General features: G+C 39.9%; 1 protein-coding gene and 1 pseudogene across 1 annotated transcript; both read left to right on the forward strand.

Moving 5' to 3' along the window:
• The first annotated feature begins 18,044 nt into the window (after positions 1-18,044).
• LOC109674947 (dixin pseudogene) lies at positions 18,045-19,325 on the forward strand (annotated as a pseudogene).
• Positions 19,326-61,888: 42,563 nt separating this feature from the next.
• Positions 61,889-66,357, forward strand: S100a11 (S100 calcium binding protein A11). The gene is made up of 3 exons (XM_020186942.2): positions 61,889-62,045; positions 65,533-65,685; positions 66,052-66,357. The coding sequence occupies exons 2-3, from the start codon at positions 65,539-65,541 to the stop codon at positions 66,202-66,204; spliced, it is 300 nt and encodes a 99-aa protein (XP_020042531.1). The 5' UTR covers positions 61,889-62,045; positions 65,533-65,538; the 3' UTR covers positions 66,205-66,357.
• Positions 66,358-72,089: the final 5,732 nt, after the last annotated feature.

Genomic DNA, 72,089 nt, shown 5'->3' on the forward strand with positions numbered 1-72,089 from the left:
GTGTAAGGAAAACAGCCTTAAAAATCCACCTTTCCTTCCAGCCCAACTTCCCCCAGACATCACACTGAGTCAGTGACTGAACCTGGATGCCACCTGAGATTTTGACAGACCTATTGAAGATGTCAGCATCCCCTGATCAAAGCCTTCAAAGAAGGTAGGTGGAGGCCAGTTTCACAAAGCCAATCAGAACCACCTCATATTTGTATTAAATACCCGTTCTACTTGCCCTGCTGATCCACACAAAAGTATACACAATTTTCAGTCATTTCTGACACTGATTACTCATGGAATACAGGAAGTCAGGGATTCTACTAATGAAGAGAAAATCACCCTTATAGTCCATCTCCCTGTAGAAATGCAGCTGTTGCTTATCCAGTGGGAAGACTGTCTCAGCATCTCCATTTTCATGCCATCCTGCCTGACACCTGTTCTTCTGGTTTTTAGAGTATAAAGATCCACCCTTCTCAGAAGCACCCAGAGAACAAACACACTGTGCTCTCCCCAAAGACTACCATCTCAGCATCCTGTTGGGGGGATGGTGTTTACAGACACTTATGCCTGAAATTTAAATCCCTTCACTTCTCATGGCCTAAATTCTGTCCTAGCTGGAGCTAGATCTTGAGGCTGCTATAAAAGGAACCACATTGTATTAAGGGACAAAGGATTAATAACTAGAATATACAAGAGCCTCAAAAAAACTAAACTCCCAAAAAAATCAATTACCCAGTGAAGAAATGGGAAAGTAAACTGAACAGAGCTTTTTCAAAAGGAAGAAGTCCAAACGGCCAAAAAACACATGAAGAAATGCTCACCATTCATGGCCATAAAAGAAATGCAAATCAAAACCACATTAAGGTTCCGCCTCATTTCTGTTAGGATGACTATCATCAAGAACACCAACAACAACAAATGCTGGTGACTGTGGGAAAAAAGAAACCCTCATACACTGTTTGTGGAACTGTAGATCAGTATAACTGCTATGGAAAACAATATAGAAGCTCTCAAAAAACTAAAAATAGAACTGCCACATGATCCAGCAATAACACTCCTAAGGATATACACCAAGGAATATAAATCAGGTTACAATAAAAGCACATGCACACCCAGGTTTACTGAAGCATTATTCACAATACCTAAGCTATAGAAACAGCCATGATGGCCTACAACTGATGAATGAATTAAGAAAATGTGGGGGGAGACTCCAAGATGGTAGATAGAGGGAGGAAGCAGAAAGCGAGCCTCCTATAGTGAAATCTTGGAGAGAAGCTGGAGACACATTTTGCAGGCATAATCACTGAGAAGAGGCATAACTTTGACCCCTCCACACCTCCAGCCAGCTCAGAGCATCTCCACTTCACATTAAACGGAGAACCAAGGAGGGCCCCCAGGCCGCCAGTCACCGGCGCCCAGACGGCTTGGGAAGACTTGGACCAGGTGAGCTTCGCGGTACCGCGGTAGCCCCACAGACAAGCCTGGGCCAGAGCAGCATAGCCCCTGGACAGACTGACCTCCACCCGGGGGAAAAAAAGAGAAACTGAGTAATAAGCAATAAGAACAAATAAGACACACAAGAAAGAGGGTGGGGCGCCCTGAGCACCGAAGATTGGGGGAAGGGAATCCTTCCCGGGACTGTAAATAAACAAGCCGGGGCGGGCTGGAGAGGCTCTGGCGGGAGCGGGAGCAGGGCACGTGCCCAGCAACCAGGAGCGGGAAACCTTGTGAGAGTGGTGGAGGGAGGAAAACTCCACAGGAGAGGAGGGAAGACCCACCTGCCACATGAACTGTAAATAAACACACAGGCCTGACAACGCGGGTTCAGTGTCACCTTTCCCAGTGCATCAACATGTATGCACCCAATGTCAACGCACCCAATTTCATCAAACATACCCTGAAAGACCTAAAAGCATATATAAACGCCAACACAGTGGTTGTGGGAGACTTTAACACCCCATTATCATCAATAGATAGGTCATCCAAACAAAAAAATCAATAAAGAAATCCAAGATCTAAAATATGCAATAGATCAAATGGACCTAGTAGATGTCTACAGAACATTTCATCCAATTTCTACACAATATACATTTTTCTCAGCAGCCTATGGAACCTTCTCCAAAATAGATCATATCCTAGGGCACAAAGCAAGTCTCAGCAAAAATAAGAAAATAGAAATTATAACATGCATACTATCTGATCACAATGCAGTAAAAGTAGAACTCAACAACAAAAGTAAAGACAAAAAACATGCAAACAGCTGGAAACTAAATAACTCATTACTTAATGAACAATGGATCATCGATGAAATAAAAGAGGAAATTAAAAAGTTCCTAGAAGTTAATGAAAATGAAAACACAACCTACCGGAACCTATGGGACACAGCTAAGGCAGTCCTGAGGGGAAAGTTTATAGCCATGAATGCATATATTAAAAAGACTGAAAGATCCCAAATCAATGACCTAATGATACATCTCAAACTCCTAGAAAAACAAGAACAAGCAAATCCCAAAACAAATAGGAGAGAAATAATAAAAATAAGAGATGAAATCAACAAAATAGAAACCAAAAATACCATACAAAGAATTAATGAAACAAAAAGTTGGTTCTTTGAAAAAATAAACAAGATCAATAGACCCCTGGCAAACCTGACTAAAATGAGGAGAGAAAAAACCCAAATTAGTAGAATCAGGAATGCAAAAGGGGAGATAACAACAAACACCATGGAAGTCCAGGAAATCATCAGAGACTACTTTGAGAACCTATATTCAAATAAATTTGAAAATTTTAAAGAAATGGACAGATTTCTAGATACATATGATCATCCAGAACTGAACCAAGAGGAAATTAATCACCTGAATAGATCTATAACACAAAATGAAATTGAAGCAGCCATCAAGAGTCTCCCCAAAAAGAAAAGTCCAGGACCTGATGGATTCTCTGCTGAATTCTATCAGACCTTTAAAGAAGAACTGATACCAACCCTCCTTAAACTGTTCCACGAAATAGAAAGAGAAGGAAAACTGCCAAACACATTTTATGAAGCCAGTATTACACTTATCCCAAAACCAGGCAACGACACCTCCAAAAAGGAGAACTATAGGCCAATCTCCTTAATGAACATTGACGCAAAAATCCTCAACAAAATAATGGCAAACCGAATTCAACAACACATCAAAAAGATCATTCACCACAACCAAGTAGGCTTCATCCCAGGAATCAAGGGGTGGTTCAACATACGAAAATCAATAAACGTAATAAACCACATTAACAGAAGCAAAGACAAAAAACACTTGATCATCTCAATAGATGCACAAAAAGCCTTTGATAAGATCCAACATCATTTCATGATAAAAGCTCTAAGAAAACTAGGAATAGAAGGAAAGTTCTTCAACATTATAAAAGCTATATATGACAAACCTACAGCCAGCATTATACTTAACGGAGAAAAACTGAAACCATTCCCTCTAAAATCAGGAACCAGACAAGGATGCCCACTATCTCCACTCCTATTCAACATAGTACTGGAATTCCTAGCCAGAGCAATTAGGCAAGAAGAAGGAATAAAAGGAATACAAATAGGTAAAGAAACTGTCAAAGTATCCCTATTTGCAGACGACATGATCCTATACCTTAAAGACCCAAAAAATTATACTCAGAAGCTTCTAGACATCATCAATAGCTATAGCAAGGTAGCAGGATATAAAATCAACATAGAAAAATCATTAGCATTTCTATACACTAACAATGAGCAAACAGAAAAAGAATGTATGAAAACAATTCCATTTACAATAGCCTCAAAAAAAATCAAATACCTAGGTGTAAACCTAACAAAAGATGTGAAAGACCTCTACAAGGAAAACTATACACTTCTGAAGAAAGAGATTGAGGAAGACTATAGAAAGTGGAGAGATCTCCCATGCTCATGGATTGGTAGAATCAACATAGTAAAAATGTCGATACTCCCCAAAGTAATCTACATGTTTAATGCAATTCTCATCAAAATTCCAATGACATTCATTAAAGAGATAGAAAAATCTACCGTGAAATTTATATGGAAACACAGGAAGCCACAAATAGCCAAGGCAATACTCAGTCAAAAGAACAATGCAGGAGGTATCACAATACCTGACTTCAAACTATATTACAAAGCAGTAGCAATAAAAACAGCATGGTACTGGCACAAAAACAGACAAGAAGACCAGTGGAACAGAATAGAGGACCCAGATATGAAGCCACACAACTATAACCAACTTGTCTTTGACAAAGGAGCTAAAAATATATGATGGTGAAATAGCAGCCTCTTCAACAAAAACTGCTGGGAAAACTGGTTAGCAGTCTGCAAAAAACTGAAACTAGATCCATGTATATCACCCCATACCAAGATTAACTCAAAATGGATCAAGGATCTTAATATCAGACCCCAAACTCTAAAGTTGATACAGGAAAGAGTAGGAAATACTCTGGAATTAGTAGGTATAGGTAAGAACCTTCTCAACGAAACCCCAGCAGCACAGCAACTAAGAGATAGCATAGATAAATGGGACCTCTTAAAATTAAAAAGCTTCTGTTCATCAAAAGAAATGGTCTCTAAACTGAAGAGAACACACACAGAGTGGGAGAAAATATTTGCCAGCTATACATCAGACAAAGGACTGATAACCAGAATATACAGGGAACTTAAAAAACTAAATTCTCCCAAAACTAATGAACCAATAAAGAAATGGGCAAGTGAACTAAGCAGAACTTTCTCAAAAGAAGAAATTCAAATGGCCAAAAAGCACATGAAAAAATGCTCACCATCTCTAGCAATAAAGGAAATGCAAATTAAAACCACACTAAGATTCCACCTCACCCCTGTTAGAATAGCCATCATCAGCAACACCACCAACAACAGGTGTTGGCGAGGATGTGGGGAAAAAGGAACCCTTTTACACTCTTGGTGGGAATGTAAACTAGTACAACCACTCTAGAAAAATTTTGGAGGCTACTTAAAAAGCTAGACATTGATCTACCATTTGATCCAGCAATACCACTCTTGGGGATATACCCAAAAGACTGTGACACAGGTTACTCCAGAGGCACCTGCACACCCATGTTTATTGCGGCACTATTCACAATAGCCAAGTTATAGAAACAGCCAAGATGTCCCACCACTGACAAATGGATTAAGAAAATGTGGTATTTATACACAATGGAATTTTATGCAGCCATGAAGAAGAATGAAATGTTTTCATTCGCTGGTAAATGGATGGAATTGGAGAACATCATTCTGAGTGAGGTTAGCCTGGCCCAAAAGACCAAAAATCGTATGTTCTCCCTCATATGTGGACATTAGATCAAGGGCAAACACAACAATGGGATTGGACTTTGAGCACATCATAAAAGCGAGAGCACACAAGGGAGGGGTGAGGATAGGTAAGACACCTAGAAAACTAGCTAGCATTTGTTGCCCTTAATGCAGAGAAACTAAAGCAGATACCTTAAAAGCAACTGAGGCCAATAGGTAAAGGGGACCAGGAACTAGAGAAAATGTTAGATCAAAAAGAATTAACCTAGAAGGTAACACACACACACAGGAAATCAATGTGAGTCAATGCCCTGTATAGCTATCCTTATCTCAACCAGCAAAAACCCTTGTTCCTTCCTATTATTGCTTATACTCTCTCTACAACAAAATTAGAAATAAGGGCAAAATAGTTTCTGCTGGGTATTGAGGGGGGGAGCGGGAGGGAGTGGAGTGGGTGGTAAGGGAGGGGGTAGGGGCAGGGGGAAGAAATGAACCAAGCCTTGTATGCACATATGAATAATAAAAGAAAAATGAAAAAAAAAAAAAATAGTTTCTGCTGGGTATTGAGGGGGTGGGAGGAGAGGGAGAGAGCGGAGTGGGTGGTAAGGGAGGGGGTAGGGGCAGGGGGAGAAATGACCCAAGCCTTGTATGCACATATGAATAATAAAAGAAAAATAAAACATTAGACTCACACATCACAAGTCCCTGGGAATGTTACACTACAGTTTTATTCCTTAATTAAACTAACATTAGCACAGTTATCTATTTGTCCTTTACCTGGCACAAGATCTATTTTAAGTTCTTGTGAGGAGATCTTGAATTATAGCATTTTTTTTCTTTTTTGCTGCATAAAATGAAAAGATGGAGAGCAGTAGCAGAATCTCCTTCCAAATATTTTTAGTAATACTTGATGAAACAGTTTGGAGATCCTCCTGCCACAGCCTCTAGAGTGCTGGGATTATAGGTGTGTACTACCACATCAGGTGAAACAAGTTGTTTCTTTTAAAAACAAGAAAGGATGTTTTGGTCATTCCTCAGACTCAAGCAGTGACCTTGAGTGGCAAACAAGTCAGAAGTAACCACTAAACCCTGTGTATTCTCCTAAAACTGACTCTAACAATACATCACGTCTCTGGAATGCAATTTCATTATTCCTGGATAGTGTTGTCATACTTTTTGGGTAACTGAACAAACAAAAAAACAATCAAAACCTTCATTTTGTGTTTTAAAAATATACAGTTTTCTGGGAAGGATACGGGGGAGGAGAATGGAGAGGATGGTTAACGGTCACAGGGGTGCACTTGGATAGAGGGAATAATTTCTAATGTTCTACACACAGTAGGGTAAATTTTTATTTATGTATTTATATTTCTAAAAATCTAGTAGAGAGGATTTTGAATGTTCTCAGCACGAAGAAATGATAAATGTTTGAGGCGATGGGTATACTAATTATCCTGATCTGATCATTACAAACTGTATACAAGTATTGAAATGTCACTCTGTAGTCCACAAATGTGTACAATTATGTGTCAATTAAAGATACAAATACTTTAGAAAATAAAATATACAGTTTTACAGAAATCAAAAAAAAAAAGAAAATGTGGTATTTATATACAATGGAATTTTATGTAGCCCTAAAGAAGAATGAAATTTTTTCAGTTGCAGGTAAATGGATGGAACTGGAGAACATCATCTTAAGTGAAATTAGTCAAGTTCAGAAACCCAAAGGCCACATGCTTTCTGTCATATGTGGAATATAGACCTAATACAAATACAAGCAATATTATGAAAAACAGGTCATGCCAAGGGGAGGCCACTGATGGGAGAGGGAGGGTAAAAGAAGGAAGTCAAGAAGGTGAATATGACTGTACTTTCTATACAAGAATGAACATAGAATTTTTAAACCTGTTGAAATTTCCATAAGAAAGGGACTAAGATAGAATGAGAAAAATAGAGGGGATGAACCAATTCTGGTTATATACATACATACACATGAAAATATCACAATGAAACTCCCTATACAAGCAAAGATGTCTTTTTTCAAAAACAAAGAACAAGAAGGTAAAACAGGTCCTGTCTGGGGTTTGGTTCCAGTAGGAGGGGGAGGACATAGTATAAGGTATAGGAAAACGAATGTGGTGAAAATATTATGTACACATGAAGGAAAATGGAAAATGAGACCTTTTGAAACTATTCCAGAAATGGGGGAGGGGAGATAAAGGAGAACGATGGAGGGGGTGAATTTGCCTATGATACATTGTAAGAACTTCTGTAAATGTCACAACATACCCCTCAATACAACAATAATATGATAATGAAAAATGTAAAAGAAAAGAGAGCGAGAGAGAGAGACAACATTCATTTATGCTTTGCTGAGTTCCATGTTAAAGTCACATTTTTATACCCATTGAATGATGGATATACACTTTTATATCTATTAAATAAAATTTCCTATTCACATCCTTTGTCAAAACTACCAGAAACAGATTTGTGACAGTTACTACTGCTTTGGATGGGAACATGCTGTTGAGAATGTTGTCCATTTTATAATGAAATATCCACCTTTATGAAGTCCCACATCAGATACCCAATTCTAAGAAATGCTCTCTTTCCTGACAAAGAGAGTAACAGCTGTAGTCAAAGCTCCAGCAGCACATCATAGCTGTCACCAGCTCACCAGATTCCCAGACCATGTCCAACTTTGAGGGCACCTTCGCTGCCATCAGGCCAGACTGTGTACAGCATGGCCTGATGGGTGAGATCATCAGGAGCTTTAAGCAGAAGGGACTCCTCCTAGTGGCCATGAAGTTCCTTCCAATATCCAAAGAACACCTGAAATGGGGTCCTTTCTTCCCGGGGCTGGCAAAGTAGATGAACTCAGGGCCCATAGGAGCTGAATGTGGTGAAGACAGGCCAAGTGATGCTTGGTGTAGCTCAGTGATAAAGCACTTGCCTAGCACATGCAAGGCCCTGGGGTCGGAAAAAGAAAAAAAAAGGAAAGAAGTAAAAATGGAAGGAAGAGAGGGAAGGAGGGAAGAAAAGAGGAAGGGAGAAAGGAAGGAAAGGAGGGAGGGAAGGAAGGAAAGAAGGAATAGAATTCGATCATTGCTATAGACATGTGTCTGGGTTCACATGCTGCCTGAAAGGGCAATCAGAGCTCACAAGAACTTTAAAATTGTTCTAGGCTAGTAGAGTGGCTCAGGTGATAAAGCACCTGCTTAGCAAGCATGAGGCCCTGAGTTCAAACCCCCCCAAAAAAAAGTGCACCTAAAATTGTTCTAGAACCTCCAGGAAACATCAAACACTTCTTCCTGGGGTATATAAACCACTGAAGGAGAAATCAGGGACAGTTTCAGAGCCAACGCCAAGGTTAGCAGGCTAGACAAGACCACCCCAAAGGGGTCTCCATGACAGTGAAAGTCATCTTTCAGGTTCACTTCTGGGGAAGCAAAGCAGGAGAACACCCCACAGACCAAGACAGTGAGGTCTGAAATAGATGACTAGACAACAGAAGGACGTTTGTCACAGTGTTTCAGCTCTTTGAAAAGAGAACTCAAATAAGTGCTAAACTGTTTGTATAAGCTTAAAACTCTAGGCATTGTTAAAAATCCATAAGAATGTCTGGTTCCCTCTAGGTAACGTGAGGTAGTTTTAATACAGAACCTAGTTCTCTTCCTAGCTGTACTACTAACTCTACTTGAGTAAAATGCTGTATAATAATTTCTCTCCAAGTTTTTTGGTTAACTATTCCTCACCATACCTCCACTGCCCTACAATTACTGCCCAAGAATTTAGATAAATGGATGTGGTTTCTGGTCACAAAAGCAAATAAAATCTGGTCAAGGAGAGAAGGCTAAGACATAGGAGCAAATAAGTGAAGATGTATGTATCACATCCCCCTTGCTTTTCTACATTATAAAAATAAAAAGGAAAAGAAAAAGATCTGAAAAAAATCAAAATACCAAAATCTGTAGGAAAAAAAAGTACTCATGAAATGGTTACTGCGTCTGAGAAGAGAGGAAGAGGCAGCCTACACATTTTAGATGTGTAATTAATTTTATGTGTTCTTTCTCCTCCTGAGAGAAAGAAAGAAAAGAGACTGAGAGTGACAGTAGTAAAGAAGTCTTAAATTTCATCTGTAATGTTTTAATTTTTAAGGATAGAGAATTTACACATTATATGTGGGTAAATAAAAATTACTCTGAGTTCTATAATCATATCTCCATGTTTTAATCTCAAAAAAAAGAAAACCATATCCCATACTGACTTGGGTTTTATCCTTAACAATCATAGTTTCAAAAATAAGTCCTGATACATAGGGAATTTGGTTAGGTGTCACTATTCTTTGACCACTGAATTTATTCTCTTCTTCCAAGAAAGACACAAGGGGCAAGAGTTGGGGGGGAGGATTCCATTTTTTGATCAAGAAAAACGACTGAACCAAGCAAGAGCATGTCAAGAATCACGAGATTACTTCATGCCCGAGTTAACTCAATCACACCCCTTTCTTTCCTAATTGTGACTGTGTTTAGGGGAGTCCTGTTCTATAATGACTGACCAGGGTGCCTCATTCAGATAGAACATGTGCTTCACATTTAATCATGCAGAATCCCATAACAAGCATAATAACTAGGATTTTCACAAATGAGCTTAAAATATACCATGATACAATGCTGCCTTGAGCCATACAATATCTTTGTGAAACATCCTGGATGTGGTGCACACCTGATCTTGCCACTGAGGCTCAGAGATGTTTCATAAGAGGCCTGATGCTGCACCGCAGGGAGAGTCCAATGACTACCCAGGGTAGTCATTCACAGCCATGACCCCTACCTCCACCATTTTGCAACAGATAACTTGATGCCTTCAAGTAACCCTAACAGTCCCCTCTCATCTGTAGCCATGACTGTGGACCCTCCCCAGAAGGCTTCTCCCAGGCAGGGCCACAAATAGGCCTCAATATTGAGGAGCAAATTTATCACCAGAAGATAGTCACAGCAGAAATCATACTAATGCATGTGGCCACAGTTTCTGGGTCTGAAAATGTCCTTGTCATACAAGCAGTGAATGGGACAGTGGAAAAAGCATGAAACATAAGTGGGTTAATGCCAGCATTCTGGCTATGTTACTGTGCCAGACTCTCCACTTACCACCACCATCACAACCACCCTAGGGCAGGACAGAAAGGTATTCAGTAAATGTCCATTTCCCTTCTCCTGGCAAGAACCAGACAAATCTATTTCCAATTTTGCTTTTATGTTCTCTGACAGAAAATAATAAATTTTTAATCAAAAGAATGAAAGAGAAGACCAAAATAAATGGAGATTCCAGATGTTCTATGATGAATGGGGTAGGAGTGAAGGTAGAATGGACAGAGGTAAGAAAATGAGGAGGAGGCGCACACCTGTAATTGAAGAACTTGAGAGGCAGAAGCAGGAAGACAGTAAGCTTCAAGCCAGCCTGGCCTATATAGTGACTCCTTGTGTGTGTGAGCACAAGAGTGTGTGTGTGTGTGTGTGTGTGTGTGTGTGTGTGTGTGTGTGCGCGTGTGTGTGTAAGAGAGAGAGGGAGGGAGAGAGAGAGGCATAGGCAGGCACAGACAGGAAGAAAGGTACTGTAAGAAACAAAGAGATTGAAATGTTGGAAGAAGACAGAAGATAGATACAATAAGAAAATTTGAAAGTAGATAAGCAGAAAGACCCTCAGAATTAGATACCCACACTCAAAAGAGCAGGTCAGCAATCCATAGCATCACCAATCATAGTGACCCTGCCCCATAACCTGTGCAAAACCCAAAAGCAGCAGGTCTGGCTGCCAAAGACTGATTTTCCAGAAGGTGGGGCGATGTTTACACAAGGATAATTCTCAAAAGAAAGGTTTTTCAGAGCAAGAATTACAATTGTTTGTCTTACTGTTATTAATCTCCCCAACAATGGCCACTAATAACCACAGGCCCTTCCCTTTAGACACCCTTCTCCTCCAGGGTCACAAAGGGTGGGAAGCCAGGTCTCCCTCCTCTTCCTTCAGTAGCAGAAAACATTTCAGCCCATGCCGAGAGCCTTTTCAATATGGGCAAGAAAGAGTTTCCTATAAAAATTCAAAAATCATGAAATATTATTGAGTCAAATATCTGGAATACTTTCTTACAAAAGCTGTTTTTGTTTTGTTTTGAGTAAATAATATACTTTATGAATTCTATGTAAGTAAACTATCAGTGCAGTGGGGATGATCAGGAGAGGAATTACATAGAATAAACATTTCACATTTTAATTACAATAAAAACTCAAAATGTCTTTGTTATACACAATTTTGGAAGTCATTAGACTCAGAAATAAGCAAACAAACAAACAAAATTGGAGTGTAAAAGGTTTAGTAGCAGACCTGTGTTACTTTGGTAAATAACAGCCTCCTGACTTCAGGGTTTCCATGTTGGGAGTGGAGGTGACAGTATCTGTGGAATAATTCTCGGAATTAGTGTGCCAAGCAAAAGCTGCCACAATCCTCAGAAAATAAATTCATCTCTATTCACTTTAACTGATTCTATAGTTCTTACCAGTTTGTCACACCCAAAAGGCCACTAGTGATTTCTCCGGTGCTATTTATGTTAAAAGCATTGGCAAAATCATAGGACTAGCTATCTCAGAGAAGTCCACAAAATTTCTGCAGTAAATATGAGTGGGAATTTTGTATTTTCCTAAAAGAGTCTGTGAGAGTACATTACCTATACATAATTTCTTTAGAAACTAAGGAATAACTTATAGGAACATTGTAACTTAAAATGGTTTTTAATAATAATAATAATAATAAATCTTTCTTCTAGACTCAGGCAGTAAAGATGGTTAGAACAAAATTGGAAAGGTCTCAGGTTGGCAAAATTCTACAAAAAACTGAAATTTCTACAGATTATCAACTCTGCAGCCCATAGATTCCTCCTGGGTTCAAGATTTTCATCAAAAAAGAAAAGTCAACTAATGACCTGCCATTATCTCAAACACAGGCAAACATCTTATGCCATGAGAGCAGAAGGGTGATAGGGAGGTGCTACTGAGGCAGGGCGACCAGCCTGGGAACAGACCAGATGGTAGTTAATACAGATCCACTTGTGTGTTCATCACCACATTACACCAAGCATCTAATGTGATCAGTCACTTCAGTCTTGATATATCCAAACAAAATGTGCTACTACAAACTGAAGGAGACTTGTTTGCAACTATATTTTATTTTAAGGAGATGAAGCCCCTTCCGTTTCCCAGGGTTTTTCTTGAGTACACTTCAGCACATTGTCAACACATTCTGGAAGTGTGATGGCCTCATGGTGGAGTGAGATGCAACTATCCCTTAGTAGCCAAGCTATAGACACAGCGCAAAGTAGGAATGGCTTTCGAGGAAATGCTGAATTAAAAAAAAAAACCTGCTGGAAAAGAAATGTGCAGAATGGGGGTTAGTTAGTAATGAATCAGTCCATTATATGCCAAGGGTGTTGCGTGCAAAAAGATGTCTGGTTAAAGAGTGCAATTAAAACCTCAATAAAAGAACCATGATCCCCAAGCCCATTATTACCCAAGCTCTCAGGCCTGAGCTCGCCATTTCTCTTAGCAACCTAGGTAAATATTTCAAAAATTCTAATCTGTTTCTATGTGCTTCTCTTTCTTGACATTCTTACACAGACAATTCTACTGTGTACATATAATTTTGGCTTCCTGGAGGATTCTGCAACATTCCTAACTCTGACATGTTCTGATTAGAATGAGAGGACAAAATCCTAGTGGACTTTGCCCAAATGCTAATGTTTTCCAAGTACTGTTCTGTCATCTTCAAGAAAGGCAATAACAACTAAAAAACACTTCCTGTCTTGGTCCCCAGCTGCTGTTCTGTGTCCATTATGAGACTGCACTGAGAGAACACAGCATTTTCCCTCCAGGCTGTGAATTCCTTGAGGAAAGGAACTACTACTTTTTCTTATCCCATTTCTAAGACACATCACAGCACTAGCACAAGGGAAAGCATTAACAAATGTTCACAGTCAATTAGTTCATTAGTGTTGCTACGGCAATAATAGCTGCCAAAGGTCTTAAAGGCCAAGTGGCCAACGTTTCTTAAGCCTGCATCAAAATCAGCCAGGAACTTTTCCAATGCAGAGTTAAAGGTCCCACCAAGAATCAATTGAATCACTATCCCTGGAGTCTTTTACTGAACTTCTACTATATTCTAAGCACAGAATAAACACAAAAGAGATAAGAAGTAGTCCTAGCACTCACAGAACAAACTCTAAAGAGATCAGACAGGAAACAAACAATTAATAGACATTGTGACATGTATCATAACAGGGGTAAATACAAAGAAAAAAGGTAATTTAAGAAAATGATTCGCCAGATCTGCTCTTTACTTGCTGGGCCAGGTAGTCTAGTATAGACAGTCTTCTTGAGCCCTATCATGGGCACTGCTTATAGGGGACACTTTGGGTGTAGAAGGAGAGACCACGCTGTCTCCATTTCACTTGAGCTCTGTGCAATACATTAATAGCTACAGGGCTCTTTTCTTTAGAAGGATTATAATAAGAGCACAATTATTGGAAATAAAAAGTGGACTAAAAAAGACAAATTTCACAAATGTCAACTAGACATCAGACATTTCAAATAAGTCAGACCATTACAGTGTAATCTGCCTCCAAGAAATGGAAGAAGAAGGGTTGATAGCAATTCAGGAAAATGAAATAAGTTGAGTATTCTTTGCTGTATTCCAGGTACACTGCAGGTGGCCACACAAGATGCCTCTCTGTCTTCTGAGGAACACCATCAGTATCATTTATGTTTTTCACAAGCATGCAAAGAGTGATGGAGAATGTCGAGACTGAACATAACAGAAATCAAAACACTTCTCAAACAAGAGTTGGGAGTGGTCCTGGAGGTAGAAGGACAGGGGCTCATTCACTCATTCTTGCCCATTTACTCTTACTTAGGACTGTCTTCTTGGCTATAGGGACTCTACTCTTCTGGTTTTCCTCATAGCTCTCCAGCTATTTCCACTCAGGGTCACTTCAAGTTCCTCTTCTCTGCCCATCACTTAAGGATTGATACTCTCTAGAATTCTCTCCTTCCTTTGCGCATTTTCTCTAGTGATTTCACTCTCTGCAGCAATCAATCTCTGCATGCTAACACTTTCACAAGTCACCTCATCAGTAAGATCTCTCTTTTATGAGCTTTGGGTACATTGAGCATCTCTATTAGGTATCACACAAGCATCTCAAATTCAACCTGTGCAAAACTGCCATTAAACCTTATTCTCCTTCTACCCCCTACATCTCAACAAATATGGCAGCATGATACACTAATTTGTCCAAAAACTTAGGACACAGCCTTGAAACTTTGTCTCTTTTACTGCTCACATCTATTTCATGTCCTGCTGATTCTGACTTCTAAATAAATATCTAACAGTGATAGCCACTTATTTTAACCAATGCCCTTGCAATGATCTAGGCAACCAGTGTCTCTGACCTGAATTATTGAAACAGTTTCCTCATTGGTCTCCCCACCTCTATTCTTTTTTCTTTTTCTTTTTTGGCAGTACTGGTGTGTTTAAACACAGGGCCTCACACTTGCTATTCAATCACTCTTACTGCTTGAGCCACTCTGACAGCCTCTCACCTCTATTTTTTCCCCTCCCTATCACCACTACCACAATATATTACATAACTGCAGCCAAAGTGGTTTTATTTAGATGTTTGCCTTATAAGTTCCCATTTCACATACCACAGTGTGCTATAGTTCTTTCTTTATATATCTGTGAAAGCAATGATCATGTCTGTTATATTTTCTTCTTCATCTCTAGCCACCTAGCACCATTCCTGACACAAATCCATTTATTTATCTACATAATCTATATTTATTCAGCAACAATTATGTGCCAGGTACCTTTCTGGGTTCTGGGAAACATTTGTAGGCAAAACAAATGTGGTCCTGCCTTCAAAAACTTACAGACATAAACAAATAAGCATTGCAACACATAGTTAAATGCAATGATAAATGTTATGTTAAGGAATCAGAGAAGGCTCTTTGAGGAAGTGGCATTTAAGTCAAAACTTGAAGAATGTCAAATACTTTGGCTGGGTGAAATATAGGGAGAAGAGTGTTCCTAGAGAAAAAAAGAAGAGTATAAATAAAGTCTCTGAGTTGGCAAATAACTTTGTATGTTCAAGAAACTGGAAAAAAGCCAGTGTAAAAAGCAGGAATGGCAAGAGATAAAGGTAGAGAGTTAGTCAGGAACTAAATAAATCATTTAGATCTTTTTAGATCATGTATAAGAAATTCAGAAAGTTTTCCCAAACATAATAGAAGTCATTAAACAGTTCTGACCGGAGGAATCACAAAGCATAATTTACAATTTTTAAACTTTTGTTTAGTTTTAAATTTTGTTTAGCTTTGCTTTTTTAAATTTCGTTGATGTGTGTGTGGAGAATAGATTATAAGGTCAAAATAAGAAACAAAGTCAAAGGCCACTTCAACAGTGTAGATAAAAGATGGTGGTAGCTTGGATTGAGGTCCAAGCAATGGAGAAGAAAATACATGAATGGATTGACAATATGTTTTGGAGAAAGAAACAAAAGGCTTTCTTATGGACCAAATTAAAGGAACAAGTTAGAGGAAAGAATCAAAGACAGGTACCAATCTTGAAGCTTGAGCAACTGGAAGGATATGGTGCCACTCCATGATATCTGGTAGATTTGATAACAATAAGGCATAGAGGTTAAGTCAAGAGTTCATAATTGGATCTGTTGAGTTTCTTTTACTTGTGATATATCACAGAGATGATATTCAAAGAAATTGACCACGAAGTTTTAGAACTCAGAAGAGAGAGCTAGTTCAAAGAACTCATTATCATCAGATAATTGATGGTATGAAATCATGAGAATGAATGAGAAAGGAAAAACATAAGGTAAGAATAGTGCCCAAGACTAAATTTTAAGCAATTCTATATCTGAAGAGAAATGAGAATAGAAAATTGAAAACTGGAGCCAGAGTTATAGGAAGAAAACCAGGAAAGTGGAATGTCACAGAATCCAAGAAAATGTTTCCAAAATAGTCAGTTCTGTCTACTGAAGCTACAAACAAACAGAGGATTATGTCCATTGTATTTGGTATCTAGGAAGCCCCTTGGTATAGTGGTGAATATGGATACCAGAATGACATGTATTAATGGGAAGTACAGATATGGAGACATTTTCAGATAACTCTCTCAAGAATCTTGGCAATAAATGGTGAGACAGACATTGAGTGATATGAAGGAAATGTGAACACAGAAAGATGTTTTTAAAATATGATGGCTAATGAAGAAAAATGAAATCTTATCATTCGCAAATAAATGGATGGAAATGGAGAACATCATTTTGAGCGAGGTTAGCCAGGCTCAGAGGACCAATAATGAAATGTTTTCCCTTGTATGCGGCCTTTAGATCAAGGGCAAATACAGCAAGGTGATTGGACTTTGGTCACATGATAAGGAGAGAGCACATAAGGGAGATATGAGGATAGGTAAGAAACCCAAAAAACATAATAGTATTTGATGTCCTCAGTGTAAAAGAACTAATGCAGAAACTTTAAAGTGACAGAGGCCAATAAGAGAAGAGAATCAGGAACTAGAGAAAAGGTCAGTTCAGAAGAATCAACTTAGAATGTAACACATTTGTACATGGAAGCAATGCTAGGAATCTCCCTGTGTAGCTATCCTTATCTCAATTAGCAAAAATGCTTGGTCTTTCCTATTATTGTTTATACTCTCTCTTCAACAAAATTAGAGATAAGGGCAGAACAGTTTCTGCCTGGAAATGTGGGGGTTGGGGAGAGAGGGGGGATGGGGGGTAGGGGAGAGAAATGACCCAAACATTGTATGCACATATGAATAAATGAAAAAATAAATAAATAAAATAAAATATGATGGCTAATAAAGCATACTGTTGCTCTGAAAGAAATGCTCCAAGAAGAACTAAAACACCACAAAGTCAAGAGACAGAGGGATCATCAGAAGTAACTCAGTTTTTTAGAAAATAAAGAGAATGAACTCCAGAGTATGTATAGATGGATTAACCTTAGACAGAAATGGGCAACTTCCTCTATTGTCTCAGGAAAAAGAGACAAATAAAGAAAGGTTTGTTCCTTTGCTTGGTTAGATAAAAGAGTTCTAGTTTGGAGACTTGTTTTTTATTTCTGAAATATAAAGCAGTCATTAGTAAGAGCTAGGGAAGAAAAAGGGCTGTTAATCATGGATAAATATTTTACAAAATAATGCTTTATTTTAGTAATACTTGTTAGGAATAAGTGTTCCATTCATTATGACCTCAAAGTACAAAAATATACATAATAAGAGATGCAGCTGCCAGTGATCGCCAACTATGACAGCAAAGGCTTCTGTCAAGGCCCAAGGCAGAGTCTGAGTTGCCTGGGCAACATATTTAACACCAAGGATCACACTGCTCTCTGGCTGCGATGTCTGCCTCTGCCCTTCCTGCTTTCTCTAGCCATTGGGTGGCCCTCTTGCTTGTTGGTTTGTCCCTGAAGTTGTTCTTAGGGGTGGGGGGCAATATGCTCAAATTTAGGAGCAATGTGACTCTCAGCCTCTCACTTCACCAAGAGAAACAGGATTGCTGATACCAGAGCCAGGAATGGGAACCATGGGTGGGACACAGTCAAAAGAACACAGTACTAACTGAGGTCATTCCCGCCAAAGCTCTTCAACTGTGGACACTAATCCTCAGCTGCTTCATAGCCTGACTTCAACCAGTCCCATCCAGAGTACAAAGATTGAATCCACTTTAACCCAGTCAAAGGAAAAGGCAGATTTTGTGATTATTGTCTCTGAAGGAAGAGGAGACAGACTCTCCATTGTCCTGATACTGGCAGTCAGAGAGCCATTGAACCTATCTGGAAACCTCATGGAAAGAAGTGCTGTTGGAACAGCATTTAGAAAAAGAAATGGAGAAAGCAAAGAAAATGGTACCAGGACTATAGGCCTTCCTGCTCAATGGATCCTTATTTGAAGATGGATAGTAAGAGGCCCTTGGCCCTCTGTGAACCAGGAGTCAGTCCGAAGGAACAAGTTATAGCCCAGAATCATCTGAGTCAGAGTGTTGAGAAGAATCAAGACCTGAAAAAAAGAACTGCTGAAAGTAAACACAAACATCACTGGGGATAAAGATGCTTTGCAGCAGAGATTAACTGAGCAGGACACATCTGTTCTTAGGCTCACAAGGACTCCTGGGGGAAAACATGGACAAAGATGAGCTGTGTAACCAGAATGTGGATCTCCAGAAGAAGCTAGAGGAGAGGAACCAATTCTTAGGAGAATATTTAAAAAAGAAAAAAAAAACTAGGGCAAAGAATTGCCTTCTTCAGCAGCACCAGACCAAGTTAGAAGAAGCACTCTGGAAACTTTCAGATGTCAGTTACCAACAGGTGAATCTACAACAGGAGCTAAAACACAAAGATGTCATTTTGGTTTGCTGTATGAAAACTGAGATAGATGAGGTGACCAATTACAATAGCCATAGCTCTCAAAGCAATGGTTTTCTCCTTCCAATGGCAGTAAAGGGAACTGGTGATCTGTAGCTAGTCCAACATGTTCTCTGCAATCTGTGCAGCAGCTTGAGTGATCCTCAGCACCATACCACTGCAGCTTGGAGCAGGAAATCTCCAGCCTGCATGTTATGGAGATGCAGAAGAAACAAGAAAGAAAGGTTCAGGGCAAGTTATCCAGAACTCAAGCAGGTAGTGAATACTGGGAGTCCTGGCCCCCTAATTCACAGTTGCCCTCACCCACAGTGTTCTCCAATTGTCACTAGAGTGTTTTATTTCACTGACAAGTCCCTTTTGTCCTCATGGTCAATACCAAAGAGGTCAGGGATTCTAAAGCAGCTATTGATTAGAAAGGCAATCACTGGTACCACTTCAAAGTACTGGATCCTGAGTTTTGCACTGTCAAAGTGGAAGTTGTCTATGATGATGATGCCACGCCTGGATAGGAAGGGAAAATTGTAGCCTGAGTGGAAGAATAAGAGAGAATTAATGCTGAGTATTGGAAATGACACTGACTGCTTCACCTTAAGAAGTTTCTGATGTGTGCTGCCAAAACAGAAGTTTCTCCAAGTATGATGGTCACAGGCCAGTACTCTATCTGTGCCTGAATTATCTGGATATTTGCCTATCCAAATATACAGCATGGAGTTCCTTATCCATGGAAACAGTATTTTTGCTCTACTTTGAGGATAAAAAAACCAAAGGTCTTAACCAATGAGGATGGAGGATCCCTCTCCAGTAGGGGTATGGCTGCTGTTATCTTGAACCTGGGTATAATTGGCCTCAATGATGACAACAATCAGTCAAAACATTTGTGGTCACAAACAAGGCAAAAGAACCAACTTTTCTGCTTCTTTGCAGATATTGCAAACCAGGAGTGACTCATGAGGTGCACCAAACATAAAAGCTCACTCTTCTCCAATCTATTGAACTGTACATGAAATGGTGCTGAATTGTTGATTAGTTAGGAAAGTGCCACCCAAACTGTGCTAAGCTAGGCTAAAACCTAATTAAGACCTTTGGTGGCCTCTTCTGGTCTTAACTGGTTCTGTAGCCCACATAGAGCATTTTCATGTACTGCCAGTTTTCTCTGAAGAATCTCTCTTTAGAGCCATTTCTTTTTCTTCAAATTGATGAACTTTGTGTTTGAAAGGAATGAGTGAAATGCTCCTTTAAAATCTGGGCAGATATGGAAGGGTACTGCTACCCATATCTTCTTGACTTTGTCTCATGACTTTCTTCAACTCATGGTATCTCCTTTGCCCTCAAAAGAAGACAGACCAATAATTTCAGTGTTTCTTTGTAATTTATGAGTACAGATCATGACTTCCCAGTCTGCCCCTCATTTCTAGGCTAGAGTTATTTTCTATTATATATTAGTCTAGGGTGATCCTTTAGGGCACAATAGAATAAACCCATGGGGCATGCAGAATGAGTTGTGCATGGCAGAGTTGATTCAGGGTGAAAAGTATAGAATAAATCTCATGTGCAACATTGTTGAGTGCAGAAGCTAAACATGTTTGACTTCCAGAGATTATAAATAACTTAGATTTTCTCATTTATTCATTTAGTGCCATCACTCAATCGTAGATAGATAGATATTAGATAGATGATGATGATGAAGATAGATAGATAATAGAATAAATAGATGATAGATAGATAGATAGATAGATAGATAGATATAGATTCCCCCAAAGCAATCTGTGACCATTAATGAACACTACCAAAAAGAACAAGACAGATCGATTCTGAGTTTTTGACCTGTCTGTCTCCAGTTCATCTCCTTTCAGTCATTTGAATAAATTATTCTTTGGAACTCTGAGATCACATCTTGCTGTTTTATAAAGACTTTTTAAAAAAAATAGTTCAAGTTTGGATAATTCTTTTGTACTCACTTTCTTTTTGTCTGAGAGCCATGTCTCTCAGAACTCAAGTGTGAGTTCTATATAATCTCACACTCGCTATACTGTGAGCATTTTCTAGAGAACCCAGTAGCTTTCTTATAATCTCTTCTTACCATCTTTATGGTTACAGAACAAGCTTTATTTTATTACAAGTATGCTAATGACAACTAATTCCTCTTCAATTCTACCTGATATTTTGTAATTTTACTCAATCCAGTTGATTTCCCTTCTAGCAAACAGGAGGACTTCAAAAAATACCTGATGTCTTTTATTGAAGTTTACCTGGCCATTGCTCAAAGAATAATTTTTCACCAAAAATAACTAGGAAAGTTTGGGAAAGTCAGAATAATTCATTATGAAAGCAAAGAGAAGAAAAAAGTATATTTTCAGTGTTTTTCCAAGAAATCTGAAGAAAAAGTCATTATGTCACCAATTTCTCTGTCACATAAAATTTTAGTGTTTTGCTATATGACAGCATAAGAGTCATCAAGTCAAAATTTGTTATTGTATTTCTAATACAATTTATATTGAATGTTTGCTTGTAAGTTTTCTTTCAGCAAACAGTCTTACCATTGCATGGAATTTAACTTTTCAAAGAAAATTAAATGAGAGAAAAAAATTCAAGCCCTTTATCTTGTGTTTTATCTCTTGTCTCTTTTGGAAAAGGAACTGCATGGTCTGAGTGCCTCCATAAAAAGCAGAAGTTGATTCAGGGGAAACTATAAGATAACTTTTTCCCCTTTAGCTCATTAATCTCATGTACCATGTGTAAAATGATAAAGCATCTCTCCTGGAGGGTGTCACTTTGGTAAATATTGAATAAATTGTGTTGCTGAACTTCATTCTAGTTTCTAAACTAAGAGGAGCCTTCTGACCAGGAGTAGGCACTGATTGGTTCTGTTTTGAATAGTCTCTTATTTGGCTGCCCACTAAGAAGTCTGATGACTTACTAATAGTATTGTCTCCTAGTGGCATTGGTATGGGATGGTCCATCCTGCTATTGCTGAAGTTCTTAATCCTTAAGAAAAACTAAAGAACTACAATGTCTAGAGTCCATTAAATAATCTCTAAATCACATTAGGTTAAAAGCAAATGATCTTCTTATAAAAACTAGTTTAGTTGAATAGAGCACCTGCCTAGAGGTCCTGAGTTCAAACCCCAGTACCACAAAAAAAAAAAAACTAGTTTAGTGGAGAGTTTAATTCCTTAAAACTGAAAACTGTTCTCTTCTTGATCAGTTCTCTAAATTACCTGGGATTCAAACACTACAACTTGCACCTAACAAATTTGGGCTAACTGGGCATGGCTAATCCCAGCACTTGGGTTCAAGAGCAGCCTGAGCTAGACAGTGAGATGCTGTCTCAAAAACAAAAAAAAATTGTTTTAGCTAAACCCTCTTGATAATAACAATCTTACTTACTGATCTTTTCAGTTCTTTTTGACTGGGATAGTTGTAAATGAAAGAAAATAACTTTGCATTCTACATCCAAGAGAATTCTCATGACTTAGGAGTATATAGGTCATAATTATCTTCATTTTTTCAATAAAATAAACATTATAATTGCACACTCCTCTTGTCGAAATTTATGTAAGAGGTTTAACTTGCTTAGAATACACATATTTCTAAAGTTATATTTTCTTGCAAACATGGATAGTTACAACCATTGCTTTCAAAGATGTTACCATGTATCCTCTCTGCTTTACAAAGTTCTCATGACAACTATGTCATAGGCTTCTGATTATCAATGTGATAACCAGTTTTAACCACCTACATGTACCAGATTTTTGAATGAATTAAAAACACACAAACTATAAATAAAATGGAGTTTGCAAACTAAAAAACATACAGGAAATCCACTTTATTCTTGAATTTATTACATGTGGTTTTGACCATGTGTGGTAAATAATAATAATAATAAATTTTTGAAGTAGTTTCAAAAACAAAGTTTTAAATTCCCCTGCACACATTACACAGCTCACTTGATATGGAAAAGCTCCCCGGCAGTCTCATGTTATTGGCGATTGTGTTCAAATTGTTGTGTGGTCTGCTGAGTGTTTCCCTGCCCTTTATTTTGTGAAACTCTGCCTCCCAAAAAGCAAATGTTGGCCAAAAACCAAGATAAAAGTTGTGGCAATCCTCCCAAGCCAAAAATGGCACATAATGTGCTTGATTTAACTAATAAAGTGAAAGTTTTAGATTTGTTGAAAGGCAGCATGTCTTTAACAGAAGGTGGAGGGCATTATGAAAAAAATGAATAAAAAAATGAATCAAGCATTTACATTATTCAAGATAAAGAACATGAAATAAGATCCAATTTTTGTTGAGTAGTATTAATGTGGACAACAGTATTATTGTGACAGTAATGTAGCATACTCCAAATGGTTTCAAATTCTGTATACTCAGATGTATGAACAGTATACATAAATTTGAATAATTTCAGAGTACTGACTCTGGGCATCCTGAGCATTTGTGGGTTTTCTTCAGTGATGGTCTCTTTGGAACCATATACCCATTGATACCAAGGATCTGCTATAGATAGATAGATAGATAGATAGATAGATAGATAGATAGATAGATAATTTTTAATTCACACATGTATGTATAATACTTATTTGGAATAAGTTAATGTAATATATATAGTACTATCATATAAAATATTATCCAATGAGGTAACTAGCAAAAAGAACTAGAAAAACAGAACTCTTAAATGTCCCCTAAGAAATTTTCCAGGTAGCAAAAAAAACAGAAGGAAAAAATATCAAACAGTTTAAAAATAACTAATTTCTTTCTTGGCTTCTTTCTCACAGAAAGCAAATAATCCTGAGACAACAGAAAAAATTCTCCAACAGCTGGATCAAGATGGTGACAGAACAGTTTATTTCAGTGAATTCATTTTGCCAATTTTCAGAATAACAAAAGCCTATTATGCAAGCATAAAACCTCTTCTCTCTCCTGAATTAAAGGAAAGAGAGAGAAGATATGAAATTCAAAAACAAAAAGTAACAGGGCTAAAAAACAAGCAACTAACAAAAGAAAATCTCCAAGAAAGAGACCAGAACCAAGAGTTCCAAGATGTTCAGATATGGAAAGTAAGAGGCCAAAACCCAATACTCAGTGATGATGAGAGTCATGGCCTAGAATCACAGCATGTTAGGAGACACCAAGTGAGAGACCTGTGCCCTGAATCACAAGATATTAGAAACCACAATGTGAGAGACCAAATTCAAATACCAACGGGTGATAGGAGGTGCCAAGGCAGTAACCAAAGCCTAAGATACCAAGATGCTGGGAATCACCAACTGGCAAACCAGATACCAACAATCAGGGATAAAGGAAGCTATGGAATGCAAGATCAGAGTATAAAATCTCAGGATGTTGAGAGGCACCAAGTAAGAGATGAGATCAAAACATTAAGAAATGATGAGAGTCATCAAGTTAGAGATCACAGGCAAGAGTCACAGAATGTTCCACAATATGGAGCAAACCACCTGAATCCTGAAACCCAGTCTGGTAGAAAACTCCAAATGAGAGACTTGATCTCAATACCAGAGCATGATAAGAGGCATCAAGTGAGAGACCACAGTGTAGAACCCCAGAATGTAGAAAGAATACAAGTAAGAGACATGAGCCCTCAACCTCAGGATCTTGAACAACACCAAGTGATAGCCCTAAGCCCTGACACCTGGGATGGTGGAAGAATTCAAGTGAGAAACCACATTCCAACACAAAGTGATTACAGAAATCTTCATGTAGGAGAACAAAAGCTAGAACATCACTATTACGCAAGACAACCTGACAGGAAGCAGATCTTAGAACCAAGAGTTGGTGAACATTACCAAGAACCCAGAACCTACCATCGAGGGATATTGGGAGCCATCAAGTGAAGAATAATACTTTAGCATCTCAAGATGCTGGGAGTCAACAAATAATAGATAATGTTCCAGCTCCAAATAATTATGGGAAACATCAAGTAAAGGACCACACCCCAGAACCATAAGATCAGTCAAAGCAAAGTGATCTGCAGACTATAGAAGCAAGAGTTGATGAGAGTAACCAAGTGGGAAACCAGAACCCAAGATCAATAAATGATGGAGTTCATCAATTGAGAGACCAGATTTCTACACCAAATGATATTGGAAGATATCAACAGAAATACCAGGGCCCAGAATTCCAGCAACAAAATACAAGGCAACAAAATATGGAACAGACCCCAATACCAAAATTTGGTGAGTGTCACCAAGTCAGAAACCAGAATTCAGAACTAAGTAGTAATGAGATGCAAACTGAAGAACAGAGAACCTTACAAAGAAAGGGTAAGATGCAGCAAGTTAGTTATCAGACCACAACATCAAGAAATGATGAAAGAAGAGACACAATAAAAGAACTGGGTCCACGGCCCAGAGGTGATGAAGCATAACAAATTATACAACAAAAGAAGTGAAGGATGATGTGAGACAGATGAGTGCTCAGGCCTCAGCCCCAACAGATGAAGAAAGACAACTAGCAAGAAGGCTAAGCTCAGATACTCCAAATAGTGGAAGACAGCAAATAATAGAATAGACACCACCTATAAGAGAGGACAGGAGAGTGGGAGTTAGTGATCAGAACCCAATAACACAGGAAAATGAGGAATATAAGATGATGATTCATATGCTATTGACAAAGAATGATGAGAAATGACAAGTGAGAGTCCTGAGCCCAGAGCCCAGGAACTATGGAAGATATCAAGTTAGGAAACAGACACCAGAATCCATAAATGATGGAAGATGCCAAGTAAATGACCCAAGCCCAGATTCCTGGAATTATGAGAGACACCAACTTAGGAAGCAGAGATCACCTATAAGACAATATGAAAGTTTCCAAGATAATGACCAAACCCAAACACCATGGGATAATGGAAAATATCAAGTGAGATGCTTAAGCCCACAACACATGAATGATTATAGATACCAAGTTAGGGATCAGAGATCTGCTTCAATAAAAGGTGAGAGATACCAAATGAGAGATAAAACCTCAGCACAAGAGATGATAAGGGATATCAAGAATGAAACCTAATACAAAACCCTAGGAATAAACAGAAATACCATGCTAGAGAGCATAGATCAGCACCTATAGAAGGTGAGAGACAGCAAGTAAGTGAAGAAAACCTAGCATCAAGGGATAATGGAAAAAGTCAAGTTAGGGAGCAGAAAGACCAGATATCCACACAAAGGAATTATGAGAAACATTAAATGTGAAACCTGAGCTCTAAACCCAAGAATGATGTGAAATGCCAACTGAGCCATCTGGACCCACAACTTAAGAATAATGGGGAACACTACATACTAGACAAGAGACCACCTCCAACAAAAAACCAGAGACATCAAGTGAGAGGAAGAACCCCAGGACCAAGACAGGATGAGAAAAGTCAAGTAAGAAACCTAAACCTGAACCCAGGAGTGATGAAGGACACTGACTTAGAGAGCAGAGAGCATCAGCAAGACTACATGAAATATTTGAGCAGAGAAACCATATCTCTAAAGCAAGGGATGATAAGAGAAGCCAAGCAAAAGACCTGAGCCCTGAGTCCAGCAGTGATGAGAAACACCAAATTTAGGAGCAGAGCCCAGAAGCCAGGTATGATGGAAGGAGTCAAGTTAGGAAGCAGAAGTCATCTCCAAGACAATATGAAAGACTGCAACATACAGATAGGTTCTCTGCACTGCGGGATGATAACAGAAGCCAAGTGAGAGACCTGAGCCCTGAACCCACTTTACAGATTATAGATCAACTTTAAGACAATATAAAGGATTCCAGCATAAAGACCAGACCCTTACACCAGGAGAGGATGAAAGAAACCAAGTGAGAAACCTAAGCCCTGAGTTCAGGAATGAGAAGAAATACCAAGTGAGAAACATGAAGTCAGAACCCAGGCTTGGTGAAAGAAGTCAAGTTAGGGAGCAGAGATTAACTCTGAGACAATATGAAAAATTCCAACAAAAAGATCTGATTCCTGTACTAAGGGATAATGGAAGACACCAAGAGAGAGACCTGAGCCCACAATCTAGGAATGATAGAAGAAACCAAGAGAAAAACATGAACCTAGAACCTCAGAGTTATGGAAGACAGTACGTAAGAGACATGAAACCAGAACCCTGGAGTGACAGGAGACAAGAAGTTGTAGAACAAAGGCTACCTTCAAGAAAGGATGAGGATTATATTAGGGTTGAAAATGAGGCGGGGCGATTCCAAGATGGTGACTAGAGGGAGGAAGCAGAAAGTGTGCTTCCTAAAGTAAAATCCTGGAGAGATGCTGGAGATACACCTTACAGGAAAAACCACCAAGAAGAGGCAAAACTTTGACTCCTCCACACCTCCAGCCCACATATAGCATGTCCACTTCAAGTTAAACAGAGAAACCAGGAGGGATCCTGCACCACCAGATACCAGCGCCCAGACTGCTGGGGAAGACACAGACCACAAGGTGAGCTAAGTGGCACATGGAACTCCCACAGACAACCCTGGGCCAGATCAGCATAGCCCCCCAGACAGACTGACCCCCACACAGGGAAAAAAGAAAAAACTGAAAAATAAGCAACAACAACAAAAAGGACATGTAGCAAAGAGGGTGGGGTGCCCTGAGCACTGAAGGGTGGGAGGGGCAACCACTCACAGAACTGTAAATAAACAAGCCACCAGAGAAGGCAGGAGGGGTGGCACCGCCCAGCAACCAGGAGCAGGAGAGCTTGTAAAAGTGGCGGTGGGAGGGAAACTTCACAAAAGAGGGGGAAGGCCCACTTCCCATGTGAACTGTAAATAAACATGCTGGCAGGAGAAAACAACTGCAGTGTCACCTCCCCCAGTGTGCTTGGAAAGGGGAAAGCTTGTAGCAGTGGAGGTTGCACACAGGAGAACTCTGAGTAAACAAAGCCTGCAGGGCTGGGTGGGTGTTAAGCTCACTCCCGAGATCTGCATGAATAAAGCCTGCAGGAACAGCAGGCTGACAGCAGAGGGCAGATGAGCCACAGCCTCAGACAGACAGTCTCAAAGCTGTCCCCAGACTTTTTTTTTTTCTCTCTCTTCCTTTGATGAGACAACCAAACTGCACCTGCATGCTGAAAAACTTCCTGAAACTGTATTGCATTTGAACTTGGAACACTTTGTGGTGCTTTCGTTTTTGGGGAATTGGGAGGGGGGTTTGGGTTTTTGGGGGGTTTTTTCCCCCCTTTGATGAGACAACAGAACTACTTCTGAGAACCATCTCCAGGATTGGAGGCTGAGGGATGAACACCAAAATTATTAAGACTGAAACTTTATTACATTTGAACTTCGAGATTTTTTTTTCCAATCCTCTTTCTGTTTCTCTAATGTCTGTTTAGCTTACTGTTGATTAGTACACTATCTCTCCCTGTTTTTATCTTTGAAACTTTTTTTTAGTTTGTTTGGTTTTTTTTTTTTACATGTCTATTTGTTTTTCCCTTTTTCTTTACCTTTTTGCTTTCCCTCTCCTCTCACCCTTCCATCCTAAATATCACCATTGTTATTATTACAAGCTAGAAAATACTTAATTGCACACAGTACAGGGGCAATAACAATACCAAGGGCAATGACGAGAAGACAGAAAAAACAGGGAAACCAGTTTCTCCACACAAAAAATTAGTACAGGAAACAGAGGGAAATGAAGAAAACAGATACTCAGACCCAGACTCCAACAAAATGAAGATAAACTATGCCAAAGAACCCAATGAAGCCCACAAGAATAATCTAAAAGAAGAAATCTTACAGCTAATCAATGAGAATTTTATAGAGATGATACTGGATAGGGTCAACCAAAATGTACAGGAGACACTGAAGAAATTCCAAGACAACAAAAATAGAGAATTTGAAAAAGCACAAGAAGAAATAAAAGAAACCATAGAAGCACTGTATAAACACCAAAGTGAAACAAAGAACACGATTAATAAAGAGATAAATGAACTCAGGACAAAAATAGACAACATTAAAGAGGAAAAGACTCAGTATATGGAAAACCACAGAAAAAAGAACAAAACAGAATTGCAAAACAAAATGGAAGGCCAATCCAGCAGAATAGAACAAACAGAAGACACAATCTCAGAACTCAAAGATGAAATGGTAATGAAGGAAAAACCGAAAAACTATTAGTTAAACAACTCAAGACCTGTGAAAGAACTCACTGACTCCATCAAAAGACCAAACCTGAGAATCATGGGCATTGAAAGAGGAGAAGAGGTGCAAGCAAAGGGAATGCATAATATATTCAACAAAATAATAATGGAAAATTTCCCAAATCTAGAGAAAGCTATTTCCATACAGATGCAAGAGACCTCCAGAACACCAAACAGACCAGACCAAAATAGAACTACCCCATGGCATATTATCGTAAAAACAACAAGTACAGAGACTAGAGAAAGAATATTGAAGGCTGTAAGAGAGAAAAAACAAATAATATACAAAGGTAAACCCATCAAAATCACAGCAGACTTCACAACAGAAACACTAAAAGCAAGAAGAGCTTGGGGTGAGATCTTCCGGGCACTGAATGAAAATAACTTCAACCCCAGGATACTCTACCCAGCAAAACTAACATTCAAAATAGATGGTGCAAAAAAAGTCTTCCATGAGAAGCAGAAACTAAAACAATATGTGACCACAAAGCTACCACTTCAAAAGATTCTTCAAGGGATTCTGCACACAGAAAGTGAAACCCAACATAACTGTGAAAGGGCAAGCAGCACCAAACTACAGGAAAAGAAAAAGCAAGAAAGTAGAAAGTAACCTCAACTTAGGTACACACAATCAAACCTCAAACAACTAAGACAACTAAATGACAGGAATCACCACATACCTATCAGTACTAACACTTAATGTTAATGGACTTAATTTCCCCATCAAAAGGCACCGTTTGATGAACTGGATTAAAAAGGAAGATCCAACAATTTGTTGCTTACAGGAGACCCATCTCACCGACAGAAATAAGCATAGGCTTAGAATGAAAGGCTGGAAGAAGATTTACCAAGCCAATGGCCCCCGAAAAGAGGCAGGAGTAGCAATACTTATCTCTGACAAAGTAGACTTCAAACCTACATTGATCAAACGAGATAAAGAAAGACATTCCATACTAATAAAAGGGGAAATAGACCAAAAGGAAATAACAATTATCAACCTACATGCACCCAATGTCAACGCATCCAATTTCATCAAACATACCCTGAAGGACCTAAAAGCATATATTAATGCCAACACAGTGGTTGTGGAAGACTTCAACACCCCATTATCATCAATAGATAGTTCATCCAAACAAAAAAATCAATAAAGAAATCCTAGATCTAAAATATACCATAGATAAAATGGACCTACTTGATGTACAGAACATTTTATCCAACTTCTACACAATATACATTCTTCTCGGCAGCCCACGGAATCTTCTCCAAAATAGATCATATCCTAGGGCACAAAGCAAGCCTCAGCAAATATAAGAAAATAGAAATCATACCATGCATACTATCTGATCACAATGCAATAAAACTAGAACGCAACAACAAAACTAAAGACAAAAAACATGCAAACAGCTGGAAACCGAAGAACTCATTGCTTAATGAACAATGGGTCATTGATGAAATAAAAGAGGAAATTAAAAAGTTCCTGGGAGTCAATGAAAATGAAAACACAACCTACCAGAACCTATGGGACACAGCAAAGGCAGTCCTGAGAGGAAAGTTTATAGCCATGGATGAATATATTAAAAAGACTGAAAGATCCCAAATCAATGACCCCATGATACATCTCAAACTCCTAGAAAAACAAGAACAAGCAAATCCCAAAACAAATAGAAGGAGAGAAATAATAAAAATAAGAGCTGAAATCAATGAAATAGAAACCAAAAAACCATACAAAGAATTAATTAAACAAAAAGTTGGATCTTTGAAAAAATAAAGATCGACAGACTCCTGGCAAACTTGACTAAAATGAAGAGAGAAAAAACCGAAATTAGTAGAATCAGGAATGCAAAAGGGGAGATAACAACAAACACCATGGAAGTCCAGGAAATCATCTGAGACTGCTTCAAAAACCTATATTCAAATAAACTCGAAAATCTTAAAGAAATGGTCAGATTTCTAAATACATATGATCATCCAAAACTGAACCAAGAGGATATCAATCACCTGAATAGATCTATAACACAAAATGAAATTGAGGCAGCAATCAAGAGTCTCCCCAAAAAGAAAAGTCCAGAACCTGATGAAATCTCTGTTGAATTCTATCAGACCTTTAAAGAAGAACTGATCCCAACCCTCCTTAAACTGTTCCATGAAATAGAAAGGGAAGGAAAACTGCCTAACGCATTTTATGAAGCCAGTATTACACTTATCCCAAAAGCAGGCAAAGACACCTCCAAAACGGAGAACTATAGGCCAGTCTCCTTAATGAACATTAATGCAAAAATTCTCAAAAAAATAATGGAAAACCGAATTCAACAACACATCAAAAAGATCATTCACCACAACCAAGTAGGCTTCATCCCAGGAATCAAGGGGTAGTTCAACATATGAAAATCAATAAGCATAATAAACCACATTAACAGAAGCAAAGACAAAAACCACTTGATCATCTCAATAGATGCAGAAAAAGCCTTTGATAAGATCCAACACCATTTCATGATTAAAGCTCTAAGAAAACTAGGAATAGAAGGAAAGTACCTCAAAGTTGTAAAAGCTATATATGACAAACCTACAGCCAGCATTATACTTAATGGAGAAAAACAGAAACCATTCCTTCTAAAATCAGGAACTAGACAAGGATGTCCACTATCTCCACTCCTATTCAACATAGTACTGGAATTCCTAGCCAGAGCAATTAGGCAAGCAGAAGGAATAAAAGGAATACAAATAGGTAAAGAAACTGTCAAAATATCCCTATTTGCAGACGATATGATCCTGTACCTTAAAGACCCAAAAAAACTCTACTCAAAAGCTCCTAGACACCATAAATAGCTATAGCAAGGTAGCAGGATATAAAGTCAACATAGAAAAATCATTAGTATTTCTATACACTAATAATGAACAAACTGAGAAAGAATATATGAAAACAATTCCATTTACAATAGCCTCAAAAAAAATCAAATACCTCAGTGTAACCTAACAAAAGATGTGAAAGACCTCTACAAGGAAAACTATACACTTCTGAAGAAAGAGATTGAGAAAGACTATAGAAAATGAAGAGATCTCCCATGACATGGATTGGTAGAATCAACATACTAAAAATGTCTATACTCCCAAAAGTAATCTACATGTTTAATGCAATTCCCATCAAAATTCCAATGATACTCATTAAAGAGATTGAAAAATCTACCATTAAATTTATATGGAAACACAAGTGGCAACCAATAGCCAAGGCAATACAAGAACAACGCTGAAGGTATCACAATATCCGACTTCAAACTACATTACAAAGCAATAACAATAAAAACAGCATGGTACTGGCAAAAACAGACATTAAGACCAGTGGAACAGAATAGAGGACCCAGATATGAAGCCACACAACTATAACCAACTTGTCTTTGACAAAGGAGCTAAAAATATACGATGGAGAAAAGACAGCCTCTTCAACAAAAACTGCTGGGAAAACTGGTTAGCAGTCTGCAAAAAAACTGAAACTAGATCCATGTATATCACCCTATACCAATATTAATGAAAAATGGATCAAGGATCTTAATAGCAGACCCCAAACTCTAAAGTTGGTACAGGAAAGAGTAGGAAATACTCCACAATTAATAGGTATAGGCAAGAACTTTCTCAATGGAACTCCAGCAGCACAGCAACTAAGAGACAGCATAGATAAATGGGACTTCATAAAACTAAAAAGCTTCTGTTCAACAAAAGAAATGGTCTCTAAACTAAAGAGACCACCCACAGAGTGGGAGAAAATATTTGCCAGCTATACATCAGACAAAGGACTGATAACCAGAATATATAGGGAACTCAGAAAACTAAATTCTCCCAAAATTAATGAACCAATAAAGAAATGGGCAAGTGAACTAAACAGAACTTTCTCAAAAGAAGAAATTCAAATGGCCATAAAAACACATGAAAAAATGCTCACCATCTCTAGCAATAAAGGAAATGCAAATTAAAACCACACTAAGATTCCACCTCACCCCTGTTAGACTAGCCATCATCAGCAACACCACTAACAACAGGTGTTGGCAAGGATGCGGGGAAAAAGGAACCTTCTTACACTGTTGGTGGGAATGGAAACTAGTACAACCACTCTGGAAAAAAATTTGGAGGCTTCTTAAAAATCTAAACATTGATCTACCACATGATCCAGCAATACCACTCTTGGGGATATACCCAAAAGACTGTGATACAGGTTACTCCAGAAGCACCTGCACACCTATGTTTATTGCAGCACTATTCACAATAGCCAAGTTATGGAAACAGCCAAGATGCCCCACCACTGACAAATGGATTAAGAAAATGTGGTATTTATACACAATGGAATTTTATGCAGCCATGAAGAAGAATGAAATGTTATCATTTGCTGGTAAATGGATGGAATTGGAGAACATCATTCTGAGTAAGGTTAGCCTGGCCCAAAAGACAAAAAATCGTATGTTCTCCCTCATATGTGGACATTAGATCAAGGGCAAACATAACAAGGGGATTGGACTTTGATCACATGATAAAGCGAGAGCACACAAGGGAGGGGTGAGGATAGGTAAGACACCTAAAAAACTAGATAGCATTTGTTGCCCTCAATGCAGAGAAACTAAAGCAGATACTTTAAAGCAACTGAGGCTAATAGGAGAAGGGAACCAGAAACTAGATAAAAGGTTAGATCAAGAAGAATTAACCTAGAAGGTAACACACATGCACAGGAAATCAATGCAAGTCAACTCCCTGTATAGCTATCCTTACCTCAACTAGTAAAAACCCTTGGTCCTTCCTATTATTGCTTATACTCTCTCTTCAACAAAATTAGAGATAAGGGCAAAATAGTTTCTGCCAGGTAGCTAGGGGTAAGGGGGGGTAAGGGAGGGAGCCAGAGGGGTAGGGTGGTAAGAGAGAAGGCAGGGGGAAGAGTTGAGAAATGACCCAAACATTGTATCCACTTATGAATAAAATAAAAATTAAAAAAAAAAAGAAAATGAGCAAAAATCTGGTAGAGGCATGTCTCTGAGAGAACCTGGTGATGAACAAGAGCATTGTGGAAAGAACAAAATCAGAAGCATTTTCCCAGGCAGGTGAAACCCGTGCTCAGAGAGCTAGATCTTCAGGAACCAGCATCCACAAGGAAAACTGGGCCAATAACATGTGAGCTGTACTTTTTTCCCAAACAGAATGGTAACTGGTTATGCTGTTATCTACATGACCCATCTGAAACAATAAACAGGCTCAATGATACAGGTTTGGGGATGTTAAAAAAATAGCAAGAGTGGAGGAAGTTATGGCCACTACCCAAGCTGGGATCCAGAAGAAGAGTATTTGTACCGGGATGAGGAAGAAAGGTGGCAAGATTGTGCCAATGACCAGCAGGATGTTCGCTATCACTTTGGGAAGTCTGAAAACCACACTGTAAGGTACTGCCAAATTAAGACCACGCCACGTGTGGAAAGGAAAGGTTTATTGGTCCAGACTGCAGGGCCATCACTCTTGTTGGGTTCAGAGTGAGGCAGCTTGGCTGAATTGGGTAGTGGGCTTTATAGGAGGGGCCAAGCCATGGGGGAAGGAGAGAATCTCTGGTCTCTGATTATCTGCGATCACCAGATTGAACAGGTCAACATGCCTGGCTAGTTGAGTAACTGAAAGTTCCTGAGTTGTTTTGCAAGCAGAGAAACAATCAGGCAGGGAGAAACAAGTGGTCATAAATCAGGGGATCTGATTTTAAGGTATAGCCTCAGGTCCTTCTGCCCACCCCAAGAATGCCAGGGACCTAACACACACCAGATCATCTGAGGATGAGTTTTAAAGTCAATTCCAGATCCTCCAAGAAGTTCTGGCTTCCCAATTGTCTGAGCATGTTTATTTAGACAGTCTTGGCTTTTTTTTTTTTTCTTTCTCCATAAACTGGACATCTAGCCCTAATCTAAAATTAGTGCAATTCTTCAACTTTTGATTTCTGAATATCAAGCATTTTTTAGGAATGACTTACAGTGTAAGAAAAAAAAAATGCCAAAGTTTCCTCCAATAAGTCTATGATTTTAACAGCAATGAATCATAACTCAAAGCTTATCTGAAGGGTCATTATTTTCAAATAAAAACCTTATAAAATTTACAATAAATATCAAGCACGAATTTCTCCTTGATTTTCCTCTCCTCACAGATTGAAAGCTGAGATGAAGCACCATAGTCACAGCCTCTAAAACAGAGTTTATTTCTCACTTATAAAACAAATATTCTTTCATCTACTCAATAATACTCATATTTTCATTCACCTATTGGAATTCCCTCCCCTCCAAAAAAAAAAAAAAGCAAAAACAAGTCTTGTCATATGCTGCTCTGAAAAATACCTCTAGAACAAAAGCTCTCCACTTAAAAGTTAAAGGAGGGACAAAATAAACTGTGGAAATGCAAATAAACAAAGTAGAGTTTGCAGTATTGAGATCAGCCAATACAATTCAACATAAAAGCAATAAACAAATCCATTTTTATTGTTGAAAAGTACAATCCACCACAGAGACATAACTATCACTCTCATTCGACCGTCACATATTGAGCAGCTACTATATGCTGAGCACTGTCCTAGATGTTGAGGAAAGTTGCAAGCAGGGCAAAGCTTCTCACCATGGAGCTTGCAGTTAATGGGAAAGTCACATGTCAGATATACATGACACCCAAACACAAGGAACAACTTGGAAATGTAAGGGGAAACTGACAGAAGCAAAAGAGGTGTAGACACATTTACCCATCGTTAGCAGCAAAATAGACTATAAATAAGTTCATAGAAAGTTTGTTTAAAATAATAGTAAAGATCAAGGCTTTGTGGGCAAGCCGACCAAGTTTGAATTTGTGGCTCCATTATGCTACCTTCATGAAGCTAGGCACTAGAACCTCTTCAAATCTTAATTTCCTCAAATGTAAAATGGAAATGATAAAAATATTACATATTAAAATGCTTCATACAGGGTCTGACATATACAAATTCATGTAGATGTTAATTATTATGGGCATAGAAGGAGACGAGGTGCAAGCTAAAAGCATTGAAAACATATTCAATACAATAATAGCACAAAATTTCCCAAATCTTAAGAAAGAGATTGTCATCCAGGAACAAGAGGCTTTCAGGACTCCAAACACACAAGACCAGAAAAGAATCTCCCTGTATCATATTATAGTCAAAATATTAGGCATACAGAACAAGGAAAAATATTGAAAGCTGCAAGAAAAATACAAAGACACCTATAAAAAGATAAACCCATCAGAATAACAGCAGAAATTTTAAAAGCAAGGAGGGCATGGAATAATGTATTTCAAGCCTTTAAAGAAAAGAACTGCCAACCTAGATTACATACCCAGCAAAGCTATCCTTCACAATTGAAGGAGAAATAAAAACTTTCCATGATAAACAAAAATGAAAGGAACTCACTACCACTAATCAATACTACAGAAGATACTTAAAGGCTTACACATAAAAGAGGAAGATAAATGACGTCATGAAAATATGGGAAAGAATAAACCTCACTAGACAAGTAGATAAGCAAATGAGGAGTAAGGAAGAACCAAGCACCACAAAACCAATAAAATGGCAAGAATTACTACATATCTTTCTATAATAACTCTAAATATTGACTCCAGTGAAAAGACACAGACTGACAGATTAGATTAAAAACCAAGATCTGACTAGTTATTGCCAATTAGAAATGGACCTCACTGGTAGATAAACAAGCTTAGAGGGAAAGGATGGAAAAAGATTTTCTGAGCAAATGAAGCCCAAATGCAACGAGGAGTAGCTGTATTCACATATGACAAAACAGATTTTAAACCTAAATTAATCAGAAGAGATAAATGAGGCCATTTCATATTGATAAAGGGAGCAATAAAGGGTGGTGTGAGGAGGGAATGGGGAAGGAAGGAAGTGTGGAGGGTAAAGGTAAAGATAAGGCTGAATTGGGGTGATGGTGAGGGAAGGGAAGAGCTGAAGGAGCCTGTATACGACTGCTTTCCATGGTACCGGAAACAAGGCCATCTGCTAAAAGACAGAACAGCAAGTAACCAGGAGGAGAAAACAAACACCTCAGATCTTAAGACCTAAATCTAACTAGCTGCATCTTTGTTCTTTACTCAGCCAACCCTCTCATGCTACCCCCTGAGGAAGGTCTCATTCCCAGGCTTTTTGAGACCCTTTCAAGTTATATGTGTAACTATGACATAAAGAGATGGACCTGAAGGAATTGAAGTGTGGCTCAAGCTATAGAACCTTAGCCTAACAAGTGCAAAACCCTGATTTCAAACCCCAGTACTGCTGAGAGAGAGAGAAATTTGCACTGAACTAAAGCAAAAACAAGGATCTATTCTGTACCTGTCATTGCAATAATTTATAAAAGCTGAGAAAAATGACATTTAATCTCAATGAAATTATTCCTAAAACACCCTCCCAGTGCTCCTAATCTGAACTGTATACTTCTACCCAGTTGTAGGAATTCATTCAATAGACATTGCTTCTCTAATAAACAACTTCTCTCCCCTATTCGTGCAAACCCTCCTCCAGCTGCTTCTCAAAGTCTGTCTTCACCAGACTTAGCAAGCTCATCCACAGTGTATGTAGTCACTCATCATATGCAGGTTTATGGGTCCAGGACGTCCACACGTCTTCATGGCTGAGGTTTGTCATGATTGACTGCAAATGTTCCACGTAGACCCTTCACTTGACAGGAGGGAATGGAAAAAGGACCTCATTTCACTGCACAGGCCCTGGGCTGACAGTGAAGACTTGCATCTTATGTTTCTTCATGAAACTTCAGATGTGCAGGAGACAACCCCTTGTATGTTCATCTGTAATTTAGATTGTAAGGCAAAGAGTACTGCAGTCCCTAAGCCCAGATCCTTTGGGGACAGGTTGTGGTGCTCCCACTGCATTTCCTTTCCTCTAAGACACTGGATTGTAAGAGACATCATCAATTTAAAAGGAGCCTCTGGGAAGATAGGTTGGACATTACATCAAGAATAAATTTCAATTTTATGATTCACCTGGGTTCTGAGGAAAGCTGCCTGAGCTGATCTGCAAAAATGGTTCTCCATTATCTTGACCCACAAAAATCCACAAAATCATGCAAATTACAAGGTTCAAAGCTTCATGTTCACTTTAAAAATAACGTGAAACTGCCCAGGTCATGAAGGGTATGCATGTCCCAAAAGCCACAAAGTATCTGAAAGATGTCACTTTAAAGAAACAGTTACATTTCCACATTACAATAGTACAGTTTGTAGGTGTGTTCAGAACAAATATTGGGTTGCACACAGGGTCAGGGGCCCAAAAACAGTGCTGAACTTTTGTTGCACCTGCTTTTAAATACAGAAAGTAGTGCTGAACTAAAGAGTTTAGATGTAGACTCTCTGGTCATTGAACACATCCCAAGTAAACTCATGATGTACCATTGTATTCACAGAGTTCACAGTTAGATTATCCCATACGTGACCCCCCATACACACACACACACAAGTTGAGATGATCCTTACTGAAAAGATGCAGATTGTTCCCAAATCAGAAGAGGTGGCTGCACAGAAGAAAAAGATATCTCTGAAGAAACAAAGACATGGCATTGGAATAAATTTAGCATAAATTAAATGCAAAGAAAAGTAAAAGAAAAAATATGTCAGGATTTCAGAAATATTAAAATGTGAATGAATGGGTATTCCAATATGGGTTTCATCTGCAAGATCTCTTGGGCAAGAAGCTGGTGTTTATTACACAGTCTACATGTTTATTTCAGCATGAATAATCTGTACTGGAGATGCATTTGCTGAGAATTGGCTACCAATTTCCACCCACGATTTGCTGATTGGTAGCCAGAAGTAATACCTCTTTCCCACTCCACCTCTTGCACAGGTACAAGCTCAGGCATGTGCATGAGAAAAGAAGAAATTCCAATACAATAACAATGTATCTATTTGTAGTGGAGATGCCAAAAAAAAATGTCTTCACATGAATTTAGGCTGGAGCGCAAGGCCCAGAGGATGCACACATAAGTAAAACATGATTCATAAACTGCTATCCATGAGCAGAGAGAAATTTGGATTGCTCCCAGAAGGAAGGGAGAGGAAAAGGGTATGTAGACACAGGTAGAAGGCTGTGTGTGGCATGATAGGACCCTGTGCGGGACCACCAAATCTTTGAAACACCCCGGGGTGGGGAGAGAGAGAGAGAAGAGAAAAGATGAGAGAGAAATGGAAATCTAAGAAAAGAAGAAGTAGCATTCTCTGTGTCAAAAAGGCAGAAAGCCCATATGGAGAAGACAGCCATGAAAATGTAAGCCCTACAGACCCACAGAAACCACTCTTAAAGGTTTAGGCACTTCTACTTGCCATGGGTTAAGTGTGGAGATAGCTCAAGTTAATTCTATTCAGTCTCAAGAATCACAGAATCTTTGGCTGACACATGGGTAATGTATGTCATTGGATTTTGCAAACTCTCACCCTCCTTGACTCTAAACTCTTAAGCCAAGCTGAGCAGCTCATGGACCAAGCACCCAACAGCACCAAGAAATCACAGAGCAGCACCATTGACATTAACTAATGGGTATGGCTAAGACCTGGATCCCCACATCTATTCTGTTCAGTTCTTTGCCCACTGACCTTCACTTTGATTTCCTACTTTCCTGCATACCCCTACACTTGCTCTATAGAGTTGGTGTGGTAGTTTCCTTAACTCTGACCTCCCTCTACCAACTTAAATTTGGCCCTCTGATCCATTCCCTTAAAGACCTTAAACCACTTTTCCTTGAATGCTTTTTCCCTGCTGAATCCTCATTCTTCAGAAGAGAGTCTGGCAAAGATAGATTCTCAATAAATACATACTGAACTTACAAAAATAATATGGTTGTTTTTGTTCAGTTTATGCTTCTACAAAAGAATACTTAAGACTAGCAATTTATGGAGAAAATAAATTTATTATAATTCTGGAGTGTGGAAAGTCCAAGAGCATACATGAGAGACAGGAATACCCTCATCAGAGACGGAATGGACAGAGCTGTAAGGAGTGAAGGAAGTTCAGTCCTGGGTGACAAGTCAGAGCTGCATGAACATCTTGAAGACAGAGGATGGGAGAGTTCTGGGGAGCACTGGGGAGAAGACAAAGACCAAGTGAGGCAGCTGTGATGCTTTACCAGAGTACCAAAGGTGTCCTGGACCAGATGGATACTACCCATCAGCATTCCTGATGCAAATGTCAGATTTCTCATAGCACCCAGGGTTGTGACAAGAGGCAGCACAACAGCAAGAAAAGGATTTGGAGCCAACCCCACCTCTGCCCCTTTTTGAGTTTTGTGAGGGTTTTTATTTTGTTTTTAACTCGTTGAGCCTTGGTTTTTTCCTTTTATCCTCACTTCATAGGTTTACTCTGAGTATTAGAATAAATGCACACAAATTACAATAAATAAATGCACAAAAGATCCAGGGCTGGACTTTTCCTGGCACACAATAGATGCTGAATGAAGACCAACAAAAATCATTAGAGTGGATTGGAAACTACAAACTTCAAAAACCACAAATCAAGTAGCTCTGTGACTCTGCTTGGAGTCTCAGCATTTGAGACTGTCTTCTTTTTTTTTTTTTTTTTTTTTGAGACAGGGTATTATTTTAGGCTGACCTCTAATTCATAATCCCATAATCCTCCTGTCTCAGCCTCCTGAGATTACAGGCTGGACTTTCAATTGTAACAGATTCATTTTCCACAAAGAAGAAAGCACTACACAATAGCTAATTTAAAAACAAATTCACCCACGTTGAGAAATTACCAGAACCTTGAAGAAAAATCAACAATATTGTCTTAAGTTTCATGAAAGTCAAAAGGTAAAATCATGAAACTAAAATTCAGGAAGACAAATATTTACAAATTCAAAAAAAAACATAAACATAACTCCATGCCTCAAAAAAAAGTCAGTGGTGTACTATTAATTTATGAATGCATTTATCTGATGACAACCTATTATATGTTCCCTTAAGCAGTATTTATAGAACATGTATTCCAAAAAAATCACAAGTTTAGCTGGGCACCAGTGGTTCACACCTGTAATCCTAACTACTTGAGAGGCTGAGATCAGGAGGATTTGGGGTTGAGGCTAGACCAGGCAAATAATTCATAAGACCCCATCTCCAAAATAACCAGAGTAAAATAGACTGGAGGCATGGCTCAAGCAGTAAAGCAAAGCCCTGCATTCAAACTCACAAAAAAAAAAAGAAAGAAAAGAAAAGAAAATCACAAGTTTGTCTTGCAATTTTTATTAGTTTCTGAATCTTTAAATTATTAGACTGTTAAAATACCTTAGAACAGAGAATGAACTGTAGTGTAGACATTTTTTCTTTGATCTGAAATAGTCTTCAAAGACAGAGAATGGGAAAGAAGGATTTGGGGAGAAGATGGTAAGTTTGAGGGAGAATAGATGTTAGGGAAAGTTCAGGACTTTTCAAAACCATACAGCCTGATTTAGAACACTTTGTTAGCCCCTCCCTGATGCATCTCCACTGAGCCCAGAGGGCTCCATTTCAACTGCAAATCCCTGGTTAAATTAGAGTGGAAATTTCTTCCCAAGGATTTAGGGTACCTGAGAATTAGCATATGTGTATGCATGAGTCCACTTAGATCCTCCCTGTGGCCTGAAGGCCATTGGAGACAAGGAGTGACATGGATTTTCTCCCTACCTCCAAGTTAAGGATGATATTTTTAAAAGCAACCTAAAATAAAATCCTTCCCCTTTTTCCTGCAGGTGGGGCATCCATTCCACCTAGCAGAGACCCCACCTTTCCCCTTTCCTATAATAAAACTCCATTATTTCCCTCACTACATGTTCTGCTTGGATTCTTCCTCATCAGAGTGCAAGGACCAAAATCTTCTCATTAGACTCATCAGAGACTTCAACAAGTTCACCTTCAGACATTTTTAATTTGAGGTTACTATTGGGCATTCCAATAAACAGGGCTGGCAGGCAGTTGAAGTATGGGGTATGAAGATAAAGATTTGGCCATTCATGTGTTTTAGGCATTAATTAAAACCTTGAGACAGGATGAGATCCCCGGGATGTTGAGACATGCACAAGAAGAGAGGCCAAATGAGGACAGAGCCTATAACACACCAGCATTTGAACTGGTGAAGGCAATGGAAGAGATGCCAGAGAAAAAGTAGAAAAGGCAGGCATCAAGGTTCACAGGCAGCCAGGCCTGAGGGGGACAGCAGAAGTTGGGGTGGGAGACACAGTCACAATGTCAAAGGCCTCACTAGTGAGGCAAAGTGAAAGCAGGCAGGAATGGGCCACAGACTTTGGCCACTAGGAGGCCTTTTCCAGAGCTGCTTCAGAAACTTCAGGAATTTTTGGGAGCAGAAGAAAAGTGAATGTTGTATGATGGAAGAGAAAAGAGACAATAGGGTATGTCAGTTACTAAGCCAGTATCTTGACAGCATTAAAACTACCTTTTTATGTACACGTTGTGATGCCTAGGCTGAAACTCTGCTAACCATACCTCCACTTTGTCAACTGAGTCCTTATTAGGCTCTGCCAATGGAGGCACTAGAGGAGAGTAGAAAGAGAAGGGATTTGTTCCTTCTTGTGGCTTCCTGTTCCTGCCAGTGTCACTCAAGCCTCACTTCCTCCCCAAGCAGAGCAGCTCCCTGCAAAGAAACACTGTCTACTTGCAATTGAGATGCCAGTCCTGAGGAGTCCACACCAACTTAGACTTTGTTCCCCAAGGGCAATTGAATCCATTCATAGTGTTTCAACCCCCATAGAATCAGCCCTCAGAGAAGCCCTATACAAGCAAGAAGCACCCCTTCTCCGATGCTTGTGTCTCAGAGATGCTACTCCAAGCTTCTAATCGTGCCAGCCTCTTTCCTTTGTTCCCAGCCCTGAGGGCAGATGCTACTTCCCGAACTTGCTACAGCCATGTACCGTGTAGTGCTCCATTTTTACCCTTGCAGTTTCCTAGTTAGCAATTGTTTATGCCTGGGTAACAAGTCTCTCTGTTAAATTCTCTCTGTTAGAATAACTGGTGTAATTTTTGCTCTGGTCTGACACATAGGAAAGGAAAGCTTTCTTTTACAAAGTCTGAGCAAATATAAAAAACAGGTGGTGGCATAGAAAGGAAGGAGCATCCCAGATCCCTGAGAAGGGAAGGAAAGAGATGAGGATGGATGAGAAGGAAGATAAATTTGTGGGTGGTGGAAATTGAGAGGGATCGTGGTTAAGGATCCTAATGTCTGTGAGAATTAGGAGGAAAAGTCCTCTGTTGAGGTTGGGAGGATGGGAATCAAGAAGAATAATCAAAACAGGGAGCAGTCCCCAGGGAATGAAGACATCAGACAAGTAAAGGGTCTGATTAATGGTACACAAGTCACAAATCCCATGAACACATGATCCTCCCACTGGGCCTGGCCACAGCACAGAAGACATGGTATTGTTGGGTTAGGCTCTTGTTTGACAAATAGAAGGTCAATGGCTGAAGAGAAATGAAAATACCATTGACTAAATTATTCTGGTGACTCAGGAATCCATCCTGAGTTTAGGGGAAAAGGCCTAAAGAGATCTGACAGAAAGAGAAATCCCAATCAAGTCACTCCAGGAGGCCGAAAAGCAGAAATAATGAGATGAGATTCATACAGACTCTTACAGAGCCAGGATGGTGAAGAAAAAAGAACCTCACACCTGGCTCTGAACTAATGAGAGCTCCCACTCTGGAAACACAATTTTAACTTCATCCACATGGCTCGTCCTTTCCCTGACAATTTCCAGATTCTGAGGGAGGGGGAAAAAAGGTAATTATGATATTAAGTATTAGCTTTTGTTGTAAACTTTAAATAAAACACACATTTTTTTTTAGTTTCCTTTTCTGGAGTTCTACCTATTTGTAAAGATTTGTATTGCATATCTTTTATTCTTTCTTTGAGATCTTCAGAAGATCAAAAAATGCAATAAAATTCACCTATCTTTCAATTGTCATGGATCCATTGGATCTTTTTTAGGAATTTAATGTACAATTTTGGGATCTTAATCATCACATTTTTTTTCCTACATCTGAAAACACTTTTCTAATTTATCACTCTTGGAATAATCTCAACATTATTATTCCCAAATACACTAAAATATAAGTAAAATGCTAAGAAAACAGAGGCGTGATAGATGCTACAATGATTAAATAAATCATCACCATGACATTATCTTTCAGTTTTCCTATGGGTGATGAACAAAGCATTGCATCAACTTTCAAACAGTTATTTTTAAAAGTCTAAAGACACAATCTTTACATATGATGTTAGTTTTAGCTTTCCTTGAACACACTTAAAAATTTGGAATTTTTCATTTTCTTCACGTAACAGCCAAAAGAACACATTTCACACAGAGAGAGAGAACATTCTTAACAATTACCAAATAAATCAGAAGAAAAATGCAAAGAGACTCATTTCACACTCTAAGGACAATGATAAAATTATTCATCTAAGTGAAATCTTATACTATGAGTCTTCAGAAGACAGTATCCTAGATGAAACTCCTCAAGTCCAGGGATCAATGCATAGAAAAGTGGAATATCATCTCACTGAGATATTTTTTTCCCCACTAGTTACCAGGGTTGATTTGGCTGATCGTCTGGGTAGGTGGGATGTATCTCTCTCCCAAAGCTGAATGCTAAGTAGAGGAAGATAGCTTTCCCCAATGGACCTAGGGTATATGAGTAGCTGTGCTGCCCTCCAAACAAGCTTACAAGAATCAACCAGCGAACAGTGTATTTCTAAGGATGAAAAAGAAATATAGTCTCCTCATCTGGTTAGTTGTCCAACAGGAAGAACTGTATCACACAATATTTGGCAAGAACCTGAATTACCCCATTTTGCCAAACACATATGACATTATTCTTTTATCTCTTATAATGTTTATGTACCAGAACTCACCTGATAAAGTTCATAACTAGGCCAGGTGTGTGAACAAGATAATTAATAGAAAGAAATTGATAGTGTAGAAATAAAAACATTTATTGGAACACCACTTGAATTAATATTTATAAATCTAAAAGTGAAAATGTTTTGCAATTATGAAACAAAGAAGATGGTCACCATCTCAACAAAATTAGGATCCATGAAAGGTTTTTTAAAAATTACATTTTACAATGCAAGTGCAAGAAGAACTAGAAGAAATACTAAGCCAGAGCCTATTAAAGATTGTATCTGATAGTTAAATCTGCTAAAGAAAGAATGTCTACTATCTCAATCTTTCAAAGTTTGCAGCATTGATACTGCCATTTGTGCTTGTTTATAAGGTAGTTGAATAAAATTGGGCAGCTAAACTTTTGAGTTCCATGTGCCTCTTAAGTAAGAAAAATAAGAAAAGCAGTAGTTGTGGTAAGTTGACTTGCAGGCAAAGTAGAAACTGCTCTGCATGTTGCTGTTTTTGTAAAGAGATGGCATTTTCCAAACAATCATGTCATACCGTTTTCTATTGATCTCATCATTGTATAAAGCAGAAAAACAGAAGGGGAGAAATGATTTGTTTAGTCTTGTTACAAATAAAGTCAGTGGTAGTTCATTTTCGAGATATTTAACCCTAGCACCTTGCTTGCATATCAGACTGCAGATGTTGGGGGAGGAGCAACTAATAAGGGAACTTAAACTGGATGGGGTAAATCATGATAAAGTGAGGGAATGGGTTGTGCACTGGAAAGCACATATCACATGAAGACCCTCCCGCCACAAAGGCAGATCATCTAAAGCCCGCCCCTAAAATTTGACCAGTCCCAAGAGGCATGTTTTATTTTTTTTTATTTATTTTTTTATTATTCATATGTGCATACAAGGCTTGGGTCATTTCTCCCCCCTGCCCCCACCCCCTCCCTTACCACCCACTCCGCCCCCTCCCTCTCCCCCCCACCCCCTCAATACCCAGCAGAAACTATTTTGCCCTTATTTCTAATTTTGTTGTAGAGAGAGTATAAGCAATAATAGGAAGGAACAAGGGTTTTTGCTGGTTGAGATAAGGATAGCTATACAGGGCATTGACTCACATTGATTTCCTGTGCGTGGGTGTTACCTTCTAGGCTAATTCTTTTTGATCTAACCTTTTCTCTAGTTCCTGGTCCCCTTTTCCTATTGGCCTCAGTTGCTTTTAAGGTATCTGCTTTAGTTTCTCTGCGTTAAGGGCAACAAATGCTAGCTAATTTTTTAGGTGTCTTACCTATAAGAGGTATGTTTTAAATAACCCAATTAGGAATTAGGAGACCTCCGTGTAAAGAATGTAAACCCCATAGTACTCTGCCAAGGAGGAATCAGGAAGGGACTTGCTCACTAGACAATATAAGGCTTATTGTAACATTTTCCCGGGGTCTCTGCTTGTCAGGCACCCACCTGGCAGGTTCACTTTCACTGTACTCACTTACCATTCTTTGAATTTGGACGGGTGAGCATATTTCTCACAGTCTCATTTGAGATGGTCTCATACTAACCGGTGTAAAAATCTTGACCCTTTTTTTTTTTTTACTTTTGGAAACATCAAAAATTGAAACCAAAAAAAAAGATTGTTTTTGAAATTTGAAATCTGTAATTAGAAAATGGGTATGTTTCAGGTTTGTTTATGAAAGTTCATGAGCAATTAGCTACATTTAAATACACAGTATAACCAAATGTGCATATGTCTATTTTCAAATCCAGAAAAACGGGGAACAAAAATGTCTTTGCTACAGCTAAATTTGTATTGTAAGTTTAATGAAGGTTTTCTTGCTATTGTTTCTTCTATAAATTATTTACAAAAAATGATTCAAAAGAAAGGCGAGTAGAGGGGGGAGAGAGAAAGAGAACCAAACAGAGAAAGAATGACTACGATAATTTTTTGCTAAGTAAAGGCCTCACAAGATTCCTGTAACTCGCCAAGTTCCTCTAGAGTCAAGGAAACCTGAAACAAGGGTTGGTGGCCTAGGTGAGACACTCTCTCCCTGCCCACCAGGCTCAGGTGGGACCTCCAAACTCAGCCTTCTGGGATCGTTGTCAATGAAGGAGAGTGGAGGGACCATATTCATCTCTGGCAGCTTCTGGGGCGAAGCTTTGTGACATTTCGATTGCCCCCAAACATCTGTCAGAATTCTGGCTGCAGAGTTCAGGAAATCATAGCGGCCCAGGGACCCACCCACACGTCCTCCAGCGCCATCAAGGCGACCGCGGACTCTGCAAGTCCCTGAGTCACTTCCTGGGGAGTGACTCTGCTCCAGGCCCAAAACTCGGCAGGAGCAAACACATTTTTTTCTACTCAGATCATCAGAACCCCTACAGTTTCCTGCCTACAGCTAGATCTCCTTACTGCTGGCAGCTCCAGGGGAGGCGCAGAGCAGCAGGCCGTTTCTCTGGAGGGAATAAAATAGGTACTCAGGTACAGCCAGCTCCCTATCCACTCCTGACACATCTCACTGGAGCCCGAGGCCCCATCAGCCACCTGCCTTCAGCGCCCACGCGCACACCTTGATCCACTAAATTGACACTGTGTGGGTGCACAAAAATATTTACTGAATAAACCATTCTCCCATGCACACGTTATGATCCTCTTCAACCTGCTTTCTTTTGTGGCTTAAGTTTGCCACTGAAAATTCAAACAACCTTGCTTTAGAAGAGCATTTGCTTTTCTCTCTTCCTCTAGACAACGCCCATCCAGCCACAAGGAGGAGCCACATTCTGGACAAGAGGCCCTAACAACTACTTTGAGTTAATGAAAAAGAAAATACAACTTTAAAAAAAAAAAGTAACCGAAAAGTATCAACCTGAGAAACAGGTAATTCCTGTTCATGGAGCTGACTGCTTTTTTCTTTGGCTCTGCATCAAGAGGTAACTAAAAGCAGCAGGATACCACCAAGGGCTGTGAGACTCCAAGCTGAGCAGAGATCTCCTGGGGCTCAGCTAGGAAATGAGGGGTGGAGGGTGAAAGAGGCAGCTTGCACCAAAGCAGCATTCCAGGGACCACTGCTCCAGAAGTGTCTCTCTGAGGCTGAAAACAGAATCTACCTCACTATCCAATCTGCATCACTGGATGCTTTCTGTTTCAGCAGACTTGCTGACTTACAAACCTAAGAAAGGACTTGTTTTCCCTCTCAAAAAAGCACAAACCCTTGAGCAATGTTTGCAACAACTGTCAAATTTTTAAATGCTTGTATCTTGGAAACCATTGATTCTGCTTCCAGTTTTCCTTAGATACACCTGTACATGTACAGGATTTCTGGAACATTTCTTTGGGGAAAGAAATGAAACCGTCTAGTTGCCTTTCAATAAAAACTCACTATTAGTTGATATTATATCTCTACAGTAAAAATCTATGTGGTCATTAAGAATAAGGTGGAAATACACATTCATATGAAAAGATGTCCAAAATAGATCATTCAGTGAAAACAAGTAAATATCAAACAAGTGTGTACAGTGTGATTATCTGTAAATCAACCAATCACTGATGCTAAAAGGAAAAGCCATTAGGCTCTTAAAATTTAGTAGAGTTTATTTCAGAATTATTAACAAAACAGAATAAAGTAAAACAAAACAAAAACTAATTCATGAATCGGGTAGCCCCCAAAACCAAAGCAACTGACTCCAATGACAAAATCTGATAGCATTTATAGGAATTGGAAGTGTGGTATGTAGCCAACTTTATTAGTTAGGGCTTAATTGATTAATTGGTTACAGAGCCTCCTACAACTGACTAAAGCTTGACTACTGCTACTAAGCATGGCATAACTCTGCATTGGTTGGGTCTGCTGGTGCCTAGTGCAGGAGCTTAGTCCAAATCAGTGTCCCCCACATACTTTATTTAAAACTGAGAAGATTCAAGACACTGATTACAGAGGATAGTGAGATAAATAGGTGATGGAAACTGTCAACATATCTGTGGAGAACATTGTAGCATTTTGACCCAGCCAAAAACATTGCCAGAGTCACCTCAGAAGTTTCGGCAGGGAATTCCCACAAAGGAGTGCCCCAAGGCTTCCCAAAATGGGCCAGTTGAGAGTCCAAAGAAAGAAGCACTCCTGTATCTTTTACAGCATGCCTGTAATCTCAGCTATTCAGGAGTATGGGGCTGGGGCTTGCTTGAGCGTAGGAATCTAGGCAATCTTGACCAACATAGCAAGACTCCTGTCTCAAAAAAAGAAAGAAAGAAAGAAACAATAAAAGGAGAAAGAAACCAGGTGATCAAAGCATTTATGAGGGAAATTTACGGGATAGGTAGTATCCTCATGATGGACACCTAGAAAAAGATGTTCTACCTAGTTATCTAAATATGTCCACTGCAAGCGACCAGGTATAGAGTTTATATAAGGGTTTAAGGAATTTGACTCTGGGCCTGGACCAGTTTCTTTCAGTGTTTGGGCACCAACCTAGACACCTGTATCAGTGCCTGGGATGCTCAAGGCTCAGGCTTGGGTTCAAGCTTGCCTGGAAAAGCAGGCAGCTGCTTGGGTCACAAAGCAGTCAAGGTGCTCTATGATTTTCCGTCAGTACACAAAAAGAAGTGAGAGGGGAATGGGGAACCCCCTATATAAGAAACAGCAGCCAGCTTGACAAAGTAGAGAGAAGGAGAGAAAGGCTGAGCAGGAAAACCTCCAAAAACAAAACGCTGCTACACTGAGTCTCAAATAGAACAAGTGTTTGCCCAAGGCCAAGAGTCCTAGTTCTAGGCCTGCCTCTGTTTCTCACCAAGTCCTGACAATGTCCGGCTTCATCTTCTGCATCTCTAATGGAATTAGCCCCAAGATTCCAACCCATATAAAATCATTTTCCCTCAACATATACTTATTGAGAGTCTTGGTGATACTCATAATGGAAACCTTGAAATGATGAATACTCAGAACAAACAATGCCTTGGTGATATCTGGTCTTGTAATTTAGAGACAACTAAATTTACCTCCACATTCGAACAACAGAGGCTGGAGATTCTTGGATAATGCTGAATCTGGAAACTGCTCTCTTCCTGCCAAAGGCCCGGATGTTCTACACAGGCCCAATTGTTGGCAGGTTGCTGGGCAAAGGATGTGCAGAGAAAAAATCATTTCAGATATAGGCCACCTCAATATTGCAAAAACATACTCAAAGGGGGAAAATCTATATTTCAACAATATTCAAATCTGCCTCTGCTAATTAGTTGATGAAGACAGGACTTGAGGTTTGAACATTAAGAAATTATAGACAGACTCTCAGATTTCTCTGCAAAAACTGCTTTGCAAAAAGGGAAAACAGATGATGAGGGAACAGCAAGGCAGAGGTCAGGGGAGGGAATATAAAAGTTCAAGGAGATAAGCAAACCCAGGATGACAAAGTAGAGGATCATGACAGCAATGATTCCTTTAGCCAGACTTAGTTAAGAAGTTAGTCAGATCCCTAAAGGGGACAGAAGCTCTCAAAAGCATAATATATATTACTGTTTATTACATATGTATCTATGATAAAGTTAACACTATAAAAATACAGATATTTTCTAAAGTATAAATTCAGTCATTCTCTTCTTTAGCTAAAATAAATAAGTAAATCCCTTTGAGGAATGTTTAATTAAGTGGAAATTCTTGACAGTCACAGGCAAGATCCTGCTTCCTGGATTAGGTAAAACAGACAGGGAGTTCTTCAGAGAGTGAATGATGCCTTAGCCAGGCTACCTCCTTCCAAGTGACGACACTTGAAATAAAAAAGGAATAGATATTAATCATAATTATTTTCCTTGGATCCCAAATGTTCTAATTATAACCAGCCATCTTCTACTACATCTTCTCAGAAAAGATGTGTGAAATCATTGTTTTATTATTATAAATCTTGAACCCAAAAATTCCATAAAGAATTTCTAGACTCTGAATAAGTCAAGGTAAGTAATAAAATTTCTTTCAGGCTTTGAATTTTTCCTTAAGCCCCTTACCTTAGATCTTGTTCTCAACATCTAAGTAATCCAGTGTCAAAAAGAGTAAGACACTAGAGAAACAATGATTTTGACAATAAGCCCCAGTTCCAGTTATCTACTGCTACATAACAAACCATCCTGTATCTCAATGGTCTATTATAAAACAGCTGTCCTGAGCTTCACATGGTATCAGCAAGGGCAGTGACTGTGGCTGGAGGATCCACTTTCCAGACACTTCACTCACAGGACTGGCAATCTGGTGCTGGCTATTGGTCCCTTCCACATGAGTCTCTCCACCAGGCAGCATGGGTTCCTCACAGTATGGGTTCCATGAGTAAGTGTTCTGAGAGAGAACCAAGGAGAGACCACATCACCTTTTAATATTTTTAATATTAAGTCTCAGAAATCATGTAGCATCACTTCAAAGTAGTCAAAATTCTACCAGGATTCAAAGGAAGGAATCATAGATCCCACCTCTTAGTAGACAGAATGTGAAGGTCACACTGTAAGAAGAGCATTGTGGAAAGCAGATATTATTATGGCCATATTTGAAAAATACAACCTACTTCAGCTCCCCCAAAATCCATTCTACCAGAAACATTTTGCCTCATCTAATTAAGGTAATTCTGTCCCTTTGGCTTACAGTTGGTTCAGGAATAGGCAGCTCTAAATCCTTGTGAGCGGAGAGATTCAAAACAAGCGTGCTTAGGACCCGTGGGAAAGAGACGCACGTCTCTCTTACTTTATCTGAACAGCACATCTCTCTTACTTTATCTGAACAAAGGGATGAATGCTCGTGACAGCGTACCACTTACTGCCAGTGGCCAATGTGGACCACAGGGTAAAATACAGAAGCACCTCATCTCTGCTGCCATCACTAAGCCACTAAGTCTAAAAGTCCTGGAGCCTGCTCTATCTTGGGACCTCCATTTGTGGACATAATAAATAATAATTTCAATAATTTTAAAGCCAACTTATGTTAAGTTTCTATCACTTTCACCCCAAAGCACCCTAGCTTATACAATCTCTTCTAAAAACAGAACATTGCTGAACTAACCTGCCCATCCCAAGCCCTTCTAACAGCAGGGGATGCGGGATAGGAGCCAAGAAAAGGCAAAAACCAGAGGAAGTCTTGTTGCACAAAAATGTTAAGCCATCAAAACAGTCCACAAGAACTTTAAATTCTTCAAAGTTCTTTGAATTCAAAGTTCTTTGAAGTTCTTTGAATTCTTCATCCCTCATGGTTAATATTAGCCAATCACATCTTTATCCTAAACCAAAATATAAGTAAGGAAAAGGATTTTGCCCTTTTGGTGCCAAAAAACACAAGGTGTTATGAGGATGCTAGGGCTTTTCCTGAAGGAGCTGACAGTCTAACCAGAAAGAAATGGCATATAATAATGCAAGACAAGACTTATTACATGACACAAGAAAAGTGCAGCTAAAAGTCAGTAGTAGATAAAGAAGAGACACAGATTTTTATTTGGAAGAGATAAGTGAAAGCTTCCTGCCGAAGGTGCTTTTTGAGTTGAATCTTCACATAGGTAGTGTTAGTCAACTCCTGTTACTATAAAAAATACCCGAGATAATCAACTTATAAAGAAAAAAGGCTTATATTTTCTGTTATGGAGGCCTCAGTCCATGGTCAGTTGGCCCTCCTGTTTTGGGGCCTATTGCAAAGAGCACATCATGGCAGAGAGCACATGGTAGGACAAAGATGCTCACCTCATGACCAGGAAGAAAAAAAAAGAAAGAGGAAGAGACTGGGGTCCCACAATCCCCTTCAATGGCATGCCCCCAGTTATCTAAAACCCCCTTCTAGGCCCCATCTTGTAACAGGGGCTTAAAAGCTGCTTTTGCTGAGGGGCACTGACTCCTTACTTGAGCCCAGGAATTAACTAACGGCGGGAAGAAGCAGTTAGATGATTGCACTGCCTTTTTTCTACAGAAATGGAAGGAAGAAATGGACAATGGGGAAAATGTCACTAGGACTACAAAAGGAAAAAACTTTTGGTGTAGCCAGCTTGCATGCTAGCTTGTTTACTTGTTAGTCAAACTGACATTTTCCCCCTTTGTCCACATGTTGGAGAGCCCAAAGTTAACACTCTCTACTTTTCAATTAAACCAGGCAGTCTTCTACCCCTTATCTCTCCTGACCACCAGAGACATAAACCTGTCAGTCAAGATATACAGCTTCAGACATAAGATACCAGTAAACCTAGAGAATCAAGGCGAGCACCTACTGTGGGACATGCATTTTGTCACATACTTGAACTGAACCCCTACCTCCCCTTTAAAAAGTGGATTATTTTCTCTCAGAAGTGGGACAACAGATCTTTGGGAAATTGACTCTCCCTATCTTCCTCTTTGTCTGACAAATAATAAACCTTATTTCCTTTTCTTCAAAGTCCTGTTCTCATTATTTGTGATTTGGCATTGAGGTCAGGAGACCAGCTTTTGGGTAGCAACTCAAAGTTTCCACAACCTTCCAATAGTGCCAAACCTTTAACATACAGGCCCTTGGGGAACAGCTGAGGTGTAAATTATAGCAGATAGAATTTTGACATGAGAAGATGGGGAGAACATTTCAGATGGAAAGAAGGAATCAAAAGAACAAAAATCAGTAAGTGGGGGCTAAGGGCTCCAGTGGTAGAGTGCCTGACTCAAGAGTACAAAATCCTGAGTTCAAACCCCAACACTGTCAAAAAAAAAAATCAGTAAGTAGGAAATTATGGGACTCCTAAAAACTAGAAAAATATTAAAAAATGGGACCCAGCACTGATCATCATAACAGTGGCCAAGCTATAGGGCTGGAGCAAGTCCTAGAGACCCTCTGTGAAGCCATCCATTAGTCTTACTTGACTATGAGAATCAAGTGGGTCAGGAGAGTGACTGGGGTGGATGAGACTTCACGTAGATGGCACTCAGGGGCTCAAACAAGAGACATCTTGCAATTGATATAGAAAATTTTCAATATTTTAACAAATAGTGTAGCTAGAAACCAATGAGAACCAGGTCTCACCTGAAAACCAGCTGGAGCACCAACCCTGCCTTCAGACAACAGGGAACAGTTCCACTTGACTAGAGTTCAGAGTGAATGAAAAATAACAACAAAAAAAAAGGTGGGATTAGGCCACAAAGGACTTTGAATTTCAAGATGGAGAATTTAGACAGACACACAAAAAAAAGCAATACCGATTCCCTGAGAATATTTTGATGACTCATTCAATTCACAATGGATTAGACATGTATCTGACATAGCATGACCTCCTAGTAGAAATTTAACATGTGATAATTTCCTGTGGGTCATTATGAACGAGAAAATGTCTCAATTTTCTCTCTTTTTTTTTCTCAATTTTGACAACAGTTGAAAGCCTAAAATCAATTATCAGAAAATTCTAGTAGTTTCTGACCATCAGCTTGAGGGAGGTATAAAAGAATATGAAGAAAAATGTAGAAGTGTGACGTGTGCAGAGACAGTGGAGGAAAACACAGTTAAATCCCACCAGCATGCACCAGGATTCTGCGGCTGCTTTGAAGATGACCCCCTGCAACAACAGAACAATTGAAGAGTTGAGTTGATGAGTGCCAGCAATTAGGGCAGAGGCTGTAGAAACTAAGAGGAAGAAAGAGCTCGGAGGGGTAGCAATAATGATACTCCATATCTGCAAAGGACAGTTTAGAAAGCACACTTTAATTTCATCCATACAGCAATACAGTGAGCAATAATTAACATTTGCATAACACCACACCATTAAGACAGGCCTTTTATACTTATTATCTTCTTAATTATTATCCCCATTTTTAGACATGAGAAAGCTGAAGTTCAGAATTAGAGAACAACTAATTGGAACTCAAGCTCAACCCTTTGAATTCCTTGTTCATCATATCCATTTACACCAGAATGACCTCAGAGACCCGAGGTCATTCCTTAATCCTAAAAATGTGGCCTTGGATTGTGAGGGAAATTCACAGATTCTCCCCTTATACTGCTCATCTTCAAAAGGCGAACTTCTAATCCATGACTTATGTAGAAAGAGCCTCACCCTACAGACTGGATCAATACCTCCTGACACAGATATCTCAGTTTCTGGAAGAATTTCATCCCTGTTTTATTAACCAAATTAGACTTGGAAATCCTCAAAGACAAGAACCATGCCTTTTTTAAATCTTCGTGTCCTCAGGTACAAAGTTAAATGAATTAATATAAATTTAAGAACTTTAGAAATATCTTGAGATTTCTCTCCTTCCCCCCCCCCAAAAAAAAACCAATACAAGGCATTAAATAATTCTTGGGACAAATTATTTAACGTTGTCTTGAATTTCAAATCATGCAGAATTAAACCAGACATGGTCCCTACTCTGAAAGCTTACTATTTCACTCAATCCCATGAGCATTCATTGGGTCTTTCTACGTACAAGTTGCTATGAATAACACAAACATGAGCAAGACAGATTCATAATCTCAAGAAGCTTGCATGCTGGCTGAAAAGATAAAACATCAACGTAAATCCTATAAATATATAGCAGAATATTATAAATCCTTCTCCTTCCAAAAAAAAATTTTTTTCAAAGGATTTTGAGAGTACAAAAGAAAGGGGATAGAGATCAGCAAAACTTCAAAAGGAAGAGCTTCACTAAAGGAGCCATTAATTTTCACCAGAGGGAAATGAAAGATTTTCCAAAAACAGAAAGCTTGGGCAATGTCAGGCATGGGAAAGGGCAGAGGATTTTTTTTGGGGGGGGGGGGGAGGTGACAATCAGTGGTTCCATTTGATTAAATTATAACCACATGAAAGAAAATGAGGCGTGACATTTTGACCCTGTGTACTGGGTGCAGTGTCACAACACCAGGACCCTGCAGACACTGTAACCCACTGCAATTCAGCATCTATGTAGGATGCTCACAGCTTCTTAACTTCCTTCACCCCCACTCCACTTAATTTGAACCAGTCTCACTGAAAGATGAGACTAACCCAATATCTTCTTACATCCCCAGCTCTCCCCATCCCTCTTTTCTATTTGTTCTTTGGTTTGATGGAAACTTCCAGCCTACCCACTTCACCTTCCATGTCCTGTACTCAGTGCCCCTTCAAGTGAATTCCTTTCTCACTCACTCCCTCAACACCTTCACACCCTTATCCTTTGGTTATACCTTTCAGTACACCCCCAACTCTAAATCTATTCCATAAGCCTATCTCTTGGATCCAATGACTAAACTTCTAAGCACACCTGGAAAAATCCATTAAGCCACACAATCACATAACCATGCAGATTGTAATCATCACAAAATTATAGCTTCCTGCCTAAGTTTTTACACTACTCAGCCTTTCTGAATCAGCTCCTCTTTCTATTTGGTTCTAAGACCACAGAACCTCCTTCCCTACTCACTGCCTATGCCTACAACAACAGATCCTGTTGTCAGCAGGGGTATGAGGGATAGAACTTCTCAGTAGCACTTCCAAACCTATACATTCTACAGCCTCCCCTCCTCTTCAGCTTTTCCACTTCTATGGAGTAATTTCCGCTATCCACAACGCCTCTGTGACCTGGCTGTATTATTAATATCCTTTCAACACTATGCTTTTGACTTCTTACCCTAATAACTCCTCCACAGACTGTAAACCTACTTGAGTTTGTCCTGTATATTTTTAAATCCTCCCTTGGTCCTAAATCTTCTCCAGATGCCACTTCATCTCTCCTCTCTTTATATTCTACTTTTTTAGGGCCTTGGGCATGCTAGGCAAGTGGTCTACCACTTGAAACGTGCCCCTAGATGTTTTTTGTTTGTGTTTGATTTTTGAGACAGTGTCTCACTAACTTTGCCAAGGCTGACCTCAAACTTGAAATACTCCTGCCTTCGCCTATGGAGTGTCTGAGATTATAGGCATAGATAACTATGCCTAGTTCCTTGGTATTCAATCTGATCAACTGAATAATGCATACTCCCTGTCCCATTCTTTCCTCATTGCCCATTCTTTCCTCAACCCACTGTCATCTGTCTTTCTCTCGACCCTACACTACAACTGCTCTGTCAAAAGTTTCCAAGGATGTAACAGCCAAATCCAATGGCTGTATATCATCCTTATTTTTCTCTGGGTCTCTGAAGTCTACCTTGTTAACCTTCCCTCCGACTTAGAATTTTATGAACATTAGTGACATTAGTGAGGTCTCCTTCTGCTTCCTGATCATTTCTCTTTTTTTTTCTTACTATGCTGGAACATCTCCTCCAGTTGCTCTTTAAATGCTGTTTATTCACCTAGGCTGAGCTAGGTTGTGCACCATCAGAACAGAGCCTTCACCAGCCTTGCTAATAGTTACTCTCGCCCCAGTGCTTAGACAGCTCTGTACACATGCAGATCCTCCTTACAGAACCACTGAATGAATGACTGAATGTTGAAAACTCTGTAGTGATCAGGGCATCATCTCTGCCCTTAAGCAGATTGCAGTCCAGTTAAGAAGACAATTAACTAAACAAAAAAAAATGATAGCAATGTGTGGTAAGAATTATGATACAAGGAGCTGTAGGAGAACATGAGATTGATAGAGGATGTGCTTAATTAATTCCTTCAGCATCAAATTGTCCCTCTTACCTCAGATTCAGTATGATCAATACTGAACCATGACCTTGCCCTAACTCTCCCCCACTAAATGTTACTCACTTCGTATTCTTTTCTTGGAGATGGTACCACCACCCACCTGGCTACCAAGCTGAAGTCATAGCTTGATGATTTCTTCTCTTTAATCCCCCCACATCCAAACATGGTCGAGTTTAGATGGTTTTTGACAATTTGACAATTCCTTCTCCTCATCTTCATGGCCATCTCACTTTGGTTATTGCAACAATATCCTACAATGTTCTTTGCCTCTAGTCTCTCTCTAGTACATTTTCTACACTTCTGAAAACGAAGAGGATCATGTCACTCTCCTGCTTAAAAACCTTCCTTGCCCCTTGATATGCAAACTTCAGGTTAGAATTCAAATTTCCAGACACAGCCCTTAATGACCTGATCCTTGTCTTCCAGTCTCACATGTCCCAGGTTCTGCCTCACATTTATCATTATCGCATCCCTTAAAGTCCAGCAGTACTGAGCCACCTCTATGTACTGAGAACACACAGCATTGTTTCATCCCTCCTGGCTTTTGCACAAGTCACTATGTAAAAACTTCCTCTGAAGACACTGTGCTAAGTTCTAAGCATTCTATATGACTTAGCTCTTTATAGACACAACTACCACTCTCTCCATTGTACAGGTGAGAAGAGAATAGATAAATAACTGGCTGGCTAATATGTTGTGTCACTGGAATTTGGACTCCAGTCTAGTGCCAGGTTCTGTGTCCATAACCACTGTGCATTGATGCTTGACTTCATCTTATTTTACCATGGCACCCATCCACCTGGTGACTTCTTAGCCATCCTTCAATGCCTAACTCAAGCACCACTTTTCTCCATGACACTTTTCTCTACTCCCCAGAGTTAACCACTCATTTCCTTCCTGGCATTGTCATCGTGCCTTGGTCACAACCCTGTCATTACATTTGTCACACTTTTTTTTGCCCACTTAGTAATCTACCCAATCTACACAGAGATCAGGTTGCACATAAGAATTACTCTGAACTATGGAAATTCCTATATTCATTTCCTGAACAGTCCTTTCATTCATCTATACTTCATTTTTCTCTTGATGATCAATTTTCTAGGTCTCACTCATCCTTGATATCTTGTCTGCCTTAGCCCTTCAATTTGACTCATTGTTTACCAATTTAGCTAAATCTCCCTTTGCCTCCCCTTTTCTGAACTCTCCCTCCTTTAACAGATAATGCAATAACAAACTCCTTCAGCTTTACCCTGGAGAGTGGCCAAGACAGCCCAAACTGAGTAGAACTAAACCCCTACAAGATCCTGAATAACTCATGCTTAGTTACTTTCTTTCTTTTCTGTAGTTTCATTCAAGCTACCTCATGGATAAAGAGTTACTGTAAGACAGGCTCACCCTTGTAATCCTAGCTACTTGGGAAGCTGAGATCAAGAGGATTACAGTTCAAGGCCAGACCAAGCAAATAGTTCATGAGACACCCATCTCCAAAATAACCAGAGCAAAATGTACTGGAGGTATGGCTCAAGTGGTAGAACGCCTGCTTTGCAAGTGCAAAGCCCTGAGTTTAAACCCCAGTACAACCCGTCCCCCCAAAAAAATACTAAATATCACATAGAAAATCAGGAAAATTAACAGTCTAGTTCAGGAAGAGAAAAAAACACTAATAAAGTTGAACTGTGGGCTCTTTGCTCTCATTGCTCCACCATTTACATAACTCAGCTGATAGGTAAGGAGCTTCTTTTATTTGCAGTTAACAATTGGCTTATTTCCTCTTCTATGCCATGTATTTCTTCCAAATCTCATAATTTCCATTTACTGCCTATATTATATGAAATATAGTATAATATATATATTATATATAATATAGTATAATATACTTCTAATATGTCTTCTTTATATTTTAATTTGTTCTGAAACAAATCATGGTTCTCTCTATACAAATACTCAGCTTCAACTTTTTTAAATACCCTATTTTCTATATGTTTCTAATTTTATCTTCCCCAACACAAGAAACCAATTGACCCCATGTCAAGTCATGAAACGTGTGCTACTTGGACATCTTATGGATTGTCAGTCAGTGAGTCCAGAACTAACCTGAATTCAATCAGCTATGCCAATGGGCACAAGGTTAAATCATGCAAAACTTGGCCACCAGTGCTGAAGGCTACACTTCAGCAGAGGCTACAAGTGGCCTCACTTAAAAAGGACTATGATGTGGAAGATTTCATGACTGATGTGTAGAGTAATGATTCTTCAATGTTCTTAAATTGAATAATTCTTTAATAGATTTTTCTGAGAATCAAATGAAAGCGATGATCCTTTCCCAGAAAAAAATTCTCTTATTATAGAGTAAATAATATTGAAATATAATGCATCCATGTATGAAGATTGTATAGCATAATGCACTGTAAGCTCTTGAATAATAGGGAAACAGGGCAATAGAGGAAAAAGAGTAAGTAATCTGATTAAAGTACGATATATACATGTATGAAATACCAAGGCAAAACCTCCTTGAACAATCAATATACACTTAAAAAATGAAAGACAAGAAGGTAAAACAGGTTCTGTCCAGGAGTGGGACCAGTGAAAGGGGGGAGGGTAAAAGTGAGGGTGATGGAGAGCCAATATGGTGGATGGAACAATGAAACCTGTTGAAATTATTCTAGGAAGGGGAAGAGGGGGACTGAGGGAACATGATGGAGGGGGTGAGTCTAATTAAGATATATTGCAGGCACATATGTAAATGTCACAGTGTATCCTTCCTATACAACTATTATATGATGATAAAAAAAAAAAACCTCTCACTGGAGGAGTGGCTCAAGTGGTAGAGTACTAGACCCTGAGGTCAAACCCCATATCACCAAAAAAAAAAAAGAATCTTTTCTACAGAAAATTTCACATATAACTTTAGGGTACTAAAGAGTCCTATCAGCCATTTGTGGAATGCCCACTACCACCACATAGGTCTAAAGCCCACCCAAAGACCTCCTTAAAAGCAGGCACTATATCACACTTGTCTTCTTATCTGTTGTGCCCAGCACTACTCTTGGCACATAGTAGGTTCTCAAAATACTTGTTGAATGAATGAATAAATTGAAATTTCAATTCATCAGTTAATTAGTTAGCTAAAGAAGTCATTAAGAGCCACATAGAGACTAAGAAGTTTGGATTTGACATAAAGGCATCAGGAAGCCATGTTTTGTTTGGAAGGAGGCAATTGGTCAGAGTCGTACATTTGGAAAATGTGTTTTCAGCACTCAGTAGAACAGACTGGAGGGCAAGGGTCTAGTGAGGAAATTGGAGGAAAAAGGGAATGAAAGTCTAAGCTAGAGCAGTAGAAGTGGGAATAGAATAATGAGGTATGGATCCCAGAGAGAGTACAAATAAAACTGATATCACTTGATTAGAAGTGTGGATAAGAACGACATTTAGAGTCAAAAACATGGCTCTTACATTCTCAAGTAAAGAAAACAGAAGAGTGGCCACACGATTGGCAGAAACAGAGAAGCTGGGAGAAAAACAGGTTTAACTATTTTGTGAATTATTGAGTCTAAAACACTGGTGGGGTTATCAAGTGGGTTCAGAAATCGTGGGTGTCGTGTAGCTGAAAGTAGAGGTGCAGATTTGGCCTTATGCATGCTCAAGGAGTGGTCAACCTTAGCTGTGAGAGTAGGTACCAGGGAGCAATTCAAGCAATGCCCAGCAGCCATTGTCTTTCATTCTCAACTATTCTGCAGTTTTTGAAGCCCCCTCAAAGTGATCATTTTATGTGACACTCATAACAAGTTTTGTGAAATAGGAAAGGCAACATAACCTGTCTACAGATAAGGAAAAGGGAGCTCAGGGAGGTGTGGGGGGGGGCGGGGCCGGGGGGGGGGGGGAGTCTTGTCAAAAGTATTGCAATGAAGTTATAGACCAAGAATTAGAACCCCGAGATTCTGATTCTTACTACAACCTCCAACTCTACTGAAACTTCACGCGGGCAAATGCACGAATCAAGTTGGATTTGGTTGTTTTTGTTTTGCTTTGCTTTGTCTTCTGAGCTGCTGTCAGTTTAAAGTTTGAGAGAAGGGAGGGAGCCAATAATACTTTGGCAATAATTACCAACAACCCTTTGAAGATCCACTTGGCAACAATCATCATTTGTTAAATATCTTCAGTGTGGCCAAATAGCCCTAAGTCCTAGGGAACGTCTTGACAATTATGACCCACACTCAGTCTTAACACTGTTGCTTTTAAGGGACCTTTCTGCTTATCTAACCTGAATGTATGTAGTGAGCTTATACACGAACGTGGACAGACTTCCCTAAGATCGCTATGCAAAACTTTTAATTCTGAAAAGTCAACAATCTTCAAGGGTCACCCGGAACAAGGAAAGAGTGAGAGATCGGTTAAGTCTCTGGAGAGGACAATGGGCGTACGTGAGTTTTAAGGCAAAGCTGTGTGCTTAGCAAAGGAGGCGGCGGTTGGACAAGCCGAGGCCTGCAGGCGGGGCGGGGAGGGGACAGTCTGAGTCAGGCTTGAGCAAGCGGGGCGGGCGGGGCGCGGGGACAGGACGGACCCCGCAGCCGCGCGCACAACAGTCCGCGCCACTCCCAGCCGCAGACGCAGACGCAGACGCAGCCTCCCTGGCCTCGCTCGACTCCAACTTGGTAAGCCTAACTTCAAAAACATTTTTTTTCTCTCTTACTGAAAAGAATGGGGAAAGCAACAGCATACTTTGCACCAGGCTTTATCTTTGATTTAGATGCGGACGTGGCAAAAAATCAGATCAGGAGAAATAAATCTTATGAGAGGCAATTAAACAAGAGGATGGAAGGAAGAACCCTAAAATTACAGCTGTAATAACCGCCTAGGGGTGGCAAGTGGAGCTTTAGGTTTTTTTAATCAAGGTAAGGTTAGAGATGAGGAAGGGGAACCGCGCGAGGCCGCCCTTGACCACTGGCCGCGCCCCTGGCCCGAGCCTCCCCGCAGGGTGGAGCCGCCTGGACTCCGCGCCGCGCCCCGCGCGTCTTCTGCCCGAGTGGAGCGAATGCGGGGTTCGCCTCTGACCTGCCCCAAGAGGAGGAGAAACGTTAAAGACAGGGCTTGAAGTTCTGGGGGGCGTCAGTAAGTATTTCTGTAGGCCAGAAAGGGAACATTTCAAACTTAGTCGACTGAGTCCAGGGAGAAATCAGTTTCCGTAAGCAACTGGCAAATGGCCAAAAGACACAGAGCCTGAAACCAAAGCCTGTTGCAGCCAGCGGAACCGCAAGCAAAAATGTGGGAGGAGCGCACTCGCAGCCCAGCCCCCTCCGTCCTTCCTCTTCCTTTTATACCACCATCTTTTTAGGCACTCTCTCCATCACCTGTTATTTTCTCAACCCCTTCCATTCCCCACGTTGACTTTTTTGTCTTTTCCACGCCACCCCAAGGTCTACCTCCTCTCTCTTCAGTGAAGGGGATAAGTACACTTTGGCGGGTGGGCCAATCACAGCAAAGATCGGATTTTTTTACATTTTTAAATGACTGAAAGACAATCAAAAGAAGAATGATGCTTTGTGAAAAGAGAAAATTTCATGAAAATCAAACTTCAACGATCATAAATAAAGTTTTATAGGCACGGTCACGCCCATTGGTTTATGTATTGTCTGCTCTTGCTGCCTAGTTTCAACAGCAGATTGACAGAGACCATATGGACAGCAAAGGTCTAAAATATTTACAGCTGTCCTTTAGCACACACACACACACACAAACTTGTCCACCCCTGCTTTAGTGTGTCACGTATGTTCCCTCCTACTTTTTTCCTCTTCTCTTCATGCAAAAAGGGAATTAGCGTCACATGCTTCCTTGAAAAGGCAGGCCCAGCACCAGCATGAAGTGGAATGATTGTCCTGAGGCAGGCGGATGAAACCATGAATCCCTGGAGGATAAGGGGGTAGGATGTGCTGGGTATGGTGGTACACATCTGTAATTCCAGCTACTCAGGGTGTGGAGGTAGGAGAATCAGGGTCCCAGGCTGACCTCAGACAAAAGTGGGAGACCATTGCTGAAATATAAACTAAAGCAAAAAGGGATGGAGGCATGGCTCAAGTACAAGGACAAGGCTCTGAATTCAAACCCCAGTACCGCCAAAAGACAGAGAGAGAACTGTAAGAGTTGAGGTTTTTTTTAACTTCTTTTTCAAATATTAAGTGCTTGGTATGCATTTTAAAAAATTCTTTCGCAATATCAGTTCATCATACTGTTTATTCTTGCTATCATCATCCCACCAAGTAAAATTCCAAGGGTACAATGAGATGTGGAGAGCTGGTTCTCTTCTCCTTCCACCGCTGCTCCACGAACAAAGCCTTCCCAACTCTGGGCTTCCTCAGGAGCCACCCCACAAAGTTCTCTTAAGCTTGGTAAATTATACAATTCAATTTCTGTAATTTGATAAATGTGTTTCTTTTGCTTTGGAGAATTACTTCTAGGGCAGGAAATTTTAATTTCCTGGGGCAGAGAGGTTTTAATTTTCTTCTTGTGGCTGATGGCATCTGTAGAAAAAGATTACTCCTCAACCTTAAATCTTCTTCCCAATCTGATGTACCCTCCCAGCCAACTTTCTTCCTGTCATCTGACACATTATGTAAGATTTTAGTTCTGATAAGTGCGTGTTGTTGCAAACATACCTGTTTCTAGGCTGTGGTGTTTTCCCTCCAAGCCCTTACTCTACCAACATTTTTGTTTTCTTAAGTAAAATTCTTCAACATTGTGACTGTTGGAAAAGGATCCACCTTCAGAAGTTTCAGGGGTTCTAAATGCTCCAAGAGGCAACGGGCAGCAGCAGTTCAACTAGGTTGATGAAGTATCTAGGAACACAGAGAGGGAAAAGGTCAGAGAAGGAAAGACCAGCAGCTAAGGGCTCAGGCCAATTCTTAGCATATGTTAATTACAGAGCCTGAAAACTTATAGCTCTAGGACCCAGGAAGTCCATTCTAAGGAGAAATTAAAGGCTAAGTGGTAGGTTGCAAAGGTCACTATCCAAACATAACTCATGGTTAAAGCCAAGCGAGAAAGCCTCAGAGGAAGGGTGTGGCCCCGCAGGTTCCCAGAAAGCCTGCAGTTTCTACTTTTATCCACCAGAGGGAGCCAACAGCTCCTCACTTCCAGAGCTGGAATGATGGCCAACTCAGCCCAGTAGAATTTCCTTAAGGAATTCTGCTGTGAGCAAAGCAGAGTGCAGCACAGCATTTGAGCCCTCTGCTCTTCCTGATGCAACCACAGCTGTGGTTCAGCTCTGTAATGAGAACTTCCACCCACCATTCCTGCAGGCATTAGTGGGAAGTGGAAGGAGCTAAGATCATGGTTGAGAAAGGGACCTGAAGGCCCAGATTCTAGGGGTGGCTCTGCCACGCTGGAACCCTTCTCATGCCTCAGTTTCTGAACATGTAAAATTAATGGTTCCTAACTTGCAAATACGAAATCCACTTTTTTTTTTTTTTTACTTTATTTCCAGACAGGGTCGTGCTATGTATCCCAGGCTGGTTTAGAACTAGAGATCCTCTTGCCTCCGCCTCCTGAGTGCTGGGATCACAGGCATGAGTGGCCATGCCTGGCTGAAATCCACTTTTGAACATCTAAGGCATTCTCATCTCCCACCCCACACACAACTACAGCTGTGCTTCTAGTTTTCTTCAAGAAAATGCATGAATCTCAGAAGTTTAGTATTACTTTTAGAAGAACTAACATGCTATTCATCATGAATGAATAATATACACATTGTTGAAAAATAGGGCACTAGTTAATCTCTAGCCAATGCTTGGTGTGCATATGGATTTGTGGATAGTTTTTCATATACTTACTCACATCTTCTAAAAATATCATTAAACCTTCACTTCCCCTAGGCAGTCTATTCCTTTCAAGCATATCTTCAGTATTCCATATGTACATTCACTTTATATCACTTGGAATAAACCTGTTGGAGAAATGAGGACACTCACAGAATGTGACTTTCTGTGGTTGTCTTAGACACCCCTCACCCCACCTCCCCCAGCCTCCTGAAAAAAATGACCCAGTTATTTGACCTAAAATGAGATGAGATTCTCTGGCATGTTCTCCAACATCCAGTCCTTGACATCTTGCTCTTGTCTGAGCCCTGCATTTTTTTTTTCTCCAAAGGCAAAAATGTCCCACCCTACAGAGACTGAGAAGTGCATTGAGTCCCTGATTGCTGTATTCCAGAAGTATGCTGGAAAGGATGGAAACAACTCAACTCTATCCAAGGCAGAGTTCCTAATCTTCATGAATACAGAACTGGCTGCCTTCACAAAGGTACTGTCCCAGCCCCCCACCCCAACCCCAGGCTGCCCACAGTAGGAAAGAAGTTGCTGACAGAATGGCCAGGAATGATGGAACAGTAGCTGAATCCCCACACTTGCCTCCTTCTTACTTCCTCTGCATGACTATTAAAGAGCTTTTTGTTTTGAAGTTAGATATGTTTTAAAGAGCAAAGTGTAAAAACTTCATGACACAGGGAAAGGTGATTTGTTTTTTCCATGTATGGAGAGAGGTACATGAAATGTGACTCTTTCTGTGTGTGGAAAACGGGAATAAACCCTTTATCTTATGCGCTAGTGAGAATAAAGTGTAACAACATACTTGAAAGCATCTTAGAAGATTTTATTATTATCTTTGCAGAACCAGAAGGACCCTGGTGTCCTTGATCGCATGATGAAGAAGCTGGACTTCAACAATGATGGGAAGCTAGATTTCCAAGAATTTCTTAATCTTATTGGTGGCTTAGCCCAGGCTTGCCATAACTCCTTCCTCAGTTCCCAGAAGTGTATGTGAGCCCCTGTGGCCTCAAACTTTCCCCTTTCCCTTCCAGCTGCCAAGTTGTCACCTTCTCCTCCTAGTCCATACCTACCTGGAGCCCAGCACACCCACCACACCAAACAGCCCACTCCTGCTGGTAGTAATAAAACATTATCTTTTTTAAAAATACACACTGGAGAGTTGGTCAATTTGTGCAAGGGAGGGTGGAGTGTAGGAGTAATGTAAATTAAATCAGTGGAAGCCATTAGCAGAAACAGCCTAGTAAACAGTAAAGATACCTCTTGGATGTACACAAAATCATGACTGATGAGACAACTGAAATCATTTCCAGATTACTCAGACTTCTAGAGATATGTCGTTTTTTTGTCATCATTCACTCATTAAATGTCTATCCAGCCCTGCCTCAGATCCAGCTATGGGCCCTAAGGACACAGAAAGATAAACAAGGACCCACCTTCACTGAGCTTTACTCTCTAGAGGGGAAGAAAACGAGGAATAACAAACAAAGGACTATCGGTATGGGGGATCCCAAGAAGGAAGATTACATTCATGAGACTGGGGAAGGGTACCATGATGCTGAGGAGACAATTTACGCTGAGATGACAAGGACAAAAGGAGCAAACGTTTCCAGAAGGAGAGGAGATTTCAAGAGAAGGAGCAGCAGAGCAAAGGTTCTCAGATGAGAAGGAACTGAGCAGGTTGAGGAATAGAAAGGACGCAGGAATTGCCAAGGCCTTCATGTTTGCCCGTGGGTTTCCTTACTTATGTTTGGCTTAAGCTGGTGTCAACACCATGGGCTTTCTAAACCCCATGATAAAGCAGCAGGGAAGGTGAAAAGAGAAGAGGAGAGAAGGTGAAAAGACTGATCCAGGGTTCTAATAGATTAGATTGGAAGAAAAGAGTAAAAGCAGGTTTTAGTAGTGTACCATCAGGGCTGCGAGTGTGGCTCAAATGGTAGAGTGCCTGCCTAGCAAGCAGATTAGGCCGCAGTTCGAACCCCCATGCCACCAGAAAGAAGGAAGTAGTAGTAGTGTGCCATCATCCCTAAGTGGTATGTTTCCAGAAAACCAGTGATTTCCTTATTCATCTATCCATGTTTTAACTAATTAACAAAATTCTGTCTGGATCAGGGCTTATTCCTGCATAAATTAAGTAGAATAAATGAGATGGTTTCCGAGGTGGTTTTGGCTCTGATGTTCCAAAATGAAGGCCAGTGCCTCAGGCTAGCAAGTCCCATATTTTTCAAGTAGAATTGTGACTTCCTCTTGGATGAATTCCTTAATTCATTAGCAGTATATGAATGTCTGTAGCCTATAAAAGTCTTATTCCCTTGGCAGGTATACTCTGTACGAAAAAAAAAATGTCATTATCCCAAAGAACACTGTGCCAGGGAAGAGATAGGAAAGTATCAAGCACCCTAAGGTTATAACTGTTCTAATTGCTTTTCTGCCAAGAAATTATTGTCCTGGCTTTAAGACAGCAGGACTCAAAAGAACTAACTGAGAAATCTTTAGTTGTTTGGTGCCCTCAAGTTTCAATAAGAAGTAAGATCCAGCTGGGCACTAGCAGCTCACACCTATAATCCTAGCTACTTAGGAGGCAAAGATCAGGAGGATTGAGGTTAGATACCAGCCCAGGCAAACAGTTCATGAGATCCTATCTCCAAAATACCCAACACAAAAATGGTGGAGTGTCTCAAGCGGTAGAGACCAATACCACCAAAAAATAAAAATAAAAAGGAAGTAAGATCCAATTGGTACCAAGCTTCTAGCTCAAGATTCATATAACAAACCCCTGCAGAGTGCTTCTTACAACTTTTTTTTGTTTTTTTTAGTGGTACTGGTGTTTGAACTCAGGGCCTAGTGCTTGCTAGGCAGGCACTCTAGCATAAGCCACTCCCCCAGCTGGAGTGCTTCCTAAAAGCAAAATGAGAGGTAGAGTTGCCAGGAGGAGGGGCTGGCCTGGGAGGAGGTGAGTTTCGTGAGGGTGTTGTTGTGTTGGAGGTGACACTGGGCATTTGCAACCTGAATCTGGAGAGAACACCAGCTTGAGGAGCAAAGAGAGGAGGGTCTGGAGCATGCTCACATTTAGGGGACAGGGCAACAAAAAGACTCCGAGTTGAAAAGGTAGGAGACACAGCAGCAGAGTTGAGAGAGCTGAAGAAGACAGCATGATTACAAAGGCAGGACTGGTGAACCACACCAGAATAATGAGCATCCTTTAAGTGCTGATGCTCCTTGAGCTCTTGACCTCTTGTTCTTGCTGTCCTGGGGATCTCACCTACTCCTGTATTTCCATGTACCGGTCACCAGTGACCACTCATACTGATCTCACGTGGTTCTACCTCCTAAGCCTCAAAGCTGCCTCTTGGACTTCTCCACATAAAATGATACCTATCTTTTATTTTTCATGTATTTATGTATTGAACCAATAGTTATCACAGTAAGACACTGTTCTGTGTATCAGGCGTAAGGAAATGAAAAAGGCAGAGAAAAGTCTTGTCCTCAAAAAGCTTGCATTCTCAAGTTCATCGTATCCCAGACTGAACTCACCATCCTCCTCCCTCACAGCCTGCCCTCTCCATTGTTCCCCATCAGGAAATGGTACCTCTGTCTACCTTGTTGTCCTGCCCAGGAAGATGGAAGCCAGCTTTGACTCCTCCTTTCCCTCATGCCTCATTCCAATCAAATCCCCAAGCCAATTCAATTTTCCACCCAAATATCTCTTCAACCCATCCCCAGGCCACCACTCTCATCTGAATTCTGCAGTTTTCATAACTGCTGCCCTTTGGCTTTGTCCCTCTCCAGCCTTTTTCCTTCCTGAAGCCTCTCACCTGGATGCTGTCCAGCTTCAAGTCCTTTGGTGGACTCCTGTGTTCTTGGGCATGTAAGGCCAGGCATAATCCACTTCCACCCCCCAATTCTGCCTTGGCTCACCGCCTCCTCTTACGGTCCCTCCCCTTTCCTACCTCTCCCACCGGCACTCTCCAAATTCCAGTCACTCTATTCCCTCCATGCACTGGGGCTTTTCTCACTTAATGGTCTGAGCCTTCTGCTTGGAGCACTTTCCCCACCCTTAACCACACCACTCACCAACCCTTCATGCCCCAGCCTAGATGATCTCTTCTTCAGGAAACTTTGCTAAACTCATTTGATCGGGCCCTAGGCATCCCTCTTCTTGGCATTTACACTGATTGTCCAAAGGGGCAAAGAGTGTCTGCCTTGTTAACTGTTATATCCTAACCTTGCCCTGGCACAGTGTCTGGGACACCATAGACTCAATTATTCATTGAAAGATTGAGTGGCCAAGAAGATAAAGGCATGGGCCAGTTCTAGTGTGGGAAAAGTTTCACTAGAATAGTGAGGGCAAGCAGTGAGTGCCAGCGTTTAGGACAGGGTGCTGATAAAGGAAATGGAAGCTTTTGGCATAGACATATTCAAAAAGACAATGATTGTGATCAAAAGGAAATATCCAAGGCAGGAACTTGAGGAGTTTTTTGTTTTATTTCTCGATTAAAAGACCAGAGAATTAATGCTTTTAGAAAGAGGATGAACTTGTGAAGGTTTTTTTTTAAAGGAAGGAGACTAGATGGAGTAAATAGTTCAGTGATAAAGTGCTTGCCTCACATGCCCAAGGCCCTAGGTTCAAAAAAAAGTTTGAAATAACTCTTACATGGATTGCTAGGAAATTGACCAGAATGTATTTTAAGAATCACAACTATGTTCTGATTATTGATTGCTGGGTAATTAATTTCCACAAACTTAATGACTTAATTCAGTTTTACTACTGTGAGTTGAGAGTCTGGACAAAGCTTAACTGGTTCTCTGCTTCAGGATCTCTTAGAATGCATGGTCAAGGGGGCATCCAGGACTGATGTCTCCATGACTTCACTAGAAGAATCTCTCCTAGCCTCTCATGGTTGTTGGCAGGACTAAGTTCCTTAAGGCCAAGTGAACTGGGGACGTCAGCTTTTACTTGGCTGATGGTCAGAGGCCACCTCAGTTCCTCGCCATGTCTGCCTCCAGTTTTGCGTCACTAATACATGCAAGCCTATTAGGTAATAAGAGAACCTGCTTACAAGATGTGGTTTGCTTTTGTTTAGTTTTTTGGTTTTTTTGTTTTGTCTTGGGGGGTTTTTTTGGTGCTAGGGATTAAGCTCAGGGCCTCCCACACACTAGACAAGTGCTCTGCCATGAAGCCATACCTCCAACCCTTCTGCAAGCAAGATGAAAGGCACAGTCCTAATAACCAAGGCATTGGAAGTGATGTACCTTCATCTTTGCTGTATTCTATTGGTTAGAAGCCAAGTCCTGGCTCCCACTCACCTCAGGGGTTAGAGATTACACAACAGGGTGAATATGAGGCTCTGGGAATAATTGGGGTGGGGGAATCAGTATTCACCCACCATGATCAGCAAAGCAAGAATACACTCACTGAGAGGACAACTCTGCTAATGGGAACACTGTTACCATGGGAACTCATACCAGTTATATGGATACCTTTCGTGATCCCCCAAACCCTGTCTTCTTCATTCCCATCACTTGACTAATGTTTGTTTGTTTGGTTGGTTAGTTGTTTTTGGTCTTTTGAGACAGGCTGTTGTAGCCCAGCTGGCTTCAAACTCTCACTTCCTGCTTCACCTCCCAAGTGCTGGAATTACACATGTGCACCACCATGCCTGGCTTCCTTTTCTTCTTTTTTTTTTTCTGTTTTGTTTGTTTAACTAATTTTTCAGGAGTAAATTACATACATTTCCTTTTCTACCTAATCTATCTTTTTAACATTCCCTCCAAATGATTTTGATGCAGGTGATCTGCAGAACATACTTTGATGAATTCTTCTCTCTTACTTTCCCTGGGTAACCGCCAAACTCATGTCTTTGATTGTGCACTGCTGATTTACAATTCTGTACTCCCAACTCAGATCTCTCTAGAATTCCCAGCTTATCTATTTAACCTAGCATTTCCACTTGGTCATCCCACAGTTAGGCTTCTTCTTGATGCAAGTGATAGAAAATTCAATTCAAGTCGTTTTAAGCAAAAACAGGACCTTACTGATTGGTATGACTGAATCAGGGATAGCTTTAGCTTGAGCACAGCTCCAGAAGTTGGAATCTTTCTCTAAATTCCTGAGCTCTGTTTCCTGCTCCATTCTAAGATCTCTTCCCTGTGGTGTTAGGATAACTATCATCATCTCTAGGACTACAATCTTTCAGATTAGAATCCTCTGGGAGGGGGAGAAAACAATTGCCTTTATCCCAGAATTTGTACCAGAAGAACTTAGATTCTATGTGGACCTGCTTGAATCACGTGACCACTCCTAAATCAATCACCGTGTCCAAAGAAACTGGAGAAAACAATTCATAAAAACTTAGAAGTAGCTGGGCGCTGGTGGCTCATGCCTGTAATCCCTGCTATTCAGGAGGCAGAGATCAGAGGATCAAAGACCAAAGCCATCCCTGGCAAGTAGTTGTGCAAGACCCTGTCACAAAAAAACCCATCATGAAAAAGGGCTGGGGAGTAACTGAAGGTCTCAAGGTGTAGGTCCTGAGTTCAAACCCTAATATCACAAAAAACAAACAAAAAAACCTAGAAGTATCACTGTTTGTGGTCATGCAAACCTGTAAGCCTAGCACTCAGGAGCCTAAGGCAGGAGGATCAAGAATCCATGACCAACCTGGGCTACATAGGGAGACCTTGTCTCAGAAAAAATAAAAAAATCTAGAAGTGTGGTTCATTCAGATTGCCTTGCAAGTAAAGTGAAAGGAAAGGGCCTTGCCTTTAACTTCTCCACTTGAAAAAATAAAAAGAGTCAGGCATCAGTGGCTCACGCCTGTTATCCTTGCTACTCGGGAGGCTGAGACTGGGAGAATCACAGTTCAAGGCCAGCCTGGGCAAATG

The sequence above is a fragment of the Castor canadensis genome, chromosome 11 (genome assembly GCF_047511655.1).
Source record: "Castor canadensis chromosome 11, mCasCan1.hap1v2, whole genome shotgun sequence".
NCBI classification, from domain to species: domain Eukaryota; kingdom Metazoa; phylum Chordata; class Mammalia; order Rodentia; family Castoridae; genus Castor; species Castor canadensis.

Coding starts and splice junctions, on each gene's coding strand:
- S100a11 (XM_020186942.2), top strand. CDS start 65,539: ATGTCCCACCCTACAGAGACTGAGAAGTGCATTGAGTCCCTGATTGCT. Junction 65,686..66,051: donor AACTGGCTGCCTTCACAAAG/GTACTGTCCCAG, acceptor TTATCTTTGCAG/AACCAGAAGGACCCTGGTGT.